Source organism: Palaemon carinicauda, chromosome 28 (assembly GCF_036898095.1).
Source record: "Palaemon carinicauda isolate YSFRI2023 chromosome 28, ASM3689809v2, whole genome shotgun sequence".
In the NCBI taxonomy this organism is placed as follows: domain Eukaryota; kingdom Metazoa; phylum Arthropoda; class Malacostraca; order Decapoda; family Palaemonidae; genus Palaemon; species Palaemon carinicauda.
Window position 1 is genome coordinate 55,982,067 of NC_090752.1, and position 72,089 is coordinate 56,054,155.

General features: G+C 35.1%; 3 protein-coding genes and 1 long non-coding RNA gene across 12 annotated transcripts in view; 3 read left to right on the forward strand and 1 right to left on the reverse strand.

Moving 5' to 3' along the window:
• Positions 1–12,758, forward strand: part of LOC137621600 (EF-hand calcium-binding domain-containing protein 4B-like) — a 57,899-nt gene extending 45,141 nt beyond the window's left edge. For 3 of the 8 annotated variants that reach the window (XM_068352012.1, XM_068352013.1, XM_068352011.1), the window contains exons 10-19: positions 1–85; positions 443–503; positions 1,367–1,511; positions 2,592–2,964; positions 4,163–4,475; positions 4,866–5,242; positions 5,940–6,092; positions 10,313–10,412; positions 11,341–11,442; positions 12,531–12,758. The exon at positions 1–85 is cut by the window's left edge and continues 68 nt beyond it. In XM_068352012.1, coding sequence (XP_068208113.1) covers positions 1–85; positions 443–503; positions 1,367–1,511; positions 2,592–2,964; positions 4,163–4,475; positions 4,866–5,242; positions 5,940–6,092; positions 10,313–10,412; positions 11,341–11,442; positions 12,531–12,713 — 1,892 coding nt within the window. In that variant the 3' untranslated portion in view covers positions 12,714–12,758. Of the gene's footprint in view, positions 86–442; positions 504–1,366; positions 1,512–2,591; positions 2,965–4,162; positions 4,480–4,865; positions 5,243–5,939; positions 6,093–10,312; positions 10,413–11,340; positions 11,443–12,530 lie in introns of all 8 variants that reach the window. The other 5 variants (XM_068352015.1, XM_068352017.1, XM_068352018.1 and 2 more) reach the window with 5 other exon arrangements.
• A 9,146-nt stretch (positions 12,759–21,904) lies between these two features.
• Positions 21,905–40,046, forward strand: LOC137622051 (uncharacterized). The gene is made up of 4 exons (XR_011040338.1): positions 21,905–22,041; positions 37,462–37,576; positions 37,894–38,243; positions 39,052–40,046. It is a non-coding gene; the product is annotated as an uncharacterized lncRNA (long non-coding RNA).
• Positions 40,047–45,149: 5,103 nt separating this feature from the next.
• LOC137621820 (sporozoite surface protein 2-like) lies at positions 45,150–46,382 on the forward strand. The gene has a single exon (XM_068352327.1). It carries the CDS (start codon positions 45,150–45,152, stop codon positions 46,380–46,382), a length of 1,233 nt encoding a protein of 410 aa, XP_068208428.1.
• A 20,306-nt stretch (positions 46,383–66,688) lies between these two features.
• sfl (N-deacetylase and N-sulfotransferase sfl) overlaps positions 66,689–72,089 on the reverse strand; it is a 158,908-nt gene continuing 153,507 nt past the window's right edge. For both annotated transcript variants that reach the window (XR_011040262.1, XR_011040261.1), the window contains exons 17-18: positions 69,664–69,781; positions 66,689–67,169 (exon numbers count right to left, since the gene is read on the reverse strand). The gene's annotated coding sequence lies outside the window, so the exon portion shown is untranslated. The remainder of the gene's footprint in view (positions 67,170–69,663; positions 69,782–72,089) is intronic.

Here is a 72,089-nt window from a genome sequence, read left to right on the forward strand (position 1 = left end):
CCTTCGAGTCCGTGGCTGGCATCACAACAGAGATCGCAGTTCCACAAAAGGCTCTGCCTGTTCCCATTTACGGTGGAGTGGACAGGTAGGGAATATATAATTTCTTTAATTCCTTATATCTTTGAATTCTTAGTTTTCCCTTAAAATCTGAGATTAAGTTTGTTTTTATTTGTATTAAAAGTAAAGCTAGTTTCATTTGTATTATTATTATTATTATTATTATTATTATTATTATTATTATTATTGATATTATTATTATTATTAATAATAATAATAATAATAATAATAACAATAATAATAATAATGTTTTTATTATTATTATTATTATTATTATTATTATTATTATTATTATTAATTTTAATATCATTATTATTATTATTATTATTATTATTATTATTATTATTATCATCCTTCAAATATTTATTGTTTACTCGTTCTTCAGGACATCGCCTGATGACGTCAACACCCCGAGCGACTTCGAGCACGACGAATCGTACTTTGAGGTAATGGCACGTGTCTTTAGGATACTGTTGGTAACGAAGCGTGCCATCGTGGGCCCTTTACTAGCCCAGACCCGAAATAAACAAGGAGAGAAAAGGACTTATGTTGGTTCTCTCATTCAGATAGTAGATCAGCCTATCATAAGAGATTTTACAATTGTCATTATTAAAAAATCCCTTTACTGAATAAGGTTTTATTATTATTATTATTATTATTATTATTATTATTATTATTATTATTATTATTATTATCATATATATATATATATATATATATATATATGTATTGCATATATATATATATAAATATATATATATATATATGTATTGCATATATATATATATAAATATATATATATATATATATATATATATATATATATTTATATATATGTATATATATGTGTGTATATATATACATATATATATATGTATATATATATATATATATATATATATATATATATATTTATATATATCTATATGTGTGTATATATAAATATATATATAAATATATATATACACATATAGATATATATACATATATATTATATATATATATCTATCTATATGTATATATATATATATATATACTGTATATATATATATATATATATATATATATATATATATATATATATATATAAACATATAGATAGATATATATACATATATATACATATATATATATATATATATATATATATATATATATATATATATATATATACATAGCTGGTTTTGCATATGTAACATTTACCAATAACAAAATCAAGTAACAATCAACAACCTATCAGGTATCTACCAATAAATAAACTCCTTTACATCAGAAATGACATTCATTTCTTCATATTTCTTTCTAACAGAATTCTTCAGTTTCCACAAGCGAGAGTCCTCTGTTCGCCACGTTGATGACCCCATCTCCTGACGAACAACAGAGCCTCCTGCAGGAACTGCTGCTGCATCCTTGTCGGTGCAGCGCAGACGAAGGAAACCAATTCGATTCACCAGGTGTGTACCATATTTACATATGATTAGCGCCCAAGTTAGGACCAGGGAGGGACAGGCAATGGCTGCTGATGACTCGGCAGGTAGACATATATGCTCCCCCAAACCGCCCCCCTTAGCTTATATATACAGTATGTATATATATATATATATATATATATATATATATATATATATATATATATATATATATATATACTGTATATATATATATATATATATACGTACATATATATATATATATATATATATATATGATCAATGCCCAAGCTAGGACCAGGGAGGGCCAGGCAATGGCTGCTGACGACTCAGCAGGTGACATATATGATCCCCCAAACCACTCTCCTTAGCTTATATATATATATATATATATATATATATATATATATATATATATATATATATGATCAATGCCCAAGCTAGGACCAGGGGCTGTCAGGCAATGGCTGCTGATGACTCAGCAGGTAGACCTATATGATGCCACAAACTGCCCTCCTTAGCTTACATATATTCATATGATCAGTGCCCAAGCTAGGACCAGGGAGGGCCAGGCAATGATGACTCAGCAGGTAGACCTATATGATGACCCAAACTGCTCTCCTTACCTAGCAAGGATGGTGAAGTTGCAGACTCAACAAGAAACTATCGAGCTTGAGTGGGACTCGAACACCCGTCTAGCAAAACGCCAGGCAGGGACTTTTCCAATAGGCCACCCTAACCCTTAGTCGTATATGAAAGAACATTCCACTAAGTAACTTGTTTCTTCTGTTTTGAACTAACAAATGAGTGGTCCAACATATATTATTATTATTATTATTATTATTATTATTATTACTAGCTAAGCTACAACCCTAGTTGAAAAAGGAGGATGCTACAAACCCAAAGGCTCCAACAGGGAAAAAAGGCCCAGTGAGGAAAGAAAATAAGAAAAAACATAAACTACCAGAGAAGTAATGAAAAATTAAATTGCAACACTTCAAAAACAGTAACAACATTAAAATAGATCTTTCATATATAAACTATAAAGAGATACATGTCACAAAAAAACAAAAAACAAAAAAAAACCGTAACATATATTTCCAGATAAAGACAACACCACAGACCAAAGGATGACATTCCAAAGGACTGATTCCATCACACAAACATCTCCCACGCTCTTATCCATGAAGAGGCTACAGACTGAGGATTTCCTTAGCCCGGAAAGAAAGGATCCTATCCCTCTGGAAGCCTCGCCTGACACTTCTATCCACCCTGACACTATCCTTCCAGCTCGGGAAAACTATCCTTCAGGGGACCGCAACGATCAGGACTATTACGGCGATTCCTGGAACCAATTTACGATGGACAACGAAGAACCGACGGTGGAAGAAAGCGAGCAATTTCAGAAAGATAAATTGAAAAGCCGCTTCAAAAATCCAAAGGTGTCTGACGTCACGAAGGTTTGCGATTGTCACAGGTAAATATTTTTTTTAAAAAGTAAATATTTTGAAATTACTCTTACACTGTTAAACTAGGCCGTAATTCTAATCGGAAATTCTCCGTAAAAATATACTGTTCTCAGACGTATTTCGGTAAAATGCAGGCGACCGTAATTTTTACCCTACTTTGTTATTATCTTTAGCTGGTTGGTGACCGTAATATTACTCCTTTACGTCAGTATATCCGTTTTTAAAACTGTAAAAATTATGGATGATTGTTGCCAGACATTTACCGTTTTTTAATGCAAATTTTTAACAAATGTTTTAGAATTACTCTTACATTGTTAAAAAGAAAAAAAAACCGTAATATAATCAGAAATTTTCCGTAAAAATATACTGATCTTAGCCGTCTTTTAGTAAAATGCAGGCGACCGTAAATTCTACCCTTATTTATTATCTTTTATGGGTTGGTGATAGTAATATCACTCCTTTACGTCAATGTATCCATTTCTAAAACGTTAAAAATCCTGGATTAATATTGCCAGGAATTTACCGTTTTTTAATGCAAAATTTTAACAGTGTATTTGCACTGAAGAACTCTTTATATGATTAAAGATGATAGGAATATGAAATACCTAAATGCATATTTCTTCTTTTTATTTTCATGGAAATTCTAAAAGGAAATTATTACGAGGTACGTAGGTCTTGTTTCAAAACATACTAATGGTGTAGAATTTACTTCTATGGATAGTTTCAAAAAGAATGAAATCTCTTATTCTGATGAAAATTGAAGTGACTCTACCTAACAATTTTTCATTGACAAATATAGCCATTATATAGCCATTATTGTTGTTGCCATTCTCAGCAACAGGTACATCATCAGATAAATTTTCAATGAGTCGTGATTATATAATTGCAAAAAATATCCAAATTATTGTCAATCTTATATCGAAAACTTCTAGATTTCAGAAATAAATCGCTTACCTCATATTTTTTTCAGGAAGGACTCCACTTCTGTAGTGTTAAAAAAAATCAGGACGGACCTCGCTTCTGTAGTGTAGTTGTAGTTGTAAAAATATACAAAAAAAAAAAAAAAAAAAAAAAAAAACTATTTTTTTCAGGCCGGACTTCGCTTCTGTAGTGTAGTTGTAGTTGTAAAAATATACCCCCCAAAAAAGCAAAAAAAAAAAAGAAAAACAAAACCAAAAAAAAAAAAGCATTTTTCTTATATTTCAGGGAATCGCATCCACCTTCATCCCCCATCTGCCATTCATCCACCCTCATTTATCATCCCGAATTATCGATGCCACAACTTGACCTGCCTCTTGACACATACACCAACCAAGCGTTTATTTACCCACAACGTACATACCATTCGCACACTTACCTACCAATAGTACACACGAATACACAGTCGACAACCACGACCTCTGAAGATTTCCAAAAGGAAGAGTTTGACCAAGACTTCCAGGAACGCCATCTGGAGGTGGAATTCGAAAACGTCAAATATGTCGACAATGAGAGCCAAAACGAAGAGATCAAATCTTTGGCAAGTAATTCTATGAATTTGTGATCCGTCAATCCAAGTCTCTCACGCTGTATTCTTTTGAGAATATTCGTAAGACCCCAAATCCTTTACTATCATCCTGAAAGGATTTTGATTTTTAACTTTAATTCATAAGCAATCTTGAAAACCCAGTGATGCTGATGTTTGTATAAAATCCCAAGATCTATCAGAAGATTGTTAATTTAAGGAATTCTAGTTTTGTTTATATTGTTGACCAATGAAACCCTCCATTTTTCGTTTATTATTATTATTATTATTATTATTATTATTATTATTGTTATTATTATTATTATTATAATTTTTATTATTATCATTATTATTATTATTATTAAAAGGAAGCGATTTAACAGCCAAATTTCGTTTTATTTGTAGTATATCATAAACTGTAGATGTGCTCTAATTGAAGAAAAGGAAATATCACATTCTGAAATCCAGGCAGAAGAAGAAGAAGAAGAAGAAGATGAAGATAAAGTTGCCAAGAACACCTCCTCAGACGAAGTCGACCAAAGTGACACTGGCAGTCACATAGCCAAAATGAACAGCAAAAATCATAAGAAGCTAGAAACCAGTGGTTCCTCTCGAATAGGGGAAATAGACACGGGTGACGTGGAAGGTAGCAAGGAGGACTTCGAGGAGCGGGAAACGACAGGAGGTCGAGTTATCCCTCTCTCAGCCGTGACTACGACAAGGATCTTCAAGGTCGTGTTCATAGGAGATTCGGCCGTTGGGAAAACTACGTTCATTCACAGGTGATATACCAGTGTTATGACCCATTACTAAGCATTGAATTTTACTATATTTCTTTTTTCAAGTGTGTTATTCGGTGTATTGTTACAGTTGTTACTGTTCTTAAAATTTTTCATTTTAATTGTCCATCATTTCTCTTGTAGTTTATTTCCTTATTTCCTTTCCTCACTGGCCTATTTGTCTCTGTTGGAACCCTTAGGCTTATAGCATCTGCTTTTTTAACTAGGATGGTAGCTTAGCTAGCAGTAGTAATATATCTTATTTTTGTAAGTTAAAGTTATATATAAAGCATTCTGTTTGTTTATGCTTCTACTAAGGATTATGTATCCTGCTCAAAAAAATACTTAACACTTGTGTATTTTATACCAATTCTCATATTAATTATGTTTGTATATTTCTACTTTATAATAAGCAATAATACCCCTGGAATTTCAAATGTTAGTTGCAATTGATATAGGTACAAATTTCACTAGTTTCTTTTCCTCCATTTCAAGTCTTTTACCTTTTAACAATTTGTATTCATTATCTTCATTTGATTTTTCAGTTTTATCATTAAGTAAGGATTTCCTTTTTCTGTGGTCAACATGGATTACAAATTAATGATCTATTTGGATTCTTTCTTTTAAGAGCATGCATTTTTACATCTCAATAACAGCAGTAGTAGTAGAAGTACCAGTATGTTTTCTCTACTATTCCCAGAGCTGCCGTGGGAGAATTTCGCAACTTTGCGACAACTGTTGGTGTTGATTATCGTTTGATGCACACATGTGTTGGAGGAGTAAATGCATTACTGCAACTATGGGACACTGCTGGGCAAGAAAGATACAGAGCGATAACTCGCCAGTATTACAGGTAGGTGTAAAACAATAGCCAGGTTCATTTTGTAACTACAGTTATCTAGCGAATGTGGGAAAGATTTTCGTCATCAGGTGACTTCTGGCAACTGTGACTAACATATCCATTTGATTGCATTTGGCAAATATAATTCAAAATATATTTGACAGGTTGTGGTTGGTTCTTTAGATATATCTATCACTCTTTCGAGTTGCATCAAATACAGGTTGCACTTCAAATCTGTGGTAAATGCTTGGCTTCCTAGAGATGGTGTCAAGCAACTACAAGAAATAACTCCGCCAGGCATTTTAGGTAGCAGGAAGAAATCGTCTCCATACTTCAGGCAGTGCTAGGTAGGAGGAGGAAATGTCTCCATCCTTCAGGCTATGCTTGGTAACTACAGGAGACATCTCCCTTCATCAGTCTGTGTTTTGGCAAAGGCATGCGATCTCTCCCTCCATCAGGCAGTTTTTTTATAACTGCAGATGTGTTCCACAATCTGGCTGCGTTTGGGAACTGTATGAAATGGCTTCCTTTATCACATTATGTTTGGTATCTGTAGAAAGTGTCTACCTCAGTCAGGCAGTGTTTGGTAACGGCAGGAAATGTCTCCTTCAATTAGGCTGCGTTTGATAAGTGTATGAGATGACTCCCTCCACCAGGCCGTTTTAGTAGCAAAAGAGGACTTTTCCCTCAAAGCTGTTTTGTAACTGCTGGAGATGTCCTCCACAATCAAATTGCGCTTGGTAACTACAGGAAAGGCCTTTATGCACCTGGCCGTGTTTGGTAATTGGATGAGACGGGTTCTTCAATCAAAATGTGTTTAGTAAACCTAAGGAGATGTCTCCCATCTCCAAACTGTGTTGGGTAACTGCTGGAAATTTCTTCCTTCATCATACTATGTTTGGTAACCGCAATAGATAATTCCCTCCAACTGGATGTATTTGGTAGCTATAGGGGATATATTCCACTATCAGACTGTTTTTGTAACTGAATGAGTTGTATCCTTCCATCTAACTGTATTTGGTAATGACAAAAGATATTTTCTTTTTTCTTCCATCAGGTAGTGTTTGGTAGCTGCAGTCATGTCTGTTTTCATTAGACTGTAATTGTTAACTAAGAAGATATCTTACTCCTTCAGATTGTTTTGTAACTGCAGAAGATATCCCCTTCCATCAGACTGTGTTTGATAATGACAGAAGATGCCTCCTACCAGCAAGCTTTATTTTGTAACTGCGGGAGGTATCTCTACCCATCAGGCTGTGTGTGGAGTTGGTAGAAGATGTCTCCCTCCACAAGGTTGGATATATTCCTCTATCAGGCTGACCTTGGTAATTGCAAGTGCTGTTTTCTTCCTTTAAGCTGTTTGGTGACTTCGAGAGATGTCTCCCTTGATGAGGCTGTACTTTGTAACTACATGAGATGTTTACCTCTACCAGGATAATTCTAGTAGTAGTAAATGTTTCCCTCAATCAGGCTTTCTTTGACAACAGCAGGAAATATCCTCTTACACCAGGTTGTTTTTGGTGACTCCCCAAGGTTTTCCCTTGAATCAGACTGCGTTTGGTAACCGCATGTGATGTGTCCCTAAATAGAGATGAATCCTTCCACCAGGGTATTTTTGGTAACTAGAGATGTCTTCTTCAATCAGACTGTGTTTGGCGACTGCAAGAGATTTCTCCCTCCATCAGGCTGTAGCCTATTTGGTAACTGTATGAAATGTTTCCCTCTACTAGGCTGTTTTTGGTAGCAGTAAAAGACGGCCTCCCTACCCCCCAGCCAGGCTGTGTTTTGTAATTGTAGAAGATATTTCCTACCATCAGGCAGTGTTTGGTAAGTGAAGGATATGTGTCCCTCTATCAGACGGTGTATGGTAACTGCAGACAATGTCATCCTCAATTAGGCAGTGTTTGGTAACTGCAGGAGAAGTCTTTGTCAATCAGGCTGTTTTTTTTTTTCTAATAACAGGAGAATTCTCCCTCAATCAGGCTGTGTTTGATAACTACAAGAGATGTTTCCCTCCATCAGGCTGTGTTTGGTAACTGCAGGAGTTACATACCTCCACCAAGCAGTTTTTAATAACTGCAGAAAATATCTTTCATCATCAGGCTGTGTTAGGTAACTGTAGGAAATTTTTTTCCTCATCAGACTCTATTTAGTAACTGCAGGAGATGTTTTTCTCCATCAGGCTGTTTATTAATCGCAGAGTGGCCTACATCAGACTGTGCTTGGCAACTGCAGGAGATATGTTCCTTCACAAGGCGGTGTTTTTGGTAATTGTGGGCAATATCTCCCTCCATCAGGCTGTGTTTGATAACTGCAGAATATGTGTCCTTCTATCAGGATCAATCTAGTTACTGCAGGAAATATCTCCCTTTATCGGGCTGTGTTTGGCAACTGCAGGAAGGATTTCCCTTTATCAGGCTGTGTTTGGCAACTGCAGGAAGTATTTCCCTTTATCAGGCTGTGTTTGGCAACTGCAGGAAGTATTTCCCTTTATCAGGCTGTGTTTGGCAACTGCAGGAAGTATTTCCCTTTATCAGGCTGTGTTTGGCAACTGCAGGAAGTATTTCCCTTTATCAGACTGTGTTTGGCAACAGCAGGAAGTATTTCCCTCTATCCGACTGTGTTTGGCAACTGCAGGAAATATTTTCCTTTATCAGGCTGTGTTTGGCAACTGAAGGAAGTATTTCCCTCTATCAGGCTGTGTTTGGCAACTGCAGTAAGTATTTCCCTCTATCAGGCTGTGCTTGGTAACTGCAGGAAGTATTTCCCTCTTTCAGGCTGTGTTTGGCAACTGCAGGAAATATTTTCCTTTATCAGGCTGTGTTTGGCAACTGCAGGAAATATTTTCCTTTATCAGGCTGTGTTTGGCAACTGAAGGAAGTATTTCCCTCTATCAGGCTGTGTTTGGCAACTGCAGTAAGTATTTCCCTCTATCAGGCTGTGCTTGGTAACTGCAGGAAGTATTTCCCTCTTTCAGGCTGTGTTTGGCAACTGCAGGAAATATTTTCCTTTATCAGGCTGTGTTTGGCAACTGCAGGAAGTATTTCCCTTTATCAGACTGTGTTTGGCAACTGCAGGAAGTATTTCCCTTTATCAGACTGTGTTTGGCACCTGCAGGAAGTATTTCCCTTTATCAGATTGTGTTTGGCAACTGCAGGAGATATAATCTCCATCAGCTTGTGTTTGGCAACTGTTCCAGATGACTTCCTCCATCACACAGTACTTGGTAACTGGAGAAGATTAATCCTTTATCAGGTTGTGTTCGGTAACTGTATGAAATATCTCCCTCAATGAGGTCGCGTTTATCAATTGCTGAAATTTTCTCAATCTGATTGCACTATTGTTTGGCAATTTCTAGGAATATGACCCTCCATTTCCACAAAATGACACCTCATTTCTCAACTTTAGGAAATGTCACCATATTTTCTAATTATTAGCAATGTTTCAGTTTACGTCGTTTCTCATAGATAGCAGACTGTTTAAATAAAAAATTTAACGCATCAATAATCACAATAGAATTTCTGAAATATTTCTATCAATTGTCAATGTTAGTTTGTCAGCTGAAGGCTCATTCTGTTATACTACACGGAATGTTTCTGTTTTTTATTATGAACAATGATTTGAAACAGTTTGTTTTAGCTATATGTAACTTCGAACTGTCAAAGTCTTACAAATAGAAAATAAGCTAAAATAAATAGCCTCGTTTTATGCCCATTATTGATAATATTGGTTTGCATATTGAAAATTATGCTTAAACCTTATATATATATATATATATATATATATATATATATATATATATACATATATATATATATACTGTATATATATATATATATTTATATGTATATATATATATATATATATATATATATATATATATATATACTGTATATATATATATATACATATATATAAAACCTTTATATATATATGAATATATATATATATGTATATATATATATATATATATATATATATATATATATATATAAATGTATCATACATGCATGTCTGTATGTATATACGTATATCTAATATATATATATATATATATATATATATATATATATATACATATACATAGATAGATAGATATATCATACATGAATGCCTGTATGTATGGAAGTATATCTAATATATACTGTATATATATATATACTATATATATATATATATATATATATATATATATATATATATATATATATACATATATATATATATTATAGCTTTTTCTCCCTCAGAAAAGCTGACTGTGTGGTTGTGATGTACGACATTACATGCGAAAGATCTTTCCTACACGTAACAGACTGGATCACCTCTGTCCGGGTAAGGTTCTATCCTTCCATTCTTGTTGTCCTTTTTAAATATCCTAAGGCAGATATATATCTATTCGGCCACTCCGTTTTGTTATTGGGCCTCAAGGTAACCCAATGTATCTCCCATTAGATTGGGAAAGGGTCTGTGTAAGTATATCTAAATTTAGTAGTCTAGTTGTAGGTATATCTAGTGGTCTAGTTGTGAGTACATATAGTGGTCTACCTGTAAGTATATCTAGTGGTCTCGCTAAAAGTATATCTAGTTGTCTTCTTGTAAGTATATCTAGTGGTCTAGCTAAAAGTATATCTAGTTGTCTAGTTGTAAGTGTATCTAGTGGTCTACTTGTACTCGTAAGTATATCTAGTGGTCTACTTGTAAATATATCTAGTGGTCTACTTGTAAATATATCTAGTGGTGTACTTGTACTCGTAAGCATGTCTGGTGGTCTAGTTGTAAGTACATCTAGTGGTCTAATTGTAAGTATATTTAATGGTCTACTTTGATGGGACAGGGCTAATAAGTAGAGTAGCTTCTTCACAACGCCCACTCTGCAAATTCACTCAGCACTCACTTCATGCCATTCTTCATGAAATATTTCGTAGAGGCAGTTTTGGACAGTTGCAATCTCTTTACGAATAAATTCTGAAAGCATAAACCTGTCATTTCTACCCAATTGTATTCGCTCATTCCAGACAGGACGGCATTATGTTTGTCGTGGCCAGTAGGAGCATCCAAGGGAACACGAACTCATTGATGCAAATACAGAAAATAATAGACAGAGCAAACTTTTAATATTCAAAAGCATAATTATAAATGTCTTCAGAAAATGTAACAGAATAGGAAGTAAAAGTTATAAGAAAAATATGTAGACAAAGCAAACGGGGTGACAGTGCAACAACCTGTTTTCCTATTGTATATGTATCTCCACTCCCTTCAGGAATTTGGTGACCCCAACCTAGTGCTGGCAATCATTGGCAATAAGAAAGATCTGCAGAAGTCGCGGAGAGTCAACATAGAAAATGCGTACACCTTAGCCAAAGTAAGTTATGTATTCGTTCAATCTTCTAACTGCTTTCATGATTTTTCGGATTTTTATGAGTGATTTCGTTTATATGAAAGGATAATGCACGAAAAAAATATATTATCTATTATGCATTGTGAATAAATTTTCCCTTGGATTTCAGACGGTTATGATGAAATTAAGAGCACATTTTGAGTAGTTCAATCTTCTAACCTCTTTCATTTATTATTGAATTTTAGGCAATATAGTGAAATTAAGAGCTAAAATTGCGTGGTATGATAAGTTTAGTAGTAGACACTATATCATCACATTTATTTAACCACCGATTCTAGTGTGTGTGTTTTTTTTTTTTTTTTTTTTTTTTTTTTTAAGATATGCAGCAGCAAGCGTCAGACGCCTCTAATGTTGCTGTTCCAATTCATAATAAAAAGAACAATTATACTTTCCAGCTTGTTTCTATCATTCTGACCTCGCAGAGGGCATACAGTAATCTGACAAAAGACATCAATCGGGAATGAGCTCAGAATCAATTTAATTAATTTTGTCTTTTATTACTCTTCTTCAAAAATTATGCAATCACGGCACTACTTACTGCAATTTTCATTTGTGTATCACAGTTTTCCCATTTTGCCTAAATTTATTACTTAGTTTTGAACTGTCACTAATTTTGTTGTCTTTTTTAAAAGTTACTCTTTTTGTACAATCTCCCTGTCTCTGCTATCCCCCTAAATATTGTTTCTCCAGTTACTGTTTCCATACCTTCCTTAAAAAGGTACTTATAATCCTCACAATTTCTTTGCTAACTTTCCAAAAGTTACTCAATTTCATTTAAGAAGTTATTTCTGCACAATTTCGCTGTCTCTGCCATCTCCCTAGATATCGTTTCTACACAGTTACTGTTTCTATATTTCACCTAAAAAGTTATTCATTAACATGAAAATTTCTTTGCTATCTTCTCAAAAGCTATTTAATTTCAGTGTCTCTTTTGTCTTATAAAAAAGTTACTTCTGTATTACCACAGTGCGTCTATCATGTCACCTCTTAAGAGAGTTTCCATGTATTTGAACTGCATCAGTGCACAGCTATAACCTTACTATTCCTCCCAGGCAAATGAAGCACTACTGTACGAAGTCAGTGCTTCCAAGGGCCAGGGCGTCACGGAGGTGATGAAGCACATCGCTGGCATTCTGACGACAGATCAGCAGCACAACATCGACACCAGCGCCACTGTGACTCTCCACAAATCGTCTAGAGCGAATCCTAGATTGAATGGGAAATGTTGTCAGTAAATATCACACCCAGATGGGTATTGAATGTGTTTTTTTTTTTTTTTTTCTTTTTTTTTTAATAAATATCATCTCCTGTTTTGACTTTTTTTAATTGGACAAAAGGGTATTTATGTATCCCAACAGGGCACTGATGCAGTTCTGTGCAGTTTGCACAAATTTTATGCAAAACTCGTCCCCTGATCTTTTTTGGCTAGAAATCAGAAAGCCACCAAATGTATTTATAAATACCTGAATAACTATGAGTGTGCATAAATTTTATCTTTATTTCGGTACAGTATCATCATCATCATCATCATCATCATCATTATTGTTATTATTATTATTACTTGCTAAGCTGCATCCCTAGTTGGAAAAGCAGAATCCTATAAGCCGAGGAGCTCCAATAAGAAAAATAGCCCAGCGAGGAAAGAAAACTAGGAAAAATGAAATATCTTAAGAAGAGTAACATTAAAATAAATATCTCCTATATAAACTACAAAAACTTTTAACAAACCAGGAGGAAGAGAAATAGGATAAAATACTGTGCCTGAGTGTACCCTCAGGCAAGAGAACTCTATATGCACTGTAGACTCAATCAAGGTAATACCATCCTACTACTAGAAATTATGTGATATATTGGTAATACTCTTGTTTTATAACAATGATTTACACATACGAGCCAATATACATCATTCTTAAACAGGAGCCTTTTTATAGTTGATCACTTAACCTACAAAAACTTTCACTGACGTCATTCTTAAAGTTCTCAGAAACTATCAAAAGACACTGGTGAGTTGTTAGAGCACTTGTTTTTATATTTACCCACGTGAAGTTATAATAATTGTTCTTGCAACTGTAAAGGATATTGTTATTTTCATAAGAGGAGTTGAGTAACTTTACCAAACTGGTGAATCCCATTTGGCCAAGGGGATTTTTCTTTCAACTGAGGTTGTGGCAGCCTTATGATTAACATATCTTACTCAGCATTCTTGGGTAAGAAGTTCGATCTCTGCTTGCAGCTCGAAAAGGTTCTCATTAAGGCTCACATCCTCTCTGTGCCTGTGAGCTGGGGTGTAGTGGTGAAGTTCGATCCCTGCTTGCAGCTCAAAAAATATTTTCACTGGGGCTCACAGCCTCATCGTGCCTGTGAGCTAGGGATTGGTGGTGTAGTTCGACCAATGCTCGCAGCTCGAAAAGGTTTTCACTAATGCGCACAACCTCGCCGTGCCTGTGAGCTAGGGATTAGTGGTGTAGTTCGACCAATGCTCGCAGCTCGAAAAGGTTTTCGCTAATGCACACAAGCTCGCCGTGCCTGTGAGCTAGGGGTTAGTGGTGTAGTTCGACCAATGCTCGCAGCTCGAAAAGGTTTTCGCTAATGCACACAAGCTCGCCGTGCCTGTGAGCTAGGGATTAGCGGTGTAGTTCGACCAATGCTCGCAGCTCGAAAAGGTTTTCGCTAATGCGCACAACCTCGCCGTGCCTGTGAGCTAGGGGTTAGCGGTGTAGTTCGACCAATGCTCGCAGCTCGAAAAGGTTTTCGCTAATGCGCACAACCTCGCCGTGCCTGTGAGCTAGGGGTTAGCGGTGTAGTTCGACCAATGCTCGCAGCTCGAAAAGGTTTTCGCTAATGCACACAAGCTCGCCGTGCCTGTGAGCTAGGGATTAGCGGTGTAGTTCGACCAATGCTCGCAGCTCGAAAAGGTTTTCGCTAATGCACACAAGCTCGCCGTGCCTGTGAGCTAGGGATTAGCGGTGTAGTTCGACCAATGCTCGCAGCTCGAAAAGGTTTTCGGTAATGCACACAAGCTCGCCGTGCCTGTGAGCTAGGGATTAGCGGTGTAGTTCGACCAATGCTCGCAGCTCGAAAAGGTTTCACTAATGCACACAAGCTCGCCGTGCCTGTGAGCTAGGGATTAGCGGTGTAGTTCGACCAATGCTCGCAGCTCGAAAAGGTTTCACTAATGCACACAAGCTCGCCGTGCCTGTGAGCTAGGGATTAGCGGTGTAGTTCGACCAATGCTCGCAGCTCGAAAAGGTTTCACTAATGCACACAAGCTCGCCGTGCCTGTGAGCTAGGGATTAGCGGTGTAGTTCGACCAATGCTCGCAGCTCTGAAAGGTTTCACTAATGCACACAAGCTCGCCGTGCCTGTGAGCTAGGGATTAGCGGTGTAGTTCGACCAATGCTCGCAGCTCTGAAAGGTTTCACTAATGCACACAAGCTCGCCGTGCCTGTGAGCTAGGGATTAGCGGTGTAGTTCGACCAATGCTCGCAGCTCTGAAAGGTTTTCACTAATGCACACAAGCTCGCCGTGCCTGTGAGCTAGGGATTAGCGGTGTAGTTCGACCAATGCTCGCAGCTCTGAAAGGTTTTCACTAATGCACACAAGCTCGCCGTGCCTGTGAGCTAGGGATTAGCGGTGTAGTTCGACCAATGCTCGCAGCTCTGAAAGGTTTTCACTAATGCACACAAGCTCGCCGTGCCTGTGAGCTAGGGATTAGCGGTGTAGTTCGACCAATGCTCGCAGCTCTGAAAGGTTTTCACTAATGCACACAAGCTCGCCGTGCCTGTGAGCTAGGGATTAGCGGTGTAGTTCGACCAATGCTCGCAGCTCTGAAAGGTTTTCACTAATGCACACAAGTTCGCCGTGCCTGTGAGCTAGGGATTAGCGGTGTAGTTCGACCAATGCTCGCAGCTCTGAAAGGTTTTCACTAATGCACACAAGTTCGCCGTGCCTGTGAGCTAGGGATTAGCGGTGTAGTTCGACCAATGCTCGCAGCTCTGAAAGGTTTTCACTAATGCACACAAGTTCGCCGTGCCTGTGAGCTAGGGATTAGCGGTGTAGTTCGACCAATGCTCGCAGCTCTGAAAGGTTTTCACTAATGCACACAAGTTCGCCGTGCCTGTGAGCTAGGGATTAGCGGTGTAGTTCGACCAATGCTCGCAGCTCGAAAAGGTTTTCACTAATGCACACAAGCTCGCCGTGCCTGTGACCTAGGGATTAGTGGTGTAGTTCGACCAATGCTTGCAGCTCGAAAAGGTTATCACTAAGGCTCACATCCTCACCGTGCCTGTGAGATAGGGATTTGAGTCATCAGCAATCATTGCTCGGCCCTCCCTGGTCCTAGATTGGGTAGAGAAAGGTCTTGGTCACAGATCATAATACAGATCAGTGTCTAGGACATTGCCCTGTCTCTAGCATTTGCCGCTCATGAGTGACCTTTAAGAGAAATTAAACTGTCAAATAGATAGAATAAAAGGTGGGTCACGCGGATTGTATGTAAAAAAATATTATGCAGAGAACCTTTTGCGTTGTTTACATTATTATTATTATCATTATTATTATTATTATTATTAGCTATGCTACAACCCTAGTTGGAAAAGCAAGATGCTATAAGCCCAAGGGCTCCAATAAGGAAAAATAGCCCAGTGAGGATATTGTATGTTATTAAACTTCAGCTTTGGGGTGTAAGTAACCTAACCTTGTTGTATGATGTTAAAATGCTGTACAAATACCAATGCTTCCAGGGTTTGTTCTTCGTAGAGCTTCTTAAGAATTTAATAAATGAATCTGCTGTGTATGTTGATTTGAGAAAAAAAAGGGAAATTATATAACTGGTAGGATTAAAGCCCAAAATGACTTTGATTTTATCGGATTTACCATAGTATGCCAACAACCATCTTCCATGTCTTCTGGGCATTAAAACAATTTGTTACTTTGTCGAAATTTGAATTTTATTAGAAATTAAAAGGTAGTCAGATGCCCATATATTCATCAGACAAAAAGCAGTTTCTTATGTTCAAGCTTCATCAGAATCTAACCATTGAAGAAAGCTGATTAATCAGGTAGACAATTGAAGACCAATTGCAGAGCCCCCTGGGAAAGTTCTGTCGTTTCAGCATTGAAGAATTTTTTAGTAAATATAGAATGAAAATATGTTTCAGATATTGGGGGAAAAGGACTGGTGGGAAAAAAAACAATAAGATTTATGGAAAATTAATAAGAAACAATTAAAGTAAAGAATAAAGAGAAGGATAAAATATAGATTTATAGGAGGGAATGTCCCACAACCTTATCAGCAGCCATTGCCTAGCCCTCCCTGTTCCTAGCTTGATGGAGAGGGTCTTAGGCACTGATCATATGTTTATATTAGCCTATTGGAAAGGTCCCTGCCTCACGGTCTGCCGAACTTGGATTCAAAGTCCCGCTCAAGACCAATAGTTTCTTGTAGTGTCTGCAACTTATCCATCCTTGTGAGTCAAGGATGGGGACTTTGGGAGCCTGTAGGTCGACCTGCTAAGTCATTAACAAACATTGCTTGAACCTCCCTAATCCTAGCTTGGGTGGAGAGGGGGCCTGAGCATTATCCTGCCAGGGCATTGTCACTGTCCCTTGCCTGTGCCATTCACGCGTAATCTTTAAATAAAAATAGAACGGATATGGATAATGTAATCCTAGTCATGAGAGCTAGGGAAAATAGATCTTGGAAATTGAATATTGTTTATGACTTGTGCAAAGAAAGAGATAACGTGGAATATTTACTTTCATACCCAAACTTTGGAAAGTTGAGACAATAAGATATAAGAGTGAATATGTTGCAAAATCTTGACAGGAAGCTGGCCTAATACATAAAACTGAAAGAAGAGTTTAAAATTACCAAAATAGGTTATCAAAATTGATAACAAGGTATTATCCCATATTTTTTAAAGGTAGAAAGTGTTAGAAATAAAACAAGATTGTCAGAAAGATTGTTGTTTGTTGTAGATTAAGCTATTGATCGGAGAGAAGTTGGGTCAAGGTTCGTGTATTTTGCGTGCCTAGGCCCATGTGCTAAGTAATTACCCATTTTTTTAGTTTATTGATTATATCAATGACCATAGGGATTACTACAGAGAAGTTTCTTTAATCTTCTATGGATACAGCTCATCACTATAGTTTATTTCTACTTGTTGCCAATTGCTGATATGCCTATCATTGTTTCGAAGTGAGGATATCTAAGCCCTCTTTTTGTGTGGCTTTGATCGGCGGACACAGATCGGCCCAGGCATAAATGAAAAAGGGAGCACTTCAATTTCATTTCAATAAAAGTAAATGTGACCTAACCTAAGGTAACCCCACCTAACCTTACCTAGGTTAGCTTGTCCTTACCAGTAAACTATCCTAAGATTACATGAAAATAACAGCTGAATGCATTTCAAATTACAGTTGAATACATTTCAAATAACAAAAAATTTCATTTCCCTCCATATTGTCTATAATCAACTCTGATAAATCACCTAAGATAGAAATATCCATAGGTCACCTTTCGGATGTTTGTTTACTTCTTGCTAGTAGCCAAAATATTAAATGACTTACAGTAGTAAATATTTTGGTGAACGACAGTAAGATGGCTTTCTTTTATATAATTACAGTATTGCCAAAGGGTTAATTTGATAGAGGGTTGGCTATAAATTGTTAGTAGCAAATAAGTGTTGGCTATGATTTGTGAGTACAGCGTAGCAAGTAAGGAGCAACACACGCGGCGAAGTGTATTTTATGTGATTGGTGTTTGCGAGGCGGCCTAAATTGGAGAGGAAAAGTGTAACTATAGAGTGTGAGATTCTGTAACTTTGCAAAGATTCTGAAACACTTGTGAGGTCTTGAAGACTTTTAAAGTCTCACTTCATCTTGCACATGATTTTCCGGGTAATGTTACACTTGTTAATACGTCGTTTTCATTGTCTCATTCGATTTGAAAATAATACAGTTTTTGTAAGAAGTATAAATACTTACGTCAAAGCATCGTTTTACATAAACCGGTAAATATGATGGTACAGAAAAAATGTCAAGAAAATTATCATATTGTTATATACATATACAAATCAGGCTATATATCAGTTTAGTGAGAATTACATATACAAAACAGGCTATATATCAGTTTAGTGAGATCGATGTTACTGTATGGACATGTGTCATGGTATGACAATAAAACAATCTCCAACAGATTTAGTAGATTTGAGAACAAATCCCTCAGAGGGATATTGGGAGTTAAATGGCAGAACAGGATTAGAAATGAAATTATAAGAGAGATTACCCAAGTGCCATATGTGGATGAGATTATGGTGAGGGGTAGATGGAGATGGTTTGGGCATGCTCTTCTCTCTCCCCAAGAGAGATTAGTTCACCAAACTTTCAACTGGGCTCCACAAGGCACCAGAAGAGTTGGAAGACCCAAGCTTACATGGCTGAGGACTATGAAGCGTGAAGTGGGAGATGATGAATGGAGAAGTATTGATTTAAAGGCTCAAGAGAGAGATGATTGGCGAAATATGATAATCTACAAGCTTCGCGAGCAAATATACACTTGATGATTTGCATACATTATATGATTAGTAGCCCTACCCTTGTGTATCTATGGGAGAGTTGTAGGCCTATGATTTTACAGGAACGATATGCATAGATGAATAGACTAGGCCTACCTAATCTGGTAGTTGAATCAGTAGAACTACAAAAGTTTAAAGTTGCAGCAAATGTTTTCATGTTGACCAGGCTGGCATAAGTCTTTTTATAGTTTATATATGACACATCTGTTTTGACGTTGTTACTGTTTGTAGAATGATTTATTGTTTATTTGTTCTCATAATTTATTTATTTCTTTATTTCCTTTCCTCACCGGGCTAATTTTCCCTATTGGAGCCCTTGGGCTTATAGCATCTTGCTTTTCCAACTAGGGTTGTAGCTTGGCTAGTAATAATAATAATAATAATAATAATAATAATAATAATACCCACAAAGATAAGCTAACAATTTGAAAAGGGACTCGACGTCTTGAAACAATAAAAACTGTTTGTTTGGTGATAAAAAAAAAGTAGCATTGTCCTTAGTTATTATTACTACAAGAGCAGTTTATTTTAATATCATCTGGGGAACACATTATTATCATTATTATTGTTGTTGTTGTTGTTGTTGTTCTATTTGAATAACATCAGAGGAACACATTTTTATTATTATTATTATTATCATTATTATTATTATTATTATTATTATTATTATTATTATTATTATTATCTACGCTCCAAACATAGATTGAAAAATAGGATACTATAAGCCCAAAGGCCCTGACAGGGGAAAATAGCTCAGTGAGGAAAGGAAAAAAAAACTATATCTGTGAAGTAGTAAATAAAAACAATTTGGAATATTTTAAGAATCGTTCCACAGAAATGACTCTCTCTCTCTCTCTCTCTCTCTCTCTCTCTCTCTCTCTCTCTCTCTCTCTCTCTCTCTCTCTCTCTCTCTCTCTCTCTCTCTCTCATGTAGGTTAGAAAATCGCTTATGCCCTATCCGAAGCAATGCTAATTTATCAAACATATTTATTAGATGAAACGGAATGAATTACGTTATCCAGTAGACCACAATTACGTGAGATAAGGATTTTATTTTGACATTGTTGGCAACACTGTCACTTTCGTCGAAGACAATCAAAGACAGGAGTCATCCCTATATGGTTATATGGAAGAGAAATGAGAGAGATGAAATATGGAAATGAAATGAAATGTGGGCTAAGTCAGGTAGTAGTGGATCCCAGTTAAGAATGAAGCACATGGAATTAAAGATAGTAGAAAGACGACATCAATTTCGTATTTTGTTTGATATGGGCATTCCAGAATTGCAAAGGTTTGTACTTTTAAGCTATTTAACACAGAAAATTACTTCAAATATTGTTTTTGTTGGTTAAATTCGCTACTTTGTCGTTCAAGTTGTTTCTACCTTCGTCCGAAAGTAGAAGCTTATTTTTCGCTGAAATTTAAATGTTTTGGTCAATATCAAAATTAATAATAATAATAATAATTATTATTATTATTATTATTATTATTATTATTATTATTAACTAAGGTACAACCCTAGTTGGGAAAGCAGGATACTATAAGCCCAAGGGCTCCAACAGGGAAAATAGACCAGTGAGGGAAGGAAATAAATAAACTACTAGAGAAGTAATGAACAATTATAATAACGTATTTTAAGAACAGAAAAAACATTAAAAGATATTTTTTATAAATAAACTTGAAAAAGAGACTTTTGTTACCCTGTTTAACATAAAAAACTGCAAGTTTGAACTTTTGAAGTATGCTGATAGTCCTTTGTTTAATCGTCTTTTCAATACACTTATACTTATTTACTAACATGTGGTAGCGTTCAGTATGATTCATTACGTAAAAAATTTCTCAAACACATTTTTAACAATTCAATTTTCTATTCATATATTTAACGTTATCATGTAATTATGATATTAAAAGCTAAAGTAACATGGTTTAATATCATGGTATTTGTTAAGTAGTGTTTTTCATGACTACATAACTTGGTGTTATTATTATTATTATTATTATTATTATTATTATCATTATTATTATTACTATTATTATTATCATTATTATTATTACTATTATTATTATCATTATTATTATTATTATTACTAGCCAAGCTACAACCCTTGTTGGAAAAGCAAGACGCTATAAGCCCAAGGGCTCCAATAGGGAATAGTAGCCCAGTGAGGAAAGGAAATAAGGAAATAATGCGATCTCATTTATGGTGTGATCTCAGAAATTCAAAATATATACTAAATTAAAAATGGAGTAATTATTCAAAAGTGTCACTATTTATGAATTCTATATTTTATGGAGACTCTTGGGTAATTATACCATTTTTAATTACTATATACAGTATTTGGAATTTCTGAGATCACGTAATATTAAGTTATTCTTAATAAATCCTTTGATCATAATGGCATAACTTTAGTATCAAGTAACTTTTGATACATCAAATTGTCCTAGTTGAAGTACGTTTAGCCAATGATATAGCTTTAGAAAATGAAATTACATATTGTTATATATACCAAAAAATTACGAATAACATCTTGGTAAATAGCACCAAATCTTATAGTAATTTTCAAATGTAACTCTGCGTTATGAATATGTTTATTCATTAGAAATCTATTAAATTTCATATCAAATTATCACACTCGTCATTGCTCTTATATACAGTGGCGATCCTTAAAATGTTTCCTGAGATATTTTTCAAAAGCTCTTTACTTCTATCACTTATATCTACGGAAAAAGCCTTCGTTTTTTTTTTCCAGCCAATAGGAGAGTTCATTTAAATTGTTAGGCCAATAAAAAAAAGAGATATTGAAACTCTTTGGACATTGGGTCTCGTGGAGGGTTCTGATTGGCTAAGAAGAAACCCGTGTGAAGGAGAACCAAGATTTCAGTCCAAGTTGTTTGACTATCTTGAACAGTGCGGGTCTCTTCGATTTAGTAGCAAAAATGTGTTTTAAAATTGTGCCTTTTCATGGATTTAATTCTCCGGAAGAAGGTAAGAATACGGACCAAGCAATACATATATGGTAATGCCAAAAGGTATATGTAATTCAGGTGTTATAGTGATTAATATGATGGTTGAATTTGGCGAAATGTGAAAGGGACAAGGATTGCAAATGGCAGGTTGTACCCTCTGGTCTCGGGTGAAAATTATCTTGGTTAACTATTTAAGAAAATTGTTATCATGAGTGTTTTTTTGGTCTTTAAACGTTGGGTAATATTTGACCAGCAATAACTTCAATTTTATTACATGGCATCCCACCTTCACGCTCGCTTTTTATTTTATTGGAACGTTTATCCAAGATGTTGCCACACTAGTAATTTTCTTGTGATAACCATGGGATTTCGTTACCGGTTTCTCATTTAGTAGCTGTAAATACTGGTCATGGATACAAATATAAATTTTAAATTGTCAGTTGAAGACTATGAAAACAGTTATTCGGATGAGACAGTGTCGAAGTGTAGTAATTTGTACAGAATAACTTTAGATGGTATTCCCAGTTCAATGTCAGGAGTATTTTAGACAGATTATTAATAACTAGAAATTGCAATTGTGTGTTCAGAAGCCGCTGTTTACATAAGTGGTTACTTTAAGGACACTTTTCCTGGTCCTATTATGTAGGGGATCCCTACTCTCTATAGGACCTAAAATCAGTTTATCGTATACTGTACATTCGTGGGTATTTTGCATAAATAGTACTTTGAAAAGGCTGACTTAGAAACAATCACCGGTGATGTTTGTCTTGTAGCAAAGACCTTCAATCAAAAACCGAAAAACCGTATTCTTAGTGTTAGAAAACTTTTTTTTTTTTTTTTTGACAACTTCTTAACGAGCACCATTTTCCTCGGAAAGTCCTTAACAAATTACTTTTATGAAAATAATATAGGATCTCGCAGTGCCCTGAAGCTTCTAACTGGATAGCTGGGTGAGCGATCAAAAGGTAAAGTAGGTAGAAATCATAATTTTCAGTTAAAAATCACTATTCATGATAGATTCGTGAGTATGCAGTAGCAATTATTATTCGTAATTAATGCAAGTGTTGATAGGTGATTGTCTGCAACCTCACCATCTTTGTGAGCTAAGGATGGGGAGTTTGGGGGAGCCTATAGTTCTACGTGCGAAGTCATCAGCAGCCATTGCCTGGCCCTCCCTGGTCATACCTTAGGTGGAGAGGTGCTCAGGCACTGATCATATCCACATGTATACATAGTCAGTTTTTAGGGCATCGTCACTGCCCCGTGCCTCTGCCATTCATGAGTGACCTTTAAACCTTGTAAGTATCTAGATATTGTTGAAAGTTTTAAAATTTTCACATCAGGGTACTTGGACATTTGGGCTTTATTTTGATGTCGGTACAAAGTTAAAAAGAATGTACTTTGTAGTTATTTTAAGTTTCTGGGTTAATCAAAGAGTAACTACAATTTTCGTCAGCTAATTATAATTCCAAAATGGAAGTTAGACTACAGAAGTAACGAACTTCTTTTATATGTAAATGCCATTTGAAGCAGATTCCATTCATGAAATACTTCGTTATACAAAAACCAATGCAAAATAGTCGTTTCCCATAAACATCGTTATTTACTACTTTGATTCAACATTAATTTTTTTAAATATCGCTTTATGTTTGTTCTCTTTAAGTGCTTAGATAATGTGGATTTGACAATAAACATCAGTTATTCAGTGTGGTATGCAAAATACCTAAGAATATACAGTCTACGATAAACTGATTTTGTATGTCCTATAGAGAGTAGGTATCCACTACATGATCGGACCAGGAAAACAGTCCTTGTAAAGTAACCAGTGTTACGTAAACTGCTGCTTCTGGACACAGTTGCAATCTCTATTTAATAAATCTCTCAAGAATATTCCAGACAATTAACTGGAAATGCTATATAAAATTATTCTGTAGAAAAGTACATTCCTACCTGGATGGCTTGGAAACATTTTTTTTTTTTTCCTCAATAGTAATTTTGTCCATTTTCCCAATACCAATTTTGTCCAAGCCATAGACTTCCAGTTCATTCAAGAGGAAACTGGAAACTTTCTATTTAAACAATCTTACAACAGTGACGACTTAACAGTAAATGGACAATACGCGATATGAAACGTTAAATACTCTGAACGAACAAGGTAAAACAACAGCGGAGGTCCTGTAGAAAGTAGGGTTCTCCTGCTGTATGGGACCGGAAAAGCAGCCATCAAAATAAGTAAGTAATAGCAACTTCAGATATTTCCCAACTAGGAAGGCTCTCTTAGCACGCGAGTTCCTTTGATTTGGTTCCTTGAACTGGCCAGGCGAAGCTAATGGGATTTTTAAATATTTTATTTGGTTGATCTCTCCCATTGATTATCCGTTTTCACTTTATACTTTTCACAGTCAGAGATATGGTTATATAGAAATTATATTAAATTCATAAATTATGAGGGAATGTGAAGGTATTTTCTTCGGCTTTCGTCTGTGTTAACCGCTTGTCTGGAAAGCAAGATACTGAATACATGGTAAATTTGAAATACTGCAAAATTCGATACGAAAATAGTAGCCTCAACAAATTACAGTTGTATCTAAATACAACTGTAATTTGTTGAAATATAAAAGGACAAATTAGAGTTTTGCTACTAAGAACGACTGTGATTAACGTCATTTATAAATGTGTGCGAAAATGTGGGAGGGTATTGCAAGACATAAAAAGTTGAAGGGTGTGGTATTTTATAACCACTACACGTTGATTTTATAACCACTACACGTTGATTTTATAACCACTATACGTCGTACTTATAACCACTACACGTCGTACTTATAACCACTACACGTCGTACTTATAACCACCACACATCGAATTTATAACCGCTACACATCGAATTTATAACCACTATACATTGAATCTATAACCACTACACATTGAATTTATAACAGCTACACATCGAATTTATAATCGCTACACATTAAATTCATAACCGCTACACATCGAATTTATAACCACTACACATTAAATTTATAACAGCTACATATCGAATTTATAATCGCTACACATTATATTCATAATCGCTATACATTGAACTTATAACCACTATACATTGAATTTATAACCACTACACATTGAATTTATAACAGCTACATATCGAATTTATAATCGCTACACATTAAATTCATAATTGCTACACATCGAATTTATAACCACTATACATTAAATTTATAACCACTACACATTGAATTTATAACCACTACACATTGAATTTATAACAGCTACATATCGAATTTATAATCGCTACACATCGAATTTATAACCACTCCACATCGAATTTATAACCACTATACATTGAATTTATAACCACTACACATTGAATTTATAACCACTACACATTGAATTTATAACAGCTACATATCGAATTTATAATCGCTACACATTAAATTCATAATCGTTACACATCGAATTTATAATCACTACACATCGAATTTATAACCACTATACATTGAATTTATAACCACAACACATTGAATTTATAACCACAACACACTGAATTTATATCTGCTACACATCCGTTTTATAACCACAACACATTGAATTTATAACCACAACACATCGAATTTATAACTGCTACACATTAGATATATAACTACTACACATTGAATTTATAATCGCTACACATTGAATTTATAACCACTACACATCGAATTTATAACCACTATACATTGAATTTATAACCACTACATATTGAATTTATAACAGCTACATATCGAATTTATAATCGCTACACATTAAATTTATTATCGCTGCACATCGAATTTATAACCACCACACATCAAATTTATAACCACAACACATTGAATTTATAACCACAACACATTGAATTTATAACCACAACACACTGAATTTATATCTGCTACACATCCGTTTTATAACCACAACACATTGAATTTATAACCACAACACATCGAATTTATAACTGCTACACATTAGATATATAACTACTACACATTGAATTTATAATCGCTACACATTGAATTTATAACCACTACACATCTAATTTATAACCACTACACATTGAATTTATAACCACTTCACATTGCATTTATAACCACTACACATCGAATTTATAACCACTACACATTGAATTTATAACCACTACACATTGAATTTATATCCGCTACACATCGAAATTATAACCACATTGAATTTATAACCGCCACACATTGATTTTATAACCACTACATATCGTATTTATAACCACTTCACATTACATTTATAACCACTACACATTGAATTTATAACCACCACACATTGAATTTATAATCGCTACACATTGAATTTATAACCACTACACATTAAATTTATAACCCCTGCACATCGAATTTATAACCACTACACATTGAATTTATAGCCGCTACACATCGAATTTATAACCACTACACATCGAAAGTATAACCACTACACATTGAATTTATAGCCGCTACACATTGAATTTATAACCACTACGCATTGAATTTATAACCGCTACACATCGAATTTATACCCACTACACATTGAATTTATATCCGCTACACATCGAAATTATAACCACATTGAATTTATAACCACCACATATTGAATTTATAACCGCTACACATCGAATTTATAACCACTACACATTGAATTTATGGCCACTACACATTGAATTTATAACACTACACATCGACTTTGTAATCTACACATTGAATTTATAACTCCTGCACATTGAATTTAAAATCACTACACATTGAATTTATAACCACTTCACATTGCATTTATAACCACTACTCATCAAATTTATAACCACTACACATTGAATTTATAGCCGCTACACATCAAATTTATAACCACTACACATTGAATTTATAGCCACTACACATTGAATTTATAACCACTCCACAATGAATTTATAACCGCTGCACATTTAATTTATAGCCGCTACACATCGAAATTATAACCACATTGAATTTATAACCACCACACATTGAATTTATAACCACCACACATTGAATTTATAACCGAGACACATTGGATTTATAACCACTACACATCGACTTTGTAACATACACATTGAACATAACCTACACTTTGAATTTATAACCATTACACATTGAACATAACCTACACATTGAATTTATAACCACTACACATTGAATTTATAACCGGTTCACATCGGCTTTATAACCACTACACAGAATATATAATCAATACTCATTGAATTTATAACCACCAAATTTATAACTCCTGCACATTGTATTTATAATCACTACACATGGAACTTATAACCACTTCAATTTGAATTTATCACTACTAAACATTGAACTTATGACCACTGCACATTGAATATATCACTACTAGACATTGAATTTACAACTGCTGCACATTGAATTTATAACCACAACACATCGAATTTTTAACCACAACACATCGAATTTGACCGCTATGCCTCGAATTTATAACCGCTATACTTTGAATTTATAACCACTACACAATTAAATTTATAACCACTACACAATTAAATTTATAACCACTACACAATTAAATTTATAACTACACATTGAATTTATCACTACTAGACGTTGAATTTACACAGACTTTACAATGAATTTATAACCAATATAAATTGAATTTATAACCACTACACATCTAATTTATAACCGCTATACTTTGAATTTATAACCACTACATATCTAATTTATGACGGCTACACATTGAATTTATAGCCACTGTACATTGCTTCTCTAGCCAACCCACATTACACCCTAACATTGTATTATATATTTGATGTGTGGCATTATCCAATACACATTGGATTTCACAATAATTACAAATTGCATTTTATAATCTCTCATGTTGTTTTATAACCACTACACCTCATTTTTAGAGCCACTACATATCTCGTTTTGTTGCCACTACGACTCTCATTTTATAACCACTGCACATTGAATTTTATAACCACTACTTGTGGCATTTTATATCAATACGTATCGCATTTTATAAAAATACACATTGTATTTTATAACCACAATACATCGAATTTTATAACCACAACACATCGAATTTTATAACCACTACACATCGTAATTTAAAACCACTACACCACATTTTATAACCGCAATAAATCAACTTTTATAACCACAACACATTACATTTCATAACCACAACACACCGCATTTCAAAACCACTACACACCTACATTTTATAACCTATACATTATATGTTATAACTACCAAATATTGTATTACATAACCAATACACAAAGTATTTCATTATTGATGTTATTTCACAACCACTACTCGCAGAATTTTATAACCATGCAGCATGTTTATAACCACTTCACATTTCATAACTAACACATTTTATAACTACTTCACATTTCATAACTAACACATTTTATAACTACTTCACATTTCATAACTAACACATTTTATAACCACTTCACATTTCATAACTAACACCACATTTTATAACCACTTCACATTTAACCACATTTCATAACTAACACCACATTTTATAACTAACACCACATTTTATAACCACTATACATTACAATTATAACCACCTCACATTTTATAACTATCACCACATTTTATATCCACTACACATTGCATTTTATAACCAGTACACATTACATTTTATAACCTAAAAATCACAATTTATAACCTCTACACATCGTATTTTATAACTTACTCATCGAATTGATTTTTTCTTATGTAAAGGAATGTCAATATTCTGTTAATGGATAAGATTATTCTTTGGTAAATATAGAGACGTAGATATCTTGCCAATAATCATTTATTCTCTGATAAAGCGACTGAAGAACTGCCTAATGAATTTCCTGAATGTTTTAAAAACAAAATAAAAAATAATTTTTTTTGTATAGGTATTTCATATCAGATTGGTGTTGTGCCAGAGACACAGATACATTAACGAGATTTAATAATGTGACAAAAGTTGAAGTCATCCGAATTATTAAGGGAGCAAAAAACATATATTGTGCTATTGATTCGATGCCAATAACCTTAATAATTGGAGTAGGAAACTTTTCTAATCTTGTCGACATAATTTCGAGAATAGTCAATACTTGTATTGGTGAGCGTAAGTTTCCTAATTCCTAATAAGTGGAAATAATTACACCTGTCATGAAAAGTGCTCTAGGGTTGTGGTGGCCAATGTGGTAACGTCCCTGACTGGTGAACGCCAGACTGGTGTTCGAGTCCAACTCAAACTTGTTAGTTTTTTGGTCGCTGCAATCTCACCATCCTTGTGAGCCAAGGATGGGGGCGTTTGTGGGAGACTATGGGTCTATCTGCTAAGTCGTTAGACGCCATTGCCTGGCCCTCCTAGGTCCTAGCTTGGGCGGAGAGGGGGCTTGGGCGTTGATTATATGTATATATGATCAGTCTCTAGAGCATTTTCCTGCTCGATAGAGCAATGTCATTGTCCCTTTCCCCTGCCATTTATGAGCGGCCTTTAAAGCCTTTAAAGTCTAGTTCAGGGTGGTCCAACCCTATGCCCACGGGCCAAATGTGGTCCGCTAGGGGATTTTTTGTGGTCCTCAAACACTGACCTAATTATGCAGTATGATTTAATGTGACGAAATCTTACTGGACCAAAAATTATCCCCCCAGAATGCTAGAAAAAATAGAAATTATAGATAATGAAAGAAAATTAAATTCATATCAGTGTCTCTCTCTCTCTCTCTCTCTCTCTCTCTCTCTCTCTCTCTCTCTCTCTCTCTCTATATATATATATATATATATATATATATATATATATATATATATATATATATATATATCTCTCAATAACATGTGTTCAATCCAAATATTTAGTTTACTTTTGACGGTAGATAGAATAATAATAGCAACAGTACCATATAAATGTAAAAAGTTCTAATTATAACCTCGTGAATAGATCGAGGAGGGAGCCCCTAAAATTTCGAATAGTTTTCAGCCTGCCGCGGTTTTGCACATAAGTACTTTTGCACTTAAGTACTATTGTTCGCAACGTCTTACTTTTACTTTACTTTTATGGGTTTATTTTTCGCCCTCCATCAGACACTAAAGGTCTGTTCAGGCGGGCCTTGGTATGTGAAAAAATAATTTCTCTCCAGTTAATATTTTGCTCAGTATCATTATCAGTTATTTCGCTAGCATTTGTATTCAGGCTTAATAGTTTTCAGGTCACTAATATAACACTTTCCAAAAAGATAAGTCTTCAGGTTTTTCTTGAAAGCTGCCACATTTATGCTATTCTTGACATCGAGTGGAAGGTCGTCTTTTTATAATATGTCAAAGAAAGAAAATAAAGTGCTCTGATGTGAACAGAGCATATGATATGAAATGGGAAGAATAATGTGTAGCAGGGAATAGTATTTGTTGTTAATGAACATATCGTTCGAAGGCATTATGAGAAGTTACACAAAGAAAAGTATGCTGAAATTGTGGGAAAACCACGAAGTGGTATATTGAATATCTTGAAGGGTAAACACACACAGCAGAAGCATGGGCTACATAACTCCTGAAAACCCCAAACTGCTAGTCTTACTGTTTCATATGAAGTTACTTTGGTGCTTGTAAGAAATAGAAAGTCATTTAGGGATTGAGAATTAATAAAGGAGTGTGCAGTAAAATAACACAATAGTTTCCTGAAGAAAAAGTACCCGATAACAAAGAAATTTTAAAGTGTCATTATCTTACCAAACACTCGTAAGAGGAGGGACTGAACTTGATCAGTATGTTCACATGAAACTTGAAAATGTACATTGCAAGTATTTTTTACTGGATTTAGATGACAGCACTGATGTAAGTGAAACAAGCCATTTACTCATATTTGCCGTCACCACTGACGAAGATTTTGTAGTACACGAAGAACTTGTCAAGATGCAGTCATTGAATGATTATATTAGAGGTTCTGATATATACGTTTCTTTCAAATCCTTGGTCAATGAATATGGAGGGTTTAAAAAGTGTTCCTGCTTTGTAACTGATGGGGCAAAAGCTATGGCTGGCAGTATTATGGGGTTGGTTGGTCTTTTTAAAAAAAATGTAGTGCATTGTATCACACTGCACTGCATTATTCGCCAAGGGGCCTTATGAAGCAGAATGTTGCAGATGAGTGATGTCATGACCAGTGATATCAGTATTGTGAACTTAATCAGATGATGAAATAATTCCTTGGGCATAGCAAATTTATATCATTCCTGGAAAAACTAAACAAGTGTTAGTGGGCTGAGTGCTGAAAAAACACTTTCTTTTCTTTAAGAGAAGTTATTCTACCATTTCTACAAAATCAGCATATTAGTAATTCAGAATAGTGCTAAATTCAGCTACACAATAAAGACTTTCTTTGCCTCCAAGCCATTCTTACGGAAGTGACAGCCCATTTGAACTTACTAAACATAGACCTATAAGGAAAATTACAGAATGTATCCAAGCTAGTATGACATGGTAATTCTCTCCGTAGAAAGCTTTAATTTTCCACCGAGTGCATTATTACACTTTCCTGCTTGCCATGAATTATACAGAAATGATAGAGCAGGCTTCTCTTCTTTTTTGGAAATCTCTTGAAGAAATATATTGTGAGTTTGAAAAATTGAGGTCCAGACACCTTGCGTTCAACAATCCCATGGCAGCCTGTATAGAATACACAACTACTTGAACTTCATCTTTTTTTACCCGGTCATATGACAATATATAATCTCTGATTAAAAGGTATAACTGAATTGAAATAGCTCAAGTGAATATGTATATATATATATATATATATATATATATATATATATATATATATATATATATATATATATATATATATATAATGTGTGTGTGTGTGTTTGTCTCTGTGTATCTGTCTGAGTTTGTAGGTTTACTTTGATTGTACAGTGTTTTGAAGTTGAACAGAAATAAAACTATGCAAGGTATTACTAAATACTAGTATCTGAGTTGTTCATATATTTTTCTATTTATCTTTTTGTATATCATATGCACTTTATTTTAAGTTCAATATAAACAACTATATAAAATTGAAATTTTTAATCTTTACCTTATTTTCTGTTTTTTTTTTTTTCTGTTTTGTTATAGAACAAAATTATTCATATACAAGTAAAATTTAAAATTTTATGACACGGCGTGTAAACTCTTCAAGTGCATCTACATACTTGTTGAAAAATCACTTTTATATTATAAGGAAATTGATCCCCTCCAATTCGAGAAAGGGGCTCCCGTTCAGTTACTGCACTAGCAATTACAAATCTAATATTAATTTTCTTGTGTGGCCCATGCCATCAAGTATTTCATGTAATGTGGCCCTTGGCATGGAAAAGGTTGGACCACCCTGGTATAGATTATCAGGACTTATTCATACAGACCTATTTTGAATCTCTCCAATATTTTGAAAGTGCTAGAATATGCAATTCTTGGACAAGTAGTTAGTCACTTAGAAAGAATAGAAGCATTGCCAGACAACCAGTCTGTATAAAGACAATTATATTCTACGGTAGCATCTTTATTCAGTATTATTATTATTATTATTATTATTATTATTATTATTATTATTATTATTATTATTATTATTATTAGCTAAGCTGCAATCCTGGTTAGAAAAGCAAGGTGCTATAAGCCCAAGGGCTCCAACTGGAAAAAAATAGCCAAGAGAGGAAATGAAATAAGGAAATAAATAAACGATGTGAGAAATAATAAACAATTAAAAACAAAATATTTTAAAAACTAACATCAAAACATATTTCATATATAAACTATAAAAACTTATGTCAGCCTGTTCAAAATAAAAACATTAGCTGCAAGTTTAAACTTTTGAAATTCTACCGATTCAACTACCCGATTAGGAAGATCATTCCACAACTTGGGCACAGCTAAAATAAAACTTCTAGAATGCTGTGTAGTATTGAACGGCATGATACAAAGGCCTTGCTAATAGAATTAACTGTATGCGTAGTATTACGAACAGGATATAACTGCTCGGGAAGATCGGAATGTAAATGATGAATGAGAACAAATGTGGTATCTTGATATTATTCGATCGTAGTGCTGCTTTTGATACAGTTGTGCATGAACTATTATTCATTTTTCTACTGTCCATCGGTATTGACGATGAAGCTTTAGTAAAAATTTATTTGGTCATCATAAACTACTGTAAACTAATTGGACACTAACACATCATGTGAACTATTAGACAGAGGGGTACCCCAGGAAAGTATACTATGCCCAATTATCTTTTGTTACAGACTTGAAGTGAAGTTTAAACTATTTGCAGATGATACATAATTTTACTTTTTCATAAATGACATTGGTGATATTGAAACTTTAAACCACGTTCTTACTAATATTAGTAAATTTATTAACTTGTTTCCTGTCCTCACTGGGCTATTTTCCCCTGTTGGAGCCCTTGTCCTTATAGAATCCTGCTTTTCCAACTAGGTTTATAGCCTAGCTTATAATAATAATAATAATAATAATAATAATAATAATAGGGAGTGGATGACAGTAAAACCATTCGAACTAAATGTAAATAAAATTGAGTTTATGGTGGAAGGAAAGATAAATATCTTAAACTTACAGTATGTGACATCCAAATGAATATTAACAGAACGTGGTCCTAATATCTTGTAGAGTACGTGACCTATTTTATATTTTTTTTTATACTGCACTGACTCGCAGGGGTGCCCTTTTAGTTCGGAAAAGTTTCCTTATGGCTGATTGGTTGGACAAGGTAATTCTAACCGATTAGCTTGTAGGAAACTTTTCCGAGCTATAAGGGCACCGCTGCGAGTCAGAGCAAATCTGCCCCATTAGAAAAGATTAGGTATAGGTGTATCATCATCATCTTCTACGCCTATTGGTGCAAAGGGCCTCGGTTAGATTTCACCAGTCGTCTCTATCTTGAACTTTTAATTCAATACTTCTCCATTCATCATCTACTTTGCGCTTCTTAGTCCTCAACCATGTAGACTTGGGTCTTCCAACTCTTCTAGTGCCTTGTGGAGCCCAACTGAACGTTTGGTGAACCAATCTCTCTTGGGGAGTGCGAAGAGCATACTCAAACCATATCCATCAACCCCTCATCATGATCTCATCCAAATATGGCACTCAAGTAATCTCTCTTATAGTTTCATTACAACAGGGGCGTAGGAGAGTTTTCCTGTTTGGGGGGGCTAAAGTTCGAAATGACACTGAAGGCGGAGCCGTAGGCGCGAAGGCATAGGAGGGAGAAGGGGTGTGACTGGGAGTCTCCCCAGAAAAATTTTATGAGGAAACACCCTCAGATGCGATTTCCTGGCATCTGACAGCATATTGTATCAGAAACAAAATCATATTTTTGGAAGACTTTTATGTGACCAATTCCAATTTTTACACAATAACAATCATAAAATACCAATAGGCCTATATATATATATATTATATATATATATATATATATATATATACATATATATATATATATACATATATATATATATATATATATATATATATATTATATATATACACCAATAGGCCTACTTGGTGAAATTACCAAAAATATACTGACGATGTTGATTCTTTGCTCCAAACTCATTCGCAATATCGATCGAGTCAAGGCTATCGGTTTTTTCCCAATGACAATGAAGTATCATGCAGTGATTCAATATTTATTACTCACTTACTTACTTTTACGGCATTATTTCTCGCCCTCCACCAAACACTAAAGGTCTGTTCAGGCGGGCCTTGGTGTGTGAAAAAATAATTTCTTTCTAGTTAATATTTTGCTCTGTATCGTTATCAGTTATTTCGCTAGCATTTGTATTCAGGCTTAATAGTTTTCAGGTCACTATTATAACACTTTCTAAAAAGATAAGTCTTCAGGTTTTTCTTGAAAGCTGCCACATTATTGCTATTCTTGACATCGAGTGGAAGGTCGTTAAAGAGTCTCGGTGCAGCATAACTGAACGTTCTTCCTCCTATTGCATGATTCACACTAATTTCGAATAGTCTATGTGGGTCATCAGCATGTCTAACTCTTACAGCGGCGCTGGTAGCTTCAGGGTAGGGGACCAAGCAATCACGAAGATATTTAGGCTTATCACTTGTAAGTGCTTTGTGAGTTAACAAGCAAATTTTAAATTCAATTCTAGCCTTAACAGGTAACCAATGTAGATCGATCAATGCAGGAGTTATTCTCTCCCTTAGTTTAATGCCTTTTATCAGTCTAGCCGTCCGGTTTTGCACATTTTGAAGCTTTCTTAGTAGTGTATTGGGCAATTTGTAGTACAGAGAATTGCAATAATCAAGCCTTGATATTACATGACTCATCACTAAAATTTTTGTACTGCCTTCTGTTAAATATTTTCTAATAAATGCTGTTTCTCAGGTGATAGTTACACACTTTCACTGAGTTCACAATTTGGTCCCTCATTGACAAATTAGTCTATCAGTACACCCAATTTTTTCACAACAGGCACAATCCCAACATCAGCATCACCAATTTTTATAGTTTGAATTAACTGGTAATTCTTCAAAGCCACCTTTGTGCCAAAGAACATACATTCTGTTTTATCATCATTTAATTTGAGCTTTTTCCTCTGCATCCATGTTTTTATTTCAGTCATTATCTCATCAATTTTCTTCTCTGTATCTTGTGTTGTTGAAATTGAGAGGTAAAACTGAGTATCATCTGCATATAGTTTAAAACCCACTTTTTGTTTTTTCAAGATGTGTGATAGCTCGATAGTATATATGTTAAACAAGACAGGGCCCAGAACACTACCCTGTGGTACACCCTTCATAAGAATTCTCTCATTGGATCGGTTTCCAGAAACTCAATGAATAATAACATGAAGCATCAGACCTTGTGAGAAGAAAATAGAGTAAATTTGATTCTTTCATTTGTTTACTTCGTGAATCTAGATAAATGAAAACATTAGGTAAATCAAATCATTCTACAAGTTTCAACTTGCTTTCCAATATGGCTGTTGTGTTGTACAACATATATTAAAATAACTGAATTTAGTTTTATATATATATATATATATATATATATATATATATATAGAATAATTGTAAGTAAGCAAAATTAAGAACAAGCATATTTCTTATATAAACATACATATTTGAAAGTCATGCCTGAGACCAGAAAATATCCTATACATATGAAAAGTGTATGAATAATGTATAATTAATACTTCATAAGCTCTGGAATTATATAAAAGTATACATATTTAAAAAGGATTATGAAGAAATTATATATATATATATATATATATATATATATATATATATATATATATATATATATATATATATATATATATATATACATTCATGCATATGTTTATATGTGCGATATTCGTCAACTACATGTGTTCGCGTGTGTCATGTTTTCAATTCATTACTGCGCATCAATGATGTAGTTTGTTACTGTAATAGTGTTTGGTAATGATGGATAGATTAACATGTTTGCACGGTATGCACTGGGGGTCAAACATTATAAGTGGCTTGATTCCCAATATGGGGGCTGCTCTCTGTAAAACTAAGCGAGTGACGAGTGACGGGACTGTGAAACTATGATGCTGGGTACTAACATGATACTTACATGGCGGGGGTGGGGTGGAGGGTGAGACTGTACAAGGGCTGTTGCCAGAGATGAAATGAATTTACAAAATGTAAATCTGTATGTTTAAAAGCATATTTTCAGCAAAAAAGTGGGGGGCTATAGCCCCCCCCCCCCCCCAGCCCCCCCCCCCCCCTGCTCCTACGCCCCTGTGTAATCATGTCCTGCCATGATTTAACTCCCAATGTCCTTCTGAGGACTTTGTTCTCAAATCTACTAATTCTATTGGAGATTGTTTTATTGTCATACCATGACTCATGTCTATACAGCATCAGTAGACTGTAATTTCGCATCCTCATGTTTCTTTATAAAAATGTCATTCGTCATAGACTATATTCAGTGATTCTTACTAAATTATGTGATGGCAGTAGTCTACAGTATGTGGTTTACCTTTTGTATGTGGCCTACGATTTCCTGTTACCGGTAAAGTGAATGGCTTACCATAAAGTACAATTGCTGATTACTCTCTGCAATGTGAACTAGTACTTATTCGAAGAAGAGGAAAATAAAGAGGAAATTATTCAGAAAATACCCCAATTGAAACAGAGAGAGAGAGAGAGAGAGAGAGAGAGAGAGAGAGAGAGAGAGAGAGAGAGAGAGAGAGAGAGAGAGAGAGAGAGAGAGAGAGAGCAGGCCGGTGATGCGCGAGTACATGACGCCAGGGGGTGGGTGGTTGAATCAGTGTCAAACCAAGTCTCCTCTCCTCTTTTGGTCATTTTTCGCTGCCATGGGCATGTTTTCTTTCTCTTTTTTTTAGTATTATTCCTTAAGCCATTTAATGTTAAATCAATTGAATTTGTTTTTTCTTTTCTTGCAGATTCACTGAATTCTCTGAAATTAATATAATCACGCTATCTGTTAAATATCTAGTTAGATGGGTAATGAAATTAATATAGTCTGCTGACATCGATGGAGTCTAACCTAAGTGATATGTAAGTATTCACAGAAAGTTTCATGATCATTTTTAAGAGTAAAAAAATCACCTAAAATTGAAAAATTTTAATTTTTAGCTGATACAGTAACTATGGACATTGATCAATTAAGGACATTTAGCCTATGAATCTATAACGTTTAAAGTATTTTTCACGTAGCCCTATTCCGCAAAATATGAAACAGGGGGACATAGGCCTATTGCAAGCTAAATAGTTTTTAGTATAATTGTTGTTTTTCATTATGGTAGAAGATGAAGCCATTGCAATATATTCCATTAATTATCCGTTTTGTAAAATCATACGATCTGGCCTTACAGGTATAGTCAACACACTGGGATGGGCCCACAGTCTGCTGATTACAAAATGACTTCACGGTCTGCTGACTACGAAGTTGCTGCACATTCTGCTAACTACGAAATTGCTGCACATTCTGCTGATACAAAATTGCTGCACATTCTGCTGATACAAAATTGCTGCACATTCTGCTGATACGAAATTGCTGCACATTCTGTTACCTACGAAATTGCTGCACATTCTGTTACCTACGAAATGACAACAAAGTCTACGGGCTAAGAATAATAATCAGAAGCTGTTAACTACTACGAACAAACCTTCTGTTGTGGTTTCTCTGACCATCATTGGAGAAGGTCATTCTCAGAATTGACACGTAAGTACTTTAAAAAATGAGTGAATATTTAAGGGTATAAGATTATTTTATATTGAACAGTTTTAATGTTCAAATCAGAATACTTATACATAGTTTTTTATGTGTGTAATAAGAGGTGATATTAGTTCAGGTGTTTGAATGAGAATATCAGATACGTAATCATATGTACTTAATATGTTGTTCTTCTGGGAATGGACTTAGAAAGTGAGGATATGCTGAATGCAATCTAAACGCCACATAGGAGTGTGATATGTGGGCTAGTGTTATTACACTGGGATTTTCTAAGGTAAACTTTAGCCCCTCAGATTTAGATATTGGTTTGAAATATTTCCTTGAATGAGTGTCAATGCATTTTAGTTAGGGTTGAGTAGATTAATTCGAAATGGTACATCAAATAACATCTGTCTAGAAGTAGTGTGAAGAATAATGAATTGGAGAGTTTTAGCTAAATAAAATTTGTGAAAATAGGGACTGGTATGTGGCTCATCGTTGTTAAAACTACAAAAGGATTTTCTTAGCTTTGGAGTAGGATTTTGCTAACATATTTCATAATGATGCTTTCTGGGAGTTAGATTATTTTGTGCAAACTTGAACATGTGGTTAAAAACCTTTTAATTATAAATGATACTAATGTGATTAGGGAAAAGTTTTTTAGCCTCAATGCCTTGATGAACTTGGTTATTCCTATATTGATAGAAATTTAATCTTGATTTATATCTATGTACCGGCAAAATAACGGTACGTAAGTGCTTTTATCTAATATATCAAAGCTCTCATAACATTTATTATTACTTTTTTTTTCTTTCAGGAATGTTTTGGTTTTTACCAGCCATGGTAGCATTAGCCTGCAAGCAAATGGATGTCGAAGACTTGAAATTATTTCGATGTCGAAGCAAAATCAGCGAACGAAGAAAGAATTCAAAATTAAGACTCAAATATCTTGATCTGTCTAACACACCTACAAAATATGAAGGATTATCTAAGGATGCCAGCTTCAATAACTCTGACCAACTACTTATAGTTTCATTATTTCCCGAATTGTCTGACCATTAAGGTACTTCTGTTTTCATTAAATCTGAATTTGAATAGGTCAGAATCAGCCTACAAATGATAAAGGAGAAACAGGTTTTCTGGATGAAGGCCAATTCTCCTAAAGATAAGAATCAGGATAGTAAAGGTAGTAATAGTCAAATCTAGGTATCGATAGATACTTAATTATGCCACATATCATAAATGAGTCTTAGATGCTTATGAGTGATAATTTTGCAGTGTGAATTGAGCCTATAGGTGCCCATCAAATAATCAATTGGAATAGGCCTTTTACATTTGATCTTGCCAGTTATGCAGCTCCTGCAAACTATGAAGAATTTGTATGGATTGAATCTTTGGAAGACTTCATCCACCAGAATTTGCAAGAGTTTTACTCTATAAGAAGTTTTCAATCTGATCTGGTTAGTTACCGGTGGGTTCTGCCTACATACCTTGAATACTAATTCAGGGTCATTGGATCCTTTTTTATTTTAATTTGACTAAGTTAGTTTCCCAGAAGGCAAACAGTGTCTGTTTCTTCACGCCTTCTGAATCCAATCTGACAAGCCTGAATTTAATCTGGCAGGGAAGTCCTTTAGTAACCTAAGTTATTTAAGATACTGGGCGTGTCATTAGGATCCTGCCAGTTTAAAACTTTGTAAATTATGGCAGATTGAGTCTCCTGTACAAACACATGGTTAAAGTCAATCCCCCAAACTGACTGGTAAAGTGTCCTACAAACCTTGACTGATGAGACGTCCAGCAAAATAGACTGATTAAGTGTCCTGAAGATCAGAACTGACGACATGTCTGGAAACAGTAAAATGATGAAGTGTCCTACAAATTCAAAACTGATGAAATGTCCAGCAAACCCCAAATTGATGAAGTGTCCAGCAAACCATAAACTGATGAAATGTCTTGCAAACCCTAAACTGATGAAGCATCCTGCAAACCCTAAACTGATGGTGAGGCAGTGTCATGCAGACCCTAGACTGATGTTGAGGAAGTGTCAAGCAGACCCTAGACTGATGTTGAGGAAGTGTCATGCAGACCCTAGACTGATGGTGAGGAAGTGTCATGCAAACCCTAAACTGAAGAAGTTTCCCGCAAACCCTAAACTAATGAACTGTCCTGCAAATCCTAATCATGAAATGTCCAGCAAACTTTAATCCGATGAAGTGTCCTGTAAACCCTGAACTGATGGAATGTCCTGCAAACCACAAACTGATGAAATGTCCTGCAAACCATAAACAGGTGAAATGTCCTGCAAACTATAAACTGATGAAATGTTCTGCAAACCATAAACTGATGATATGTCCTGCAAACCATAAACTGATGAAATGTCCTGCAACCTATAAACTGATGAAATGTCCTGCAACCTATAAACTGATGAAATGTCCCGTAAACCCTACATTGACGAAGTGTCTTGCAAATCCTAAACAGATGAAATCGCCATTAAACTCGAAACTGACGTAATGTCCGGCAAACCCTAAACTGATGAAGTGTTCCGCAAACCCTAAACTGATGAAGTGTTCCACAAACCCTAAACTGATGAAGTGTTCCGCAAACCCTAAACTGATGAAGTGTTCCACAAACCCTAAACTGATGAAGTGTTCCACAAACCCTAAACTGATGAAGTGTTCCACAAACCCTAAACTGGTGAAGTGTTCCGCAAACCCTAAACTGGTGAAGTGTCCTGCAATCCCTAAACTGATGAAGCGTCCTGCAATCCCTAAACTGATGAAGTGTCCTGCAATACCTAAACTGATGAAGTGTTCTGCAAACCCTAAACTGGTGAAGTGTTCTGCAAACCCTAAACTGGTGAAGTGTCCTGCAATCCCTAAACTGATGAAGTGTCCTGCAATCCCTAAACTGATGAAGTGTCCTGCAATCCCTAAACTGATGAAGTGTCCTGCAATCCCTAAACTGATGAAGTGTCCTGCAATCCCTAAACTGATGAAGTGTCCTGCAATACCTAAACTGATGAAGTGTTCTGCAAACCCTAAACTGGTGAAGTGTCCTGCAATCCCTAAACTGATGAAGTGTCCTGCAATCCCTAAACTGATGAAGTGTTCCACAAACCCTAAACTGGTGAAGTGTCCTGCAATCCCTTAACTGATGAAGTGTTCCGCAAACCCTAAACTGGTGAAATGTTCTGCAATCCCTAAACTGGTGAAGTGTCCGGAAAACCTTAAACTGATGAAGTGTTCCGCAAACCTTAAACTGGTGAAGTGTCCTGCAATCCCTAAACTGATGAAGTGTCCTGCAATCCCTAAACTGATGAAGTGTTCCACAAACCCTAAACTGGTGAAGTGTCCTGCAATCCCTAAACTGATGAAGTGTCCTGCAATCCCTAAACTGATGAAGTGTTCCTCAAACCCTTAACTGGTGAAGTGTCCTGTAATCCCTAAACTGATGAAGTGTTCCACAAAACCTAAACTGGTGAAGTGTTCCACAAACCCTAAACTGGTGAAGTGTCCTGCAATCCCTAAACTGGTGAAGTGTTCCACAAACCCTAAACTGGTGAAGTGTCCTGCAATCCCTAAACTGGTGAAGTGTTCCACAAACCCTAAACTGGTGAAGTGTCCTGTAATCCCTAAACTGATGAAGTGTCCAGAAAACCTTACCGATGAAGTGTTCCGCAAACCCTAAACTGGTGAAGTGTCCTGCAATCCCTAAACTGATGAAGTGTTCCACAATCCCTAAACTGATGAAGTGTTCTGCAAACCCTAAACTGGTGAAGTGTCCTGCAATCCCAAAACTGATGAAGTGTCTGAAAAACCTTAAACTGATGAAGTGTCCTGCAAATCCTTAACTGATGAAATGTCCACCAAACTCTAAACTAATGAAGTGTCCTGCAAACTCTAAACTAATGAAGTGTCCTGCAAACTCTAAACTGACGAAGTGTCCTGCAAACTCTAAACTGACGAAGTGTCCTGCAAACTCTAAACTAATGAAGTGTCCTGCAAACTCTAAACAGACGAAGTGTCCTGCAAACTCTAAACAGACGAAGTGTCCTGCAAACTCTAAACTGACGAAGTGTCCTGCAAAATCTAAACTGATAAAATGTTCTGCAAACTCTAAACTGAGGAAATGTCCTGCAAACTCTAAACTGATGAAGTGTGCTTCAAGCTCTAAACTGATGAGTCCAGAAATCCCTAAACTGATGAAGTGTCCTGCAAATCCTAAACTGATGAAATGTCCTGCAAACTCTAAACTGATGAAGAGTCATGCAAAATCTAAACTGATAAAATGTTCTGCAAACTCTAAACTGAGGAAATGTCCTGCAAACTCTAAACTGATGAAGTGTGCTTCAAGCTCTAAACTGATGAGTCCAGAAATCCCTAAACTGATGAAGTGTCCTGCAAATCCTAAACTGATGAAATGTCCTGCAAATTCTAAACTGATGAAGAGTCATGCAAAATCTAAACTCGTGAAGTGTCCTGCAAGCTCTAAACTGTTGAAGTGCACTGCATACTTTAAACTGATGAAGTCCAGAAATCCCTAAACTGATGAAGTGTCCAGCAAATCACTAAACTGATGAAATGTCCTGCAAACCCTAAACTGATAATGTATCCTGCCCACCCTGAGTGGTAAAGCAGCCTGCAAACCCCGATGGGAGCAACAGCCTGCAAACCCTGGCCGATGGAGCGGCCTGCAAATTCTGGCAGTAGTGGTGTCCTGTAAACCCTGGCAGAATAATCGTCCTGCAAACACCATGGGATTAGTTCCCTGAAAACCAATGGATGAACTCTACAGAAACCCTTGGATTAAATGTCCTGCAGACCTATCTGTCAGCATTTGCAAGATACTATATCCTGCAAATGCTAACAGATAGGTCTCCTGCAAGGCTTAGCGAATGAGGTCTACTACAAATGCTGACAGTTGAGGTGTGTCTCCTTCAAGCCCTTATGAATGAGACCTTTTGCAAGTCCTGATAGACAGAGGTCTACTACAAATCCTGACAGATGAGGTCTCCTGGAAATACAGACAGAGGTGGTCTCCTTTGAAATGCTGACAGATGAGTTCGTCTTGAAATGCTGACAGAAGGGTTCTTCTGGAAATGCACTAATAAATTAGGTCTCCTGTTAACCATGATGGATGGCCTCTTGTAAGACCTGATGAAGGACATCTCATCGTCAAGCCCTGATGAATGAAGTCTCCTACAAGACTTGAAGGAATAGGTCTCCAGAGAGCCCCTATCTAACGAAGTCTCTGGCCAAGCCTGGCAAATAATCTCTCCAGAAAATTAAGCTCGAAGAATATATCTTCGTAATCTTATGGGATCATTAAGTCGTCCTGCAAATCATTAAAATTAATCCTGATTATCACTGGTTCTAAACTCTATCATACTATTCGATCTTCTGCAAAACTTCAAGAATGTTATGAACCACCAAGAATCAGTTGGAGTTGTCGAATCTGGATATCCTCTGGCCTGGTGTTCCACTAAGCATGATCAACTCTTAGGAATTACCGGTGAGCAGCAAGAGTCCTATAAGAAAATTTCTGTCTGGGTAATGATTACTTATAAGATGTATTAGGCTAAACTGAATGCTGTTCCTTGAGTTTTATATTACAGTCTTAGAAAAAAATAATGATTTTAATTCTATTACTAATAATTAAGCAATCAAATCATGCATTGTTGTACAGTAAGGTATAACAACGTAAAGCATCATATATTATTGGTAATGCAGGAATATGACTAGACTAAAATAACATTATACATGTCACATAATTTACTTTCATTTCAGATACCCAGTCAGCCATCTGGTGGTTAACAAATTACCGTTTATACCCTTGGCATCAGGTCAGCTATTCACATACTGGAGGTCGGGCATGTGTCTTTGAAAAAGCCCAAACCTCAGACAATTTTCAAAAACGCCTTTCAGAAGTCAGGAGTGCCAGCAAGTGTCTTGCAAAGCCTATTGGTTAAAGTCTTGAAGATCCTTGTGGATGAAGTCTTGGAAATTCTGGTGGATGAAGTCTTACTAATAGCAATGGTTAAAGTCGAGGATTCTAGTGGATGAAGTCTCGCAAATTCTGGTGAATAGTCTTGCTAATATTATTGGTTTAAGTCTTGCAACTTCTGGTGGATGAAGTCTTGCTAAAATTATTGGTTGAAGTCTTGCAAATTCTGGTGGAATAAGTCTTGGCAATTCTAGTGGTTGAAGTCCTCCAAATTCTGTGGATGAGGTCTTGCAAATTCTGGTAGATGAAGTCTTCCTAATAGTATTGGTCGAAGTCTTGCAAATTCTGGTGGATGAACTCACAAATTCTGGTAGATGAAGTCTTCCTAATAGTATTGGTCGAAGTCTTGCAAATTCTGGTGGATGAACTCACAAATTCTGGTAGATGAAGTCTGACAAATTCTGGTGGATGAAAACTTGCGAATTCTGGTGGATGAAAACTTGCGAATTCTGGTGGATGAATTCTTGCAAATTCTGGTGGATGAATTCTTGCAAATTCTGGTGGATGAATTCTTACAAATTTTGGTGGATGAAGTCTTACAAATTCTGGTGGACGAAGTCTTCCTGATCTTAATGAGTGAAGTCTTGCAAAATCATATGGAATTAAGTCTTTTTGCAAATCTTAGCTGATTTATCTTCCAAATCATAGAGGTTATAATCATGCAAAGCCTAGTGGATGAAATTTCTTGGATCATCGTCATATCTCATCGGGCCAATATCGAACCCGCAGGAGGATTTTGTCGTTTCTGTGAGGGCTTGATCTGAGCAATGAGGGCCATGATAGTGAAGCCTTCTGAAGTCAGTTCAGCCATGATAGTCAATCCTTCTGAAGTCAATCCAGCCATGATAAGTCAATCCTTCTGAAGTCAATTCAGCCATGATAGTCAATCCTTCTGAAGTCAATTCAGCCATGATAGTCAATCCTTCTGAAGTCAATTCAACCATGATAGTCAATCCTTCTGAAGTCAATTCAACCATGATAGTCAATCCTTCTGAAGTCAATTCAACCATGATAGTCAATCCTTTTGAAGTCAATTCAACCATGATAGTCAATCCTTCTGAAGTCAATTCAGCCATGATAGTCAATCCTTCTGAAGTCAATTCAGCCATGATAGTCAATCCTTCTGAAGTCAGTTCAGCCATGATAGTCAATCCTTTAGTCAATCCTTCTGAAATCAGTTCAGCCATGATAGCCAATCCTTCTGAAGTCAATTCAGCCATGATAGTCAATCCTTCTGAAGTCAATTCAGCCATGATAGTCAATCCTTCTGAAGTCAATTCAGCCATGATAGTCAATCCTTCTGAAGTCAATTCAGCCATGATAGTCAATCCTTCTGAAGTCAGTTCAGCCATGATAGTCAATCCTTCTGAAGTCAATTCAACCATGATAGTCAATCCTTCTGAAATCAGTTCAGCCATGATAGCCAATCCTTCTGAAGTCAATTCAGCCATGATAGTCAATCCTTCTGAAGTCAATTCAACCATGATAGTCAATCCTTCTGAAGTCAAATCAACCATGGTAGTCAATCCTTCTGAAATCAGTTCAGCCATGATAGTCAATCCTTCTGAAATCAGTTCAGCCATGATAGTCAATCCTTCTGAAGTAAATTCAGCCATGATAGTCAATCCTTCTGAAGTAAATTCAGCCATGATAGTCAATCCTTCTGAAGTCAATTCAGCCATGATAGTCAATCCTTCTGAAGTCAATTCAACCATGGTAGTCAATCCTTTTGAAGTCAGTTCAGCCATGATAGTCAATCCTTCTGAAGTCAATTCAACCATGGTAGTCAATCCTTTTGAAGTCAGTTCAGCCATGATAGTCAATCCTTCTGAAGTCAATTCAGCCATGATAGTCAATCCTTCTGAAGTCAGTTCAGCCATGATAGTCAATCCTTCTGAAGTCAATTCAACCATGGTAGTCAATCCTTTTGAAGTCAGTTCAGCCATGATAGTCAATCCTTCTGAAATCCGTTCAGCCATGATAGTCAATCCTTCTGAAATCCGTTCAGCCATGATAGTCAATCCTTCTGAAATCAGTTCAGCCATGATAGTCAATCCTTCTGAAATCAGTTCAGCCATGATAGTCAATCCTTCTGAAATCAGTTCAGCTAGTCAGTCTGTGGGGAACCCTGAAGAATCGTGAATGCTGTGAATAAAGAATCAAGTGGGATCAGCTGAAGGTGATCTGGCCTGTCAATCTCCCAACCGTAAACATCAATTGCTGACTGAACTCTTAATTACAGGTAAGAATTGGATTTCTTTTGACGAAACTTATATTGGGTTGTCACTTGGAGGAAATATACTATGTACTTCCTTTGGAAATGCAATTTAATTTGGTGTATTTGACTAAATATATATTAGGAATTATTGTTTTTCAGACAATGTGAGAAGAGAGAAAAAAATAGTTAAGACTTTATTCAATAGTGATTTAATTCCATCACTGAAAAATTATAAATCAGAAACACTAACTTTTTAAGCAATCAAATCATATATTATATAGTAGCTGCTGTTCTAAAAATTAAATCTATTTTATTAACCTACAGTAGATTATTCAAATATACATCAACAGGAATATCTTATGGTTTAGTAATGCAGTCTTAATTTCTTTCAGAAATGTAATGAACTAAAGTGGTTAACAAATGAACAACCACAGTTTTTATTGAGTAGGACAACTATTTACATACCGGAAGTCTATCATACGAAGTTGAATATTTCATTACTTTGACAAATCTGCTCCTATTTACAAGAGAGTCTTCAAGAAGCCTGAAATACCAACATCAAGATTTCCATCATATCCGAACTCTTTATATCAAGTGTGCTTCGGTTTCTATGTTCAGAACCGAGCGCTTAACGTAGTTAAAGGGAAGATATTTTTATTCGTTTTGGTTTATTTATATATTTATTCATTTATTTACTTATTTATTCATAGTTTATTAGGACAATATGCATTTTTTCGTCGTAAACTTTTACGAGACTTGAATTACATTTTTTTTTTTTTACAAAATCACCGAGAGTAGTGTGTGTTTTAATTCAAGCTGATTTACTACTACTACTACTACTACTACTACTACTACTACTACTACTGTTATTATTATTATTATTATTATTATTATTATTGCTAGCCAAGCTACAACCCTACAGTAGTTAGAAAAGCAAGATGCTATAAGCCCAAGGGCTCAAACAGGGACAAATAGCCCAGTGAGGAAAGGAAATAAGAAAATAAATAAACGATGAAAAAAAAATTAATAAATTACTTTAAGGGCTGTTTTTCTGGTCTTATACAGCAGGAGAATCCTACTATCTACAGGACCTCCACAGTCATTTTATCATGTTCGTTCGAAAGCATTCAGCATTTCACAACGCATATTGCTCGTTTATTGTTAAATCGTGACTATTGAAGCACTTACAGAACAAGAAAGTCTTCAGTTTCATCTTGAAAGCCTTAATATCCTCAATCTTTTGTTTTTTTAAAGAAATTCTTAATTAATTAGGTTTGACGCAGTTCTGTGGTAATTTAAAGAACTTCTCACGCAAGAAGCATTTACCAAATTCAAGGTATAGAGGTAATGTTAGGTACCGTGCCGTTAAATACTAAATTACTGAGGGTTATTGGTTTTACGTGGGAGAATCTAAAAATCCTAAAGCTAATGGTCGATATATAATTATCCAACGATTGAAGGATTTTTCTTAAATCCTTATAAAAGCTGTAGGAACCTTTTAAGTTGTCAAATGAATATGATTAATGCCATGGTTAGTTAGATAACTGCATTGACATTTTTTTCTCAATTCTGCATTTTTTATCCTTTCGTTTTTTAATTTTTTATAGTTTATATATGAAAGATTTATTTCAAGGTTGTCATTGTTCTTAAACTTCTCGTGTAGTTTTTCCTTATTTCCTTTCCTCGCCGGGCTATTTTCCCTGTTGGAACCCTTGGGCTTTAGCATCCTGCTTTTCCAAATAGGGTTGTAGCTTGGCTAATAATAATGATAATAATAATAATAATAATAATAATAATAATAATATTATTATTATTATTATTATTATTATTATTATTATTATTATTATTATTTTTATTATTATTTTATTAACACACTGACTCCGCCTAGATAACAAGTGTCTGCTAATAGCATTAGTCATGAATTAACTGAGATATCCTTATTAACTAGATAAATGAATAATTAAGAGTTTGGTCCTGATAAGAGGACAGATGTTCACGTATTACATTAATTTAATTTAGAAAAAAAAGCGTATTACTTCAATATAAAGATTCAAACCAAACCCGATATCTGGATTTACTGAACTAAGTAGTAGCATACTTGAATCCCGTTTCTCACTTCATTATTGAATTAAATCCACTTTGAATCCTCGTCAATACAGTATTAAATCCAATTAAAATCTTCAATGCAGTGTCAAAGCCAACTTAAATCCTCTTCAATACAAGTATTAAATCAAAATTAAATCCTCTTTAATACAGTATTAAATCCAATTTAAATCCTCTAAAATACAGAATTAAATCTAATTTAAATCCTCTTCAATACAGTATTAAATCTAATTTAAATCCTCTTCAATGCAGTATTAAATCTAATTTAACTCCTCCTCAATACAGTATCAAATCCTATTTAAAGCTTTGCAATACAGTATTAAATTTAATTTAAATCCTCTTCAATACAGTATTAAATCTAATTTAAATCCTCTTCAATACAGTATTAAACCTAATCTAAATCCTCTTCAATACAGTATTAAATCTAATTCAAATCCTCCTCAATACAGTATCAAATCCTCCTCAATACAGTATCAAATCCTATTTAAAGCTTTGCAATACAATATTAAATCTAATTTAAAACCTCCTCAATACAGTATCAAATCCTATTTAAATCTTTGCAATACAATATTAAATCTAATTTAAATCCTGTTCAATACAGTATTAAGTCCATTTCAGTCTTCTTCAATGCAAGTATTAAATCCTCTTCAATACAGTATAAAATCCATTTTTATCATCTTCAAAATGAACTATCCAGAACTGATAGTTTTCCTCAGTCTTTAGTTAATCTCTAAAGTCTGTTACATTTCAGTTTTATCTCTCATTTTGTTTCTTTCAAAACCGATGCATGATTTTCATTCACTATCTTTATGGGGTCATAGATAGCTAGCATTACTGTACACTGTTCTTGAAATATTTAATTTTCCCTTGTTTCCTTTCCTCACTGGGCTATTTTCCCTGGAGCCCCTGAGCTTATAGCATCCTGCTTTTCCAACTAGGATTGTAGCTTAGCAAGTAATAATAACAACAATGCTGTCAAAGTTTCGTGGAATTTTTAGGAACAAATAGATTAACCTCGTAAAAAGTATTTGACTTTGTATTCATAAAATATGCTTGTTAGACATAGCAATGGATTTTTAACTTGTTTTTGATTTCCATGAAGTAATTGAATCTCTGTGTACAATTTGACTGGGGCATGAATAATTTTTCCAAATATCCCCCATTTAGGAATCTGTCCGTCAGAAATGTTATGTTTCCATAAATTTGTAAAACAAAAGTTTAACGAAAAAATGCAGATCAGTCTTCTTAGGATTAGGAGTTTATCAGGAACGTGAATATCATCTCTGCATTTTAATGGCCCTGCTGTTAGAATATAATTCAGTGCAGTTATCAAGATCTGTATTTTATTAGTAGAATGTTTTTGTACATGCTTGGTTGGTTAGTATGGTATCAGGATTGCCGTATTTGTTTCCATGCGCAGTCAAAGTTTTTTTTCCTCAAGCATATAAGAAATTGAGAGCATAATATTTAAAAGCGTTTGAGTAACTTGACAAAATTCTCTTGTTATTTTCTACAAGCATTTCAAAAATTAAAAACATATATGTATCTTGTTAGAGTAAGTGCTAAATTTTTATACGAGTCATTTTCCATAAGCATTTCAAAAAATAAGAGCATAATATTTATATTTTGGAGTAATTTTACTAAATTTTCATCTGAATTATTATCCGTAAGCATTTAAAAAATTAAAAACATATGAAACTTGTTAGAGTAACTGCTAAATTTTTATATGAATTATTTTCCATAAGCATTTAAAAAATTAAGAGCATAATATTTATATCTTATTAAAGTAATTTTACTAAATTTTTATCTGAATTATTTTCCGCAAGCATTTAAAAAATTAGAGCATAATATATGTAACTTGTTTGAGTAATTCTACTAATTTTTTATCTGAATCATTTTCCAAAAGCATTTCGGAAATTAAGAGCATAATATTTATATCTTGTTAGAGTAATTTTACTGAATTTTTATCTGAATCATTTTCCATAAGCATTTCAGAAATTAAGAGCTTATTATTTGTAAATTGTTCAAATAACTTCTAAATTCTTATCTGAACCACTTTCTACAGGCATTTGAAAAATTAAGAGCATATTATTCATAACTTGCTTAAATAACTTTTAGTATTATCTGAATTCCTTAAATGTTTTAATCAAGAAGTTTAGTTTTCGATTTTTCAAAGCCCTGTTTTTTTATTATCAACTTCTTCAGAGTTCTTAATTTGAGATTTATATAATGTTCATATTCTTGTTAGCAACAGCAGGGTCCCTGAACTATGCAGAGAATTTTTGTAACTCTGTCCATGTAACAACTTTGGAAAACTATACCTAACATTTTGCTGTTGATCAGTCTAAGCTAAACATTGACACGTTCCTGGTAAAACTGATATATGAGCATAGTTTAAAATTTAATGCTATCTTTGTTATTCGAATCATTTATATTTTTTGTGACATGGATACAATTTTGTGAAAGGACTTCTGTACTCTAGTCTGCTTCACACAGTTCTCTCAAAGAGCAGAAACAGATTCTTAGTGTGCTACTAATATTAGTAAGATTATTTTGTGATATTAGTAAAATTGGTACCTTACGTAACACTAGTTTGTGGACAGTTTGCACTATTTAACTTTCAACCTACACACACACTCAGGATATTCAAGTTCTGAATTATGTATTTGCCTGGTGGCATTCACACCGTACTTAGAAGTACTGTATGTGGAGTTGCTAAACATTTGTCTTGGTATTTAATTCCAAATTCAATAATTCAACTAATAATTGCACATGCTTAATTGCAGGAATTTTAAAACACTGCATAGCAAAAATTTGTTTCAAATATGATTCCTTTTTACGAAGTTTTAAAATTTAGTATGATTTTAAAGATCCCGAGACCGTCAGTATCTTTTTATTCAGTTAAAAATTTTTCTTGCATATCTGAATTGTTACAAATTGTCAAAATTCAAGATGATTTTCAAGAAATCGAGAACATGTGAGAATTTTTATTCAAGGTTAGAAACTATTTTCTTGCATATCTGAATATTTTCAAATTGTCATAAGTATCAAAACAGTTTTCATTCTAAAGACTAAAGTACAGAAGTTCTTATTCGTATATATACGTTGTGTAGTTATAGAAATTTGGAAAGAACAATAAAGAACCCTCCCTCCTTGGAGCCAGCATTGTGGTGGCCTGAGGAGAGGGTGGCGAGTGTTCTCAGCAGAGGCCAAAACCAAACTGATCTAGTCATCCAGTTAGGCAGAGGAGAGAAGTCATAATTTGTAGATGGGGAGGTTTTAGGGGGTCATGTGGTCTACTCAGGTTGAGGGGAGGCTCTCGACATGTCTTGTGATCCTCCAGACTTTAATCTGTTTGCTTTGTCACTGCTGAAGAACTAGTTCATTCATAATTGATGGAATATCAGTAAGGAGTAGAACAAGTTACTTGAATAACTATATGCCAATGGTTATTGTTTAGGTCATTTTGAATACTTGTCCGCGCTTCCATTCACCCAGAACACCTGTAGATGGCGTTCAGGTAGATGTTAGCTGGACATTTAGTGTTTTGAGGATTGGTACACTTTACCCTTAAACTTTCCAACTCCAAATTGTACCGTTTTCTATGAGTGAAATGTTTCTGATATGAGACTAATTTTTCCACAGTTGAATTTTAAAACTTTACGGTCTGTAACAACCTGATTTCAATTGTCTATTTTGCAATACTTTCTACTGAGACTTCATGTGATCCTGGTTTAGTATGATGAAAACTGGCTCAGTAGTTCAAGGGAAACTTTGTCACACAAACGTTGACAAATGGTCATAATACTTTGCTTGTTCACCGAGAAACTGACTACGTGGATATTAAGTATCTCTGAATATTCTTGCCAAATGTCTTTTAAAAGATAAAATGCTTAGAATAAAGTGAGGGGTTGAAAATGAGTAACAAAGTCTTCCCTTTATCTAGCATGACAATACAGAGAAACAACAAAATACTCGTGGGTCCTTTAAAAGGGTGAATTACAGCTTATGGCCCAAACTCCTCTCTAAGAGTCAATAATTTGATCTGTGTGTTTATAAAGCAGGAATTGATATAATGGCCCCCATTTAGATGTTTGCTTAGGAAGTATTTTCCAATCGCATTGCAAGTTGGTTAGAGAGGTATATTAGTAGTAGGGCTACTGAATAGGACATTTTCTAAAGTAAGATTGCTACGGAGGTTCAAATGTTCTTAAATTTATACCTTTGGTAGATCTCTTGAACAAATGATTTCAAGAGAGATTGTGTTGTGGTGTTAGTCCTTAATCTTTTGAATATCATTACTTAAAAGCCTAAAATTGCAAGTGACTGCAGTATATTATATGTTCATTCAAAATATAAGTTTTTAGGCTTTTTAGATGGAGTGTGTACACAATATTTCAACTATAGACGTAAAATCTTGCCTAGGTAGGCAGCTCTTATCATAACCTATTTTAACTGTTCAATGGAAAAAAAACATAAGTATTTGATTCCCTATTTCTTCTGTGAAGGCCTTTTGGGGGTTCATATCATTCATTATAATAACTTATACCAAACAGCCAACAATTGAGGAGTTCTTTCATGGATACTAACTAAAATAGTTGTCCAAATTATGTGATAGCGGCCATGATCGGATAATGATTAATAGTCTGGGTATTTTCTCCGCATTCGCAGGACTGGTCAGTAATAAGGCCTTATTTGACCAGATTTTCACCTGTTTTGGCCACTCTAGTTCTGTTGAGACACACCAATCAAGTCTCGGAAGTATTGCCCCATCAGCAATTTCTTCAGTGGTGCCCCACACTGCATTGTAGGGGGTTAAGGCCCTTCCACACGGGGCAAATGCACGTTAGGCGGACACTGTTGCCAATTTCGTTATATGAGTGACGAAGAGTGTAGATGACGTCATAGACGAGGATACCCCGGGCAAACCATTGAAGTGCCCGTGCCCTTTGTTGAGGCACAGGATGGGTGGGTGCCTGACTATTGCCTGACACAACTCTGACTGCACTCTGACCTCTGCCTGTCGTCTGACCCAAGTCAGACGTTTCATACATTCACCTGACTGTACCTACTATCTGTCTTGGACTGCCTGATCTGATAACACCGTTTCAGATTGAGAGAATTACGGCCATATGGAAGGGCCTTAAGTCTCCTGTCAAAGTCGTCCATTGGTCCATGCTATCCTTCTGGTATTTAGGCTGGCAATCCCTCCACTATGGCAATGCTCTTCCGTGACTTGAATCTACTTGAAACTGGCACGTGAGAATTCAGTTGGTGTCTTGAGTCCAAGATTTATTTGCCCTTTTCAATTTTGTTATTGTATGCCTCCTGATTTCTGGGGTGGCAATACCAGCAAGTTTGTAGAAAGTGTTGGTGGGAGGGGTTGTAGTGTCCCTGTGGTTACTCGGCATGCCTTGTTGAGCATAGGATCTGTTTTCTTGGCATGCGATGATCTGCTTCACAGTGGTGCGCAGTACTCGGCTATTGCATAGCACAGGGCTAAGGCAGATGTTTGTAGTGTGGTGAGCATTGGCTCTCCACATTGTTCCTGCTACTTTTTTTTAGGATGGAATTGTGAGAGTCAATCTTCCTTCAGAGCTTTTGCAGATGGGTGGCAAATGACAGAGTTCTATCCAGTGTTACCTCTAGGTTCACTGGAAACTAGTGATGTTCTAGTTCATCACTACACCAGAAATACTCGTTCTGGGTAGGCCTATAGAGGGGTCTTTTTCTTACATCGGGCACTCTGAAAAGTCGTAATTAAGTACTTATTTACTTCTATTGAAATTTTATATACTTAGTAAGAAATGAGTCTTCCTCATTCTATCTTTACTTTTATATCTTGGTACCGTAATACTGTGGAAATAAATGAAATGCCAGTCTTAGAGAAGGGAGATAAATCATCTTTTAAGCAGGCAAGTGATTTAATATCATTAGCTTTATTTTCTTGACCAAAGAAATTTTTCACCAGCTGATAACTTGTCATTTTAGCTGCGTGACAGCAAGATAGTTTTGATAACAAAGCACGATAGTCTCGGTAACAAAAAGGTGATTTGTTGTTAGCCTCGTGTTGCAGCTTTTATGACTATCTACATACGCGACTCACTACTTTGAACACTGAATAAGTCTACCAACATTCTATATTGTCATAAACTACATCCCATTCTTTCATGGAAGGTAGTGTGCTCTAGTAGATTACACCTACTGTTACTCTTATGGTTTTTGATATGATGAACCATAGACTTTTCCAGGACTGCATTTTGAAGTAATTTTCTTTCCTCTGTAAAGCTAGATGCTTGCTTATGTCTGAGGGTTCGAAAATTTATCAATCCTGATGCTCTTCACTCTGCTGTGACCAATAAATGTCGAAACTCAGCTCTGTGGTTAACTTATAAAACAGCTGGAATCTCCCAGTCTACCAGTGATTAGTATATGTTTTTCAAGAACATTGCAGTGCTGTTCTTGCAACTGATATACCCACTGTGTTGACTAAAGTCGGAGTAAAGCTTGTTATCCAAAATTCCATTTTACTACTACCTTGGCTTTATGGGGATTCCAAGTCGTTACTTCTATTGCAGGCTGAATTGAAATAAAAATACTGAGCTGCCTACCATTTCCGGTGTTTTGCAATTTGTTCTCCTATTCAGTCAACCATTTGATTGTTAGCTTCCAAGAAAAATAATTCTCACTTCATCTCCATTTGTAGATCATTCTCCTTTTGCATAATCATATGGTTTTTTGTTTCTATCTTAGAAGGAAGCAGATGGAGCTTAATTCATTTTAGTTATTGAAAACAAATTTTGTGTAATTAATTCGTAACGCCTTGGAATTTGGATGATACTTTAAAGTTTATTAACAAAATGGGCTTAAAAAGACTCATGAATATGCCTTTGGAAAAACCTAACTTCAACTTAGGGGAAGACTTGCTGGATGTTGGTTGTGCTCTTCAAATATTACAGAACAACTTCCATGAGCAAAATCTTATTCTCATCAATAAACTGGTACCTAATTGACTTACCAATCTTCAGGTAATCCTTCATCATCCTTTGCTTTGTTTTTCTGCTTTCCTTCTAGTTAGTGTAAGGCTACTCATTTCATTAGATTAGAAATTGCTGAAAAAGGTTGAATTTAACACTTTGAGAAGCATATATTAAATATTCCTCTTTCTTGAGAGATATCCATCGGATTTGTTTTGTTCACTGCCCCTTTACCATCTTGATCAACGACTTTTACACTTTATCTTGCTGCTTCATTTAAAAATAATAATAATCTTCACAATGTTCTTACTCTCATAGCATTGTTTAGACACATCTGATTGTCAATGTAGATCTTGAGATAATCGAAGTACATCTGTTGTATTTGAGAACATGACAATATTTAGTGCATTTTGGCTCCAATAAAGCTTGGTATTTTAGCACTATAAAGCATTAATCTTTCCAATCCTAACAGCATTCTAGGTTTAATTCTGAGATGGTCTTCTAAGCTTTCATTGTAGCTCTGTGCCACTCGCATCGTACTTAAAGGTATATTGCGAGTTGATATGCCTTAAGTTTTGTGATGCTAATTGCTGAGCATTAAGTTTCATAGAGTTGCTATGCCCTAAGTTTTATCATGCTAGTTGCTATGCCATAAGTTTTGTTATGCTAGTTGCTTTGCCTTGAGTTTTATTATGCTAGTTGCTAACCATCAAGTCTCATGATGCTGGTTACTACGCTTTAAGTTTTTGTATGCTAGTTGCTAAGCATTAAGGATCGTGATGCTAGTTGCTGAGCATCGTTTTATCATGCTAGTTGCTAAGCATCAATTCACGAGATGCTGGTTGCTACGCTTTAAGTTTTGTGATTCTAGTTGCTAAGCATTAAGGATCGTGATGCTAGTTGCTAAGTATTAAGTCTCGTGATGCTGGTTGCTACGCTTTGTTTTGTGATGCTAAGTTCTAAGGATTGTGATGCTAGTTGCTGAGCATCAGGTTTCATCGTGCTAGTTGCTAAGCATCTTTCCGTGTGATCCTAGTTGCTAAGAATCTTGTCGTGTGATGCTAGGTGCTAAGCATTTTGTCGTGTAATGCTAGGTGCTAAGCATCTTGTCGTGTGATGCTAGTTGCTAAGCATTTTGTTATGTGATGCTAGTTGCTAAGCATTAAGGATCGTGATGCTAGTTGCTAAGCATTAAGGATCGTGATGCTAGTTGCTAAGCATTAAGGATCGTGATGCTAGTTGCTGAGCATTAAGGATCGTGATGCTAGTTGCTAAGCATTAAGGATCGTGATGCTAGTTGCTGAGCATTAAGGATCGTGATGCTAGTTGCTAAGCATTAAGGATCGTGATGCTAGTTGCTAAGCATTAAGGATCGTGATGCTAATTGCTAAGCATTAAGGATCGTGATGCTAATTGCTAAGCATTAAGGATCGTGATGCTAATTGCTAAGCATTAAGGATCGTAATGCTAGTTGCTAAGCATTAAGGATCGTGATGGTAATTGCTAAATATTAAGTCTTGTGATGCTGGTTGCTACGCTTTGTTTTGGGAGGCTAACTGCTAAGGATTGTGATGCTAGTTGCTGAGCATCAAGTTTCATCATGCTAGTTGCTATGCCTCTGTCGTGTGATGCTAGTTGCTGAGCATCAAGTTTCATCATGCTAGTTGCTATGCCTCTGTCGTGTGATGCTAGTTGTTGAGCGTCTTGTCGTGTGATGCTAGTTGTTGAGCGTCTTGTCGTGTGATGCTAGTTGTTGAGCGTCTTGTCGTGTGATGCTAGTTGCTGAGCGTCTTGTCGTGTGATGCTAGTTGCTGAGCGTCTTGTCGTGTGATGCTAGTTGCTGAGCGTCTTGTCGTGTGATGCTAGTTGCTGAGCGTCTTGTCGTGTGATGCTAGTTGCTGAGCGTCTTATCGTGTGATGCTAGTTGCTGAGCGTCTTGTCGTGTGATGCTAGTTGCTAAGCGTCTTGTCGTGTGATGCTAGTTGTTAAGCATCTTGTCGTGTGATGCTAGTTGCTAAGCATTAAGGATTGTGATGCTAGTTGCTAAGCATTAATGATCATGATGCTAGTTACTAACCATTAAGTTTTGTGAAACTAGTTGCTACGCTTTAAGTTTTATGATGCTAGATGCTAACTAAGTTTCGTGATGCTAGTTGCTAACTATTAAGTTTCGTCGTGATGCTAGTAGCTAAGCATTAAGGTTCATGAGGAGGTTACTAGACGATATCCAATGACCCAGTGGGTTTTCATTGTGACCTGATCCTAGAGTTGGTCAAGGTGCTGACAAAATCAAACCGACCACACAAATTGCACCATAGTTAATTTGCTCGTAATCATCCAATATTCAAGATCAAGTGTAAATAGTAACATGGGGAAATTGAAAAATTAAACAAGTGTAGCATGATTTTAATGCTATTTGCACTGCTATCAAGTAGCTCTTTCAGAATTGTACTTAGTCATTTTGGACGAGTCGTCAACGTTCCCATCTAGGCGAATCAAAGCCCATTAAGTAAATGATCAAACTCTAGTTTCTAATTGTTTCCATCATTCCATTTTGAAGTTATTAGAATTTTTGGGAGATGCTTTGCCATCAAGAATGCTATCTAAGCAAAGGTGTTTTAAGTTTTTTGCGGTAAAAATATAGTGTGTGGAATCTATAGACCATTTTGATCAATGTTAATTCATTCAAACTATTATATTCTTTGTGTGAAATGCTGTCTTTCAAAATATGCTCGGCCAATTTAACCTGCCTTTTCAGAAACAGATTTATCGTATATTTAAGAATGGAATCTTTTGGCATAAAGCTATCATATACCATGAAATTAGATGTTTTCTAACTAATTTCTTAAGTTTGTCTAGATGTAAGCTGCAAGTTTTGATTGCATATGAAGGAAAGTTTTTACAATTTTAATTTTATCATCTTATTCGTGCAGTTGCCGAGCTACTTTTGTTGCTCTTTACTAAACAATTCGACTAATTTGATTGCTCTGCTTCTTGGATCGGCATGTTACCATGTTTTCTATCATTTAGGTCCAGGTTTTGTCGGAACTTATGTTGAACAGTGGACACAACTGTTGCGGTCTAGTCTTGGTTGTGTTTCATTTATGTCGTCTTTCATTGCTGCCTGTGGTATCTCGCCTTTCTACATTATTCCTTCGCACCCTGTCCATTGTAGCTTATAGAATTTAATAGATTTTGAAATCAAAAGGAATATGTTTACTATATTGTTCTGCATTAGACACTTTCACTCTGCAAAAAAAATGTTCTCTTATTCTCTATATCGTTTCAACATACTAGAAGTTAAGTAATATTCTAGTTTTAACAAAATATAGTGCAGTTAATCTTGTGACGTAAAATTCTTCACATGATTAGAATGAAGTTTAGAAACGCTTAATTCCAGAGGGAATTTTAGCTTTTGATCTCCCAGTCTTATCAACTTGTTAAAAATGTGAAGACTGTCTTGTTGTTCTTTGTATTTGTTGTTTTTAGTATCTTGACATTATCATACCCTCATCTTCGCTTACCTAGAATATCACTTAAACATTCTTCTCTTGAAAGAATAAATCAGTCTAAATATTCTATGAGAAGTGCCCTTATGTGCCTATATGCAAAAGACACAAACCTATTCCAACATTGTTTTTATTGGAAGAACTTTTGAGTGCCGTTCCCTAAATCACTATTTTGTTCTTTCTCTGTTGGAATACTGTTCTCCCCTTTCTGTAGACCTAAGATTGTTCATTGTGGTAGTCACTTTCTGTAGGCCGAGGAAGTTCATTGTGGTAGAATTTAGGATTGTTCATTGTGGTTCCCCCTTTCTGTAGAATTGTGTTGGCTTTCTTTATCGGAAAAAAAATGCCCATATCGTTTAGACCATCACACAAACTCTTCCGGTCCTGATATTTTCCATAATCTTTGAATACAGAACTTCCAGAAGTAGGCCCTACTTTTGTTACAAGCAGAGCGAAGAGTAGCGAGTGCTACTATTCTTAGGGTTGTTGTCTCCATTCTGTTGAAAATTTATTCTTACAATGAGTTTCTGCCATCTTTTAGCATCATACCACTACTTTATATTGTATCAATAGCAAATATTTACCATATATTTTTACAATAGAAGTTTAGTTATATACATTTGTTATCATATACAAATATTCATTTGTAGGTTCACCTCCGTTCATCTATTTCTAATGACTCCTCTTTCCATGAAATATGGTAGGATTTCTAGTAGCTTGTTTTGCAATTCAGTAGTCTGTTTGAAAACAAGCTTGCTGTATATGTAAAATAATTCAACTTTTTGCATCGACCTTGGGAGTACTGTATCGACCTGGAGTCGCTGCCTCTTTCTCAACAGAGATCTTAGCTTGTATAAGTTTATGAAGCCAATAATGGGGAATAGAACTGAGCCCTAACAAGCTTCTAAGAATATTGATAGTAGATCTGTCACTAACCCCTCCAAGATTTTTCTTTGAAAATCATTTTTATGATGTTCGTACAAATCTATATGTCGTCCTTAATTGTAACTTCCTTTAAGAAACACATGGACTGTTTTTACTCGTTTCTCAAAAAAAATATATTGAAATTCCGAAGGAAATGGCCCTCTCTTATTCTTTCCAGCTTTGATTAGTGTTCATTGGTTAGGTCTTCAACATCTGATGCACGAATCTGTTGTACAAATATTTGTTCAATCAAATATTGTATTCCAGATCTTAATATTTGTTGCCAATTCCATTGCTTGATATTTCCATTTTAACCAAGCATCCAACACGTACTAGCAAATATGCTGGTAATTCTATCAATCTTGCCTTTTATTTCAAGAGTTGTCTAACTGTTGTTCCACTTTTATTTAAATTATAATCATCATTGTTGTTCTAGCAAGGGGATGGGGGGCAGTGTCACCAATACTCCTCACATGGTGCACTGTTGACATTACCTCAGGGTCTTTGCAGTGATCCTTTGGTCCTTAAATGCTCTTATCATTTATCCCTCTAATATATATTCATTCCCGCTTCCTGTCTTCCATCTTGCTGTTCAACGTCTCAACATTTACTTACTAGTGTAACTGAGGCTTCCCCCCAGTTGCACATGGCGCTGAACAGCCTCCAAGGCCCCAGTACCAGGCTTTTGAGCCAAATTGATAAACTGAATCTAATTTAAAACAGCAATTTTGTCTTTAATTTCTCAAATCAAATCAAATCAATACTTATCTATTCAAAGCTTAAGATACAGACGACTGGCGGAATCTAACCGAGGCCCTTTGCGTCAATAGGCCTAGGAGGAGGAAATGATGATGATGGTGAATTTTTCAAATTCAGTTGATGCCATCTGTTTTTTCACTAGTCTGTGAAATTTTAAAGCTCGATATGATTTTTGGTAAATTTGCAGTATGGATACACAATTCAGAGGTTGTTTGGTAAATTGATTGATTTATTTGTGTGGAATTTTCTATCGCTACAATTGAAGATCTTCAAATTCTGCATCTGCAATTCTTTCACGCGAGATCAGGAATTATTTAGAAACCATCCAAGTCGTTTTAGTTGGATTGGATATTATAGTTTTACAACTGTAGAATGAAGCTGTTTGAAGGATTTCGATAGTTTGATTTTTCTACCAAAGCAAAATTTGAACAAAAAAAAAAATATTGGAAACTGAATCAGTGAGATTAATGATCTCGTTTTTATCCAACTGGATTTCAGTTAGGCCTATTTTCTATTAAATCTTTGAAGTATAGCTAATAGACAGTTTTTTATGTCCTTTTTATGAAGTTATTCAACAAAAATGACTTTCCTCACTCATTAAATACTATATAAGCCATGTATGAGCGTGGCAAGTTTTACTGAATGGAAATGGGTATTCATAATATATTTTCTCTCTCCGTACAACTTTGTTCCTATTTACCAAGGTAATGAGTTCAGACAATTTCTATAAGACCTTTTTAGGCCACTAAATAATCATTCATGTCTTGAAAGTATTTTCCCAATGGCCAGTCTAGTAAATTATGGTTTTCCTCATTCTGATTTATATGCAACTTTTCGATCTATCAGACAGGACTAATCCATTTTTTTTTTTTCTTTTTATGGGTGTCTAGAACAAGATACTTTTCCACCACGGCTGTTTTTGAACAGATTCAGTGTTCATTTCTTGTTGAATTCTCTACTCTTTCCCTCCGTAGTTCCTGGTCCACTTTATGAAACTCACTTTTTCAGTTTTAGCTGTATCGTTACTCAACTGTTAGGTATCCAACCTCAGTTATGCTTGTATTTGTGTTTTCGATGTTATATTGTTGAGGTCTTGCTTATGGATCTTTACCTCGTATCAAATTCTATATTTGATTGGTAGCCAGTAAAGTTTTATTTCAAATAGGCGTGACCCTGTCACTGCTGTTGTAGGTCTAATATTTAAATTACCTGCTGACAATAGATCTCAAAATGTTTGGTAAATCTTTAGACCAAGTGGTGTCATAGTGACCAAAACAAGCTGTATTTATTAGATTGAGAAACAAATACTTATGGAACAAATTATATTAAAGCAATTTGTTCAAGAAAATTCGTGCAGGTGGGCTGTTAGAAATTAACTATTCGATTATGAATGGAGAATTGAAACAGGCAATCGAATTTCTTTAGCAATTCCTGTAAAAGTTGAGATTTTTGTAATAGTGGAAGTTAATGAGATTTGAGATAGTATATCGACATATTGAAAGGGTTACCTTAAAGTCTTCACCGAGTTTTACTTGACACCCCTGAAACTCTATAGCCGAGATTGACGAGTTATGGTTTTAGAAAATCTGAGTATAATCGCAATCTTGGAGTAGGCCTACATATTGAAACTTTAGTTGTATCCATATAGCCATGAAATCTGAATCTGCATATAGTTTGATGGTCTGCATACAGAAAAATCCCGAATGTTTTTTAGGATGGAATAAAAGATAATGATAATTTCTTAACCACCAACAGACACGTCATTAGACATCTGTAGGCCTATGTTCACGCATTGTCTCGTCTAGCTTTTAAGATTTTTATGTAACGTGTGACAGGAGAATTCACAGACTGTATTGTCATGCTAAGATTATTTAAGGAAAGCTCTTGTTATTTTGTTATTTTCAAATAAAACTATTAACATATTCTGATTGTTTAAACTGCAATCCTTGAAAAAAAGACATTTGACAAGGTATTCTGTTAAATATATACCGTCATAGACAACTGGTAGGTTTGAATGAATCGAAGAAAATGTGGCTCTAAAGAAGATTATATAAAGTACTTAATTAATTAATCGAATGAGCTAAAAGTAAAGTAACCGAATTTGCATTTTAACTTCATTGGCTTTAGTAGTGAATTATAAGATTTAACGTCCGGAAAAAGAACAGAATCAATGAAGTAATTTGATCTATAAATCAATAAACATTAAAACCCGGAAAATCATTAAAAGTCAACTAAGTCGGAAGCAGTTACTGAATTAGCTGCACATTAACAATAAATTGTTAAAATTGACGCCAGTTTATTAATAGTTTATCAAATTATAAATTTATTATAGTAATTTGAAGTATGAAATAAACGCCGAATTTTGCTGGTTTCAAAATCTGAAAAATTCACCTCAAAATCGTTATACATAATTAAATTTGTTTTCGACGTATTAAATGTTAACGAAGATTTAAAAATTAGAGTAAAAATTAATTATATGTAAATCGGTATGTTTAAAATTGGATTACATGGAAATTGGTTCATTTAAAAATTAGAGTAAATTAAATATAAGGAAATCGGTTGAAGTAGGCCTAGAATTAGAGTAAGTTAATTATACGAGAATTGGTAATTTGAAATTTAGCGTAAAAATAAATATATGGAAATTAGTAACCTTAAATTTAGAGTAATTACGTTCATTGAATGGGAATCGATAATTTGAAATAAGGTAATTGAATTTATTATATGGAAATCTGTAATTTAAAAAGTGTTTAAATTACGATAATCGGTAATTTAAAAAGTAATTAAATTACGATAATCGGTAATTTAAAGTAATTAAATTACGAAAATCGGTAATTTAAAAAGTAATTAAATTACGATAATAGGTAATTTAAAAAGTAATTAAATTACGAAAATCGGTAGTTTAAAAAGTAATTAAAGAATTACGAAAATCGGTAATCTAAAATTTAAGGTAATCAAATTAATATGGAAATCGTTAATTTAAAAACTCGAGTAAATTAATTTTAATTTACCCAACTGGCTTCAATTATTGTCATATACTCGAATAATTTTATTTGATCTATAGATGTTACATTGAATCGAGATAAAAACCAGCAAATATTGAATTTGTCACTAATCCATTCATTTTCGGATAAGTAATGAAAGTATTACTGAATTTCAAAAGTCATATAATATCGCATAACTATCGTTTAGGTCTACATTTCAAATTATGCCACAAACACTAAATTTATTCATTAAACTTTGCGCTAGATGTACGAACTGAACTCGGTGCTATATTGAATTAGTAGTTTGGAGTCAAATTGATCTGAACGTACTTCTAAACATACTCGAGAGAGAATTAATTCGAGACGAATGAATTCACAATTCTTAAGATTGTTTAGATTAGCTCTGCAGTAGAAAGATTTAGAGAGACTTGGTAGCCACATGTCAGTTTCTGTGCTTATAGCACCGTGAACGAGCAAAGGTATTTCGATTAATTTGCCTGGGTTGGCGGTGATAGAAACTTTTACTTGACATGCTGGTCCCGTTTTCTTCATACCAACCGGGACTGTATAAGGTTGAAAACGACTAGTTTTGTAAGATATACAATTGAAGTTGTGTGGTTTCAGACCGTAGGGTTTTCAAACTTCAACTAAGGAAAAAACAGAAGCCTCAATTGGGGAATATTTCACTCTAAGGAAAACGGTGTGATTTGAAGAAGGAAAGTCTAAGGATAGACTGTACTAATTATCAAAATACCTAATGTCCAGCTAACATCTACCTGAACGCCATCTACAGGTGTTCTGAGTAAATGGAAGTACTGTACGGACAAGTATTCAAAGTGGCCTTTGCAACCGCCATTGGCATATAAGTATTCAAGTAACCTGTTGGTCTCCTTACTTATGTTCCTTTGCTTATGAATGCACTAGTTCTTCAGCAGTGACAAAGCAAACAGATTAAAGTCTGGAGGACCAAAAGACAGGTCGAGAGCCTCCCCTCAACCTGAGTAGACCACATGACCCCCTTAACCCCCCCCCCCATCTACAAATCATGACTTCTCCTCTGCCTAACTGGATGACTAGATCAGTTTAGTTTTGGCCTCTGCTGAGAACACTCGCCACCCTCTCCTCAGGCCACCACAATGCTGGCTCAAAGGACCAAAAAAAAATTTAGATTTTTTTTTAATCATATAAATCATTCAAACCTTCTCCACCTTTTTCTATTTATGTAAAATTTAAATAAAAGAGCGTCCGTAGATTAGGTATTTTATTTCGTTCTTTCAATTACATCCTGGGTTTTAAAATAATTATTTAAAAAATAAGTAAAATGTTATACCTCCCAGTTTGTAAGAGCAGCTATGGACAAACTAGAATTACTATAAACTTGTAACACATTATTGTTGCCATTTTTCCCGATTTCTTTCAACTATTGAATTGATATTTTGTAGATGCAACTATCTCCCACATCTACAAAATATCAATATTGGAGTCAATAATTAAAAGAAATGTGGGAAAAGTTGCAACCTAATATATTGCAAGTTTAGTAATTCTAGTTTGTCCATAACTGCTCTTACAAACTGGGAGGCATTGAAGTTTTTAGAAGTATGTGGTATTGCTTTCAAATCTGTCAATTTCTTTCGTCAGTTAACAGGAGTACATTTTAACAAACATGAGTTCACTATAACGTTTTACCTAAGAACACTAATTGCTGTTTATTATAAGCTTTACTTAACAAGGACAGTCGACAACTGGCACCGTAGAAAGTACATGAACAAAAACATTTTCGTATTGCACGGAGGAATCAAGTATAAGTGTCAAAAGAAAAATTATATTAGTTGAGTAAATTTTAGAGAATTTTTGCGTTACCTAACTGGCATATGAGAGAGAGAGAGAGAGAGAGAGAGAGAGAGAGAGAGAGATTCATTTGTACTAATAAATGTATTGGTTGACAAAAATGCAGAAAGCTCAAAATATATGAGAGAGAGAGAGAGAGAGAGAGAGAGAGAGAGAGAATCACTTGTAATAATATATATATTTTTGTACTTCAAAGAGATGTAAAGTTTCAACAGAGAGAGAGAGAGAGAGGAGAGAGAGAGAGAGAGAGAGAGAAAGAGAGAGAGAGAGAGATTCATTTGTACTAATAAATGTATTGGTGTACAAAAATGCAGAAAGCTCAAAATATGAGAGAGAGAGAGAGAGAGAGAGAGAGAGAGAGAGAGAGATTTTATACTAATAGCTGTATTTTCGCCCTTGAAAGATATGTAGATGGTTCAAAATATGAGAGAAAGAGAGAGAGAGAGAGAGAGAGAGAGAGAGAGAGAGAATATTATTTTACACTGATAGATGCATTGTTGTATTTAAAAGAAATGTAGAAGGTTCAAAGAGAGAGAGAGAGAGAGAGAGAGAGAGAGAGAGATTCATTTGTACTAATAAATGTATTGGTTGACAAAAATGCAGAAAGCTCAAAATATATGAGAGAGAGAGAGAGAGAGAGAGAGAGAGAGAGAGAGAGAGATTCATTTGTACTAATAAATGTATTGGTTGACAAAAATGCAGAAAGCTCAAAATATATGAGGGAGAGAGAGAGAGAGAGAGAGAGAGAGAGAGAGAGAGAATCACTTGTAATAATATATATATTTTTGTACTTCAAAGAGATGTAAAGTTTCAACAGAGAGAGAGAGAGAGAGAGAGAGAGAGAGATTCATTTGTACTAATAAATGTATTGGTGTACAAAAATGCAGAAAGCTCAAAATATGAGAGAGAGAGAGAGAGAGAGAGAGAGAGAGAGAGAGAGATTTTATACTAATAGCTGTATTTTCGCCCTTGAAAGATATGTAGATGGTTCAAAATATGAGAGAGAAGAGAGAGAGAGAGAGAGAGAGAATATTATTTTACACTGATAGATGCATTGTTGTATTTGAAAGAAATGTAGAAGGTTCAAAATGAGAGAGAGAGAGAGAGAGAGAGAGAGAGAGAGGAGAGAGAGAGAGAGAGAGAGAGAGAGAGAGAGAGAGAGAGAGACTAATCACAAGTGCCTCTGTAATTATTACTTAGAAAAGTAACCCTATTTCAGAGAGAAAATTTAAGCAAATATTTCTAATATTTTATGTATCAAAGTTAATTTCTCCAAGCAATAATAAAAACTTGCCTATAACTCAGATACGTACTGCAGTGACAATTGCAACGACTATGCATGGTTAAGTAACACACATTAGACAGTAACGAGTGTTCATCAAGTAAAACGGGGTTTCTCTCTATGTTTACTGAAATATACTCCTTAGAAACGGACAAAAGAAATTGACAGACTCGTAGCTAAAAACTCTTGGCACATTGAAGTCGAAAACTGCATCACAGGGGCACAGCTTCATTCAAGTGAATCTGTAGTTCTTTCCAGTGGAAGCCAGGTCTTCAGAAACCTGTTGATTGCCGAGACAGGAACTTGGTTTGCCCAGATTCGTAAACCTCTGCAAAATGATAAAATATGTTAATAGGCAAATAGATACATGTGATGTATGTTCTAATGAGCAAGCGAAGTATTTGTGTGAGAGAGAGAGAGAGAGAGAGAGAGAGAGAGAGAGAGAGAGATTCAAAACAACTATCAGAATTTCAGTATGAGCAAAACATTGAAAATTCGCAAAAAAATCACTTGATCCATTAAATATGAGAGAGAGAGAGAGAGAGAGAGAGAGAGAGAGAGAGAATTTTAATATGAGCAAAAACATGAAAATTTGCAAAAAAATCCCATGGCCATTAGATGAGAGAGAGAGAGAGAGAGAGAGAGAGAGAGAGAGAGAGAGAGAGAGAGAGAGAGAGAGAGAGAGAGAGAGAGAAATTGATTCAGCAGAAACTAGTAACTACGTTCAAAGGGAATTGTAGCCTAAACCTAGAGTCGTGTGTACCTAATGAGCTATCACTTTCAATTAGAAAAAAATTTGTACCTGGTAGAGAGAGAGAGAGAGAGAGAGAGAGAGAGAGAGAGAAATTGGTAAATACAAGACAGGAACATGAATACTTACTAGAATATGATATTGAATTCTTAACATGACCAGAGTATTGGTTGGTTGCAAATTGGTTTCAAACAAGAGTACAACGTAACTAGAGGAGAAATGTGTCATTTGAAGACTGGAAAATATACCCCAGACAAGATGATTTGATCTTTTGAGGAGAACAGATAAGAAACAGTTGGTCAGAGAAGCTGTCAACAAGGACTGGATTATGAATTTGGGCCATATAGGCCAGCACTGGGCCCTAGAAGGCCATTCAGTACCCAAGTGCAAATACGGGAAAGTATTCAATTGCACTAGGAAGTAGAACTTGAGAGCTTGTACAGTAACTAGAAAGGTAGTGGGAATGGAGGTACTGTATAGTAAAAGACTGGGAAGGGATGGTATTGTGGCCCTAAGTAATGCTTAACCAGTTATTACGTTAGCTACTCGACAAAATATCAGGGAAACCCAGAAAATTATGGGAAAAATTGGATAGAACGTGTTTAGGCAAGGAATCCACTCAAGAGCTGAGGTGCAACTTAGGAAAACCAGCACCTAGTGGTAAAAGTTATAAGAGGTTGTTCAGCAAGATAAGATGAAGGCAGGAGAGGCAAAGATGTCTTAAGCTAGAAATGACAGGAAAAAGAAAAGTCATGACGACAATTGCATACAAATATAAATTGTATTCCATAACCACCTAGAGGTGCCGTAGACCTGTTCCTTTGATACTTTTATTGCAGAGTGGGTTATATTTAAAATACTCTAAAGTTGTTAATTTTGGTTCAAGCCAAAAGCATGGAAGTAATGTTTATCTACTGCAAATATTTTCATAAATTCGCTGAATTGAACAAATTACTACAAGGTAGCTCAAATTAATGTCATTGTAAGGATGAAATAAAAATTCCCATAGACGGAAAAGCTATCTTAAGACATAACCATTAGAAGGACTGATATAGTAAACGAAAAAGCTATTCTTCAAACAATTGCCAACTATTGTAGATAGGCCTACCTCCTACATGTATCTTCTAATTGAAAATAACTATGTATTTGAACTTAGAACCAATTTTTAATTGATATTGTTTAGACACGAACTGAATTTATGTAAAATGTTTACAAGACCTTTGTTCCATTACAATGCCCCCAACTTTCAATGAATAAGACGTAACCGAGTATTGACTCGGCTAACTTTTGAATATGATGTGAAAAAACAATCCTAATTAGTTAATTGTAAGCGTATAAAACTTACAGACTAACTAAAGTATTTTTCACCCCTTTAAGATAATGTTTTAAATTTGTAATATTGACGAAAAATAAAAGTGTAAGCGTGTAGCCCTTTTAATTATAATTAACCCATTTTACCCCCAAGGTAAGGTTAAATTTCGAGCACATTTTGCTATATATATATTTTCTTTAAATTGCTCTAATAGCCTTAATTTTTGTCATAGAGAGGTCAGGTTGGTCTCATTCTTTTGGAAAATGCCTGAAGTTTCTCATAAAGCTATCAAAAACATGCAAAAAATATGTAAATAACAGTGTTTTGCAAGAACGTAACGGTACGTCCTTTGGGAGCGAAAGGGAATTATCTATCCAATAAAGAAATGAAATAATTCTTTAAGTAAAATCAATAGCTAAAATTTAACACAGAAAAAATAAAAATCATTAGTTACAATATTGTTTGGCAATAACATTTTGTGTGAGGTTTAACCAAAGCAGAGGAACCGGAAAATAATAAATTACAGTAGTTAAATGTTCCTTGGCAACATTTTATGTCGAGTTCAATCAAAACTAAGCAAAATACAAAAAGTAAAATGAATGAGACATTACATTTAAGACCAAACTGATCAAAAGTGCATGACAAAGCCATACAGTTGCTGCCTGAAGGGTCTACAAAAACTTCTTAATGCTGTTTATGATAGGGCTCAAAGATTAATTAACTGGCCAAGCGGAAAAACATATTTAATCTTGAACTTACATCCTGAATAAGACGGTACCATCAACATGGCTGACTTGATTGGATTGATTAAAACAGACAGAGCAGCAGACCATCTTAATATAGCTTGAAGCATGGAAGACTCCTTGTTAGCAGCGACCTGAAAACAGAAATGTAAGTATTTACTGCAGGTACTATAATTTGAAAGTACTACTAAATGAAATTATCATCATCATCATTACAAGCAAAGCTACAACCCTATTTGGAAAAGCAGTATGCTACAAGACTGGGGCTCCAGTAGCCCAGTGATGAAAGGAAATAAGAAAACAGAATAGTGTGCCTGAGTGTGCCCTCAAGCAAGAGAATTATAACTCAAGACAGTGGAAGACGATGATACGGAGGCTATGGCACTACTCAAGACAGGAGAATAATGGTTTGATTTTGGAGCGTCCTTCTCCCAGAAGAGCTGCTTTCCATAGCTAAAGTCTCTCTTCTATCCCAAGTGGAAAGTAGCCAATGGACAATTACAGTGAGGTAATTAATTACTTAAGTGAAGAGGTGTTGTCAGGTGTATTAGGAAAGAGGAGAATGTGTAAAGAATAGGCCAGACAATTCGGTGTATGTCAATCAAAGGACCCACTAATTCTCTAACTGTAGTATTTCAACGGGTGGCTGGTGCCTTGGCCATAAGAACCAAATAGTCGAAGTATGAATTCAAAAATAAAGATGTTGGACAGCAAGATGTTGAACAGCAAAAACAGATGTATAGTATAAAAACAAAAATCAGATGTTAACTAAGATGCTTTAAAGACCTTCAAGTAATGCATACAGTGGACCATTTGATGTGCACTGAAGACACTGTCCCCTACAGAGATGAGAAGAAATGAGTATGATACAGAGTGCCATATTAGAACACCAATCATAAAATTTGAAGTATCTGCATTATCAACATTACCGTTTTAAAAATTTACCTTATTTCTTAATATAAAAAACTATTCTAAACCTACTAAATAACAGTACACCAAACTTTCCCTTTTTCACAACTAATGTCTCAAAATATCAATTACTTTCTACTGTAGCTAGAGCAAATTACACGTTGGTGTCTCATCCCTACATCATTCACGTCAATATCCAATCAATTAATTTTAGAATACCAGATTTTTCTGTCAAGATGCAGTAACAGGAAATAAAAGACAATATGCCACTGCATTTCTCACAATAAGAGTTATTAAAACAACAAGCTACATTACATTGCATAGCTTCTGTTTGTCCCATGGTTCTAGGATGTTGAAGTCTTAGCACCACCTAATTATTGATCACTAATTACAAACTGATTACACAAATATTGGCCTTTTAAAGCTGGTCATTTTTGTTTTTAAGAAAATCTTAGAATGGAGTGCGCCCTACTGATTATTTTTTAAAGTGCCATATTCTTTCAGGCACTGGGGTACACTAAAACCTAGTCTTTATTCATGGATATGTACTGTACAGATTAAAATGAACGAACAGACTACTAAACGAGATAAGCACTTCATATGGTACCGGTATCTATGATATTACAAATTGCAATCAGCTTATCTAAGTTATGGCCCAGAGACAGACTACAGTGCATACAAAATAAAACACATCTGATGTAAAAGGATAGAGAAATGGGTCAAGGTTCTAGTAATACATCACCATAATTTAGTTTCCAAGGGAAGTCTGGACTGAGTTGTGCACTACTATAGCAGGATAAGACACCTACGTTTTGGGATTTGATTCCATTAGTACTGTGAAACTTCGGTGAAAAAAATGGAACCTAGAGAATTTTTTGATGGGGGCCTATTGATAAAACAATGCCATAAATGTTACTTGGAATCATTGGCACTAACATGTTCGATGTCCTTGTACACAGTAAAGAAGTCACTTAACATTGAGCTCCGAGAATGGAGATAGGGACAGTCTTAAGAATATTTTCATTTCTTGAAAGAGCCATTTTCAAACCACACTTATGTTATAGGATACCAAACCACCAACACTGCATAATTTTTGCTTAGCCCTTGGAAAAAGTTTGAACTTGTTTTGTGTGTATCTATATACACCTTTGAATTGAAATTGCAACATCATTGCAATAAGTTTCACGTTGCTAGTGTATTTTTGCTTAAGTTAATTACTTCAATATCTATGGAAAGAATTTTTCTGCCTCGAGAATGGAAGGGAAAAGGTCTTGTTTAACCGAATGACAATACATGGCAATTTTGTATGCCGTTTGGTCTTTAGCAATGCATTAGCCACTATTTGACAGAATTTCAAAAAAAAAGTATCAGTTCCACAGATTTGATTGTCAACTCGATCCAGGGCTAAACTAGCCAGATCCGACCAGGTCAGCCCTAGGGATGGCCCGGGGCCTTGAGGGACACCAACGTGCTGCTCAATGACCAAGACCCTCCCCGAACGGGAAGCCAGGTCACCTACCTCGCGCTTTTCCA

What these genes read in the sequence shown, in the direction of transcription:
- LOC137621820 (XM_068352327.1), top strand. Translation starts at nt 45,150, where the DNA reads ATGATAGTCAATCCTTCTGAAGTCAATTCAACCATGATAGTCAATCCT.